The following is a 72,089-nucleotide window of genomic DNA, read 5'->3' as shown; positions in this document are numbered from 1 at the left end:
TATTCAGAAATCATCATATTTGACTTGGGTACCTGAATGGAGGCCTGAGTCTGGGTTACTTCAAGGGAACTGTGTTGTTTGTGACTAAACTAACTACTTTAACCTTCCATCTCTTCCTCCACTTGTATTCCACCCCAGTTCCTCAATCCTTTTCTGGCAGATCCCACTAGTGGCTGGCAAAGCTAGTTCCTCTTGTTGGCTTTAGTTTCTGACAACTAAAGGGGGAGGGGAAGGCTCCTTCTGAGGGGAAGGCGGGGAAGGCTTTAGTTTCTTGTGCCTTCCCCTCAGCTGTAGCAGTAGCCTGCAGAAGAACCTAGAAACTGTGGTGAACCAAGTACTACACATGGCCTACCAGTCTGAAAATCCGTTGCGTGCAGAATGGTTTTGAAAAGTTATTCAAATCCAAATGTATAAGTTGTCAGACTTCTACAGTTTGATAAAAAGCACTCTCCACTCATTTTAATTTTGTGTGTAATTCCATCAGACATCTGGTTTGGGTAACAGACAATTCCATAAATATGCTTATCATTGGAACAAATGGGAGGAACAGGCATATTTTAGAGCCAAGTTCTGTGGCTCTTATTTGTGCCTGCCAATGAAGGAATGAAAAGCCTCCATTGGTTAGTTAAGTACTAATTAGTCATGCTCATTAAATGCTTCACTTCTAAAAATAACATCAATCTTTACTTTTCTGTAGCTTCTCTCATTAACACCAATGAGCCTTCATCCATTTCCTGACTAAACAGAGGAAAAAGGTTGAGGGGAAAGCACTTTATGTTTCTTTTCCATTACCTTTGAATTACAGATGGAGTAATTTTAGACAATTTTAGACTCTCCAAAGATCAGCGATGTCCATTCAAGGCTGGTGTTTCATTTCTTCCAATATACTCGCAAGACTTCAAAGCAACCTTAAAAGTAGCATAATGCATTATGAACAGGGTGAGGAAGAAGGACGAGATAGGGGAGACCTTTGATAATCAGCTATTTTCATAGTATTGATAATGCTTCAAAGAGTCAACAGAAGCCTCAGAGCAAAACTCAACTCAGTAAGTCAATGCAGTTGCTTCAGCTGTAAATGAATTACTTTAAAGACATAAGAGTGAAATGCTTACACAAACTCTTAAGGCCTTTCAATTAGTCACAAGACTGATGACAAAACCATCTCTTAATAGGTTCAGTATGAGGTTAAAGTTCAGCAGCTATCCACATTTGGTGGCCCTGAGCAATCAAGTACATGCCTTCTCATCAACAGGCTCTGCAGTTATTTTAACACCATATGGCCAAATATTGAATAGGTTGCTGTAAAATGTCATTTTTTATGCTGTCCTCAAATTCCTTGACAAAGTTTTCCTCTGTCCTTAAAAATTGAAAGCTAAAATACAAAAGGCGCAAAGATAATGCTATCACACTGTTACAACAAACAGCAGTTGGTGCTGTTATCTATTGTGGTGGAAACAGGAACTTGTAATGTATCATGGATATCAAAATAGTGCTTAGTTTTGCCAAAAGGACTCAACTTTAAAAAAATGGTGTTTTCAAGGAACTGAAAGGGGAAGTTTTAAGAGAGAATTTCTACTGTACTTTCAAGGGTTTAAGAGTAGTCCAGGGAATATTGATAATGTCTATTTGAAAATAGCTATGAAGTCTTTTAACAGGTCTGAAAAAGTTTCACTGACCTTTTATTTACCCGTAGAAGGGGTTTCCTCTACAGGAACATGGCTTTTGATTTCCGTAAGGTAGGCCTTCTCCCTATTCTTAATTGATACTTATATATTTAGGAGTTAGAAAAGTAGTGTCAGACATCTATCCCCTATATGTATTTACACACCCTTCATAGCTATGTTTCATTAAAATACCAAATTTATAGCCCTTATGATTGCAAAGATAAATGTCTGAATATGAACCACTACAGTGGTCTTCACTGGCTCAGGCCTGGTATATGCTTAAAGTTTCAGTTAACATTGCTATGGTACTCAAAGGTGTGAAAAATCCTAAGCCCCTGTGTTAATACAGCTAAACTGACCTAACTACCGTTGCTCATGAAAAAATCCCTTCCATCACTGTAGGCTAAGTCTAAGCTACAGGGTTATGCCACCATAGCTCCGGCGCCGTAGTGTAGACATGGCCTCAGAGAAATGGCTGACTCTTAAGATTAGTGTTGACAGCATCAGGGAAACTGTGTACCCATATCAAGTACTTTCATATGCAAAAATACAGCAAAAAATGGCACAACAGCACTGGTCATAGAAGTGCAAACCCCGCTGAGTGATACTCAATGTAAGAATATCTTTCATAACCAGAAGTCTAGTTACTACATAAAGGATCAGTCTACAACCTCCTACTTTCATCCGTAGGATATCAATTACAGATTGTGGCTGGTATATGGAGTTTTGGCCTCTAAACTAATTACTTTAATTTGGCACTTTAGCACTCCACAGTTAGAGAAAGGCTTAATTTGCAGATTAAAACTTCACCCCTTTTAAAGATGAGCCAAAATAAAAAAAAAAAATCGAGAAGCATTAATAGATACAAGGAAGCAGAGGTCCTACAAATTAGCTTTCTCCTTGTGGGAGCCAAGAACTAGCCCCCGGAACATAAGCTATGTTTGTACAAAAGCTTGTAAATAACATCTACGTGTGCTCTTTAAACAGCTGTACATGTGGCTTTAACAGGCCAGTTTTCATCTAGAAGATGGAAGCTTCATCCCTTACTTTGCCTCCCCCTGCCCCTCTTATGCCCTCCAAAAAACCAAACGGGTTAGCAGTGGTGCTGCTCTGGTTATTTTACATGACTTTACCCCTACTCTGCTCCAAAGAGAATGCTATATTTTATAAGAATCCTGCTCTGAGGCATTCAACAAATAGACATTCCTGTATATTTCAAACTTCTACCAGTGACTAGGAACATAAGAGATAGGTGCAAGAGGGTACACACAGACACCAACGCAAAACGGCAGCTGGATCTACTACCATGACCACTTAATACCATGTTTATTTTTTACAAACAGCTGTCCAAAAGCATTTGTTTCCTTCATGTTTCATTAACTCCTCATGCATTCTAACTTGGCTTCCAACCATTAGTTGCAAATTTTCCCAGAAGAAAAAAAACAAAGAATCTATAATTAGCTGTTAGTAAAATTTGATCTTGAATTTTTTTTGTAATGTTTAATTACTTTTGTTTTAAAGTGTCTGCAAGATACGGACAAAATTTCCTATTTGAAAACTATCCAATCAGATCAATACTAACTTCTAATTCCTTAAAGCCATCCTACTGCAAAACTTATGTTTACTCCGATACACAGGAATAAGAAGTTTTAGTGGAATTTTGATAGTTTACGAATACAGGCAGAACCCTGGTAAACTGATGCAGTAACCTTTCTTCCCATGCTACATACACATAGGGGACGTAGAAAAAAAAGCGCTAGGTAGGTGGTTGACAAACTCATTTGCTGGATAATGCAGCTAAAGTGATCAGTGGTCAAATAGTTAATACTGACATTAAAGTTGCCATCATTAGACTTCAGGGTTATCAGAGTGAAATGAGGCAGAGTAAGCTGCCCAGAGTCATCATCTGAGATTGTTAGCACTCTCTTTCTGAATCTGCTATCAGTTTACATTAAAAAACTAGAGCATTGGTTTTAAATGAAAACTTAATATATTACAGCACAGGATTGTGGAATGCATTGGGCCATGCTCATGGTACTAAACAACCATATTTGAACTCTCTTCAAAAAACAAAAACAAACATGCACTACCATAAGCCATTTAAAGCGGGTAAGTGCAGAATTAATCTTAAAACAGCATCAGAGCTGCAATTACTGTTTCCAAATGTAAACAATGCCTTTCCATTACACAATTTATAACCAAAGCATCAGTTAATTTTTCCATTGTGTGTTTAATTATGCATTTTTGCATGATTGTTTATAGACTGCTGCTTTAATGCCTGTGTACTTAGGAGATCAGGACTAAGCATGTGCTTTTTAACTACGTTGTTTTCAATTGCCAAATACATAAAAATATGAGAAATTCAACTTACTCTTTAGACAAGCTGAATTCTATATTTATGTTTCAGCTGGATCTGATGGAAATTGTAGGCATCTCTTTACACAATTTGAGCTCAAACTGTGAGCAGCTACAGCAGAGATTTCCTGTAGTCACAAGGAATAGTACAAGAGCTGTACCTATGTTATTACAGGAAAAATGCTTAGTAATGACTGCAAGAGAAAGTTACTCAACTTGTGCAGTAACGATGGTTCTTCAAGATATCCCCCTATCGGTGCTCTGCTGTAGATGTGTCTGCGTCCCCGCGCCTTGATTGGAGATTTTACCTAGCGGTGTCAGTTCGGCCCACACATATGCTCTTCCTCCCTCATGCTCTGCCTTGAGGCTAACTAGTGCTGCATGGGCAAACCACCTTCAGTTCCTTCTCTACTGCAGAGCCCCTATTGAAAACTCTGAAGTAGAGGGGAGGAGGGTGGGTTGTGGAGCACCCATAGGGACACACATCTCAAAGAACCATGGTTACTGCATAAGGTGAGTAACTTCCTCTTCTTTGAGTAATGTCCCTACGGGTGCTCCACTGTAGGTGACTCCCGAGCAGTATCCCCAACGGAGGATTGGGACTTTGGAGTCAAGTCCGTTATTGATGATAATAAGCCAAAGATAGCACTAGAAGCTGAGTCCCTAGTAATCACATAGTATTCTGCGAAAGTATGCGCAGACACCCAAGTCGCTGTCATGCAGATTTCTACTATGGGAACATTTTAAAGGAAGGCAATGGAGGTGGAAACTAATCTCAGGGCATGTGCAGGTGAATCGCATCATATGCGCATTTAACTTACACGAATTCAACTATACACATTCGGCAAAAAAGAAAAACAACAAGATACTTGTAAATAGTGTGTGCGATTCCACCCACCATTCCACTCAATGAGCGTATGCCCTGGAGTGAGCATGAGATGGGAGACATGAATCTGCTGTTCCCTCAGTCAGTCTCAGTTCCCGCGTGCCTCTCATAGCGTGAGCATCTCACTGCGCTGAGTGTGATTCTAGTGTTTAAAGATACTGTACGTATTGTTCGTACAACATGGCCCCTAAATGCAAGCCAACTACTTCATCTGGTGCTCAACCGAAGAAACAGTGATCTGTCCCAACGCTGGAGGAAAAAATGGCTGTGTTGGACTTACTGAGAGATAGTATGTTGGTCTCCAACGTGGCGTGTAAATATAGCCACAACGAATCTAGCATCTGTGCCAACAAGATTCGAGAGAGAGAAATTCGTCAAGCCGTGGTATCAAGTGCTCCAATAACTACTAAGGTGACAAGCCAGGTGTGTGATAAGACTTCAGTGAAGACTGAGAAGGCATTAAACTTATGGCTGGAAGACATGAACCGTAAATGTGCCCCTATTGATGGCAACATGTTGTGAGAAAAGGCTCTTAGCCTCTATGCGCTGTTCAAACCTCCCACCAAAGAGGGACAGACTTCTGATGAGAAGGAATTGAAAGCCAGCCAAGGTTGGCTTAACAGTTTTAGGAACCACTTCAACCTCAAAAACATGCAGACTACTGGTGAAGCTGCATCTACCAATGAAGAGGCAGCAAAAGTCTACCCCGAACAATTAAAGAAAAATCATAGAAGAAAAGGGCTGTCTTCCGGAACAAGTTTTTAAATGCTGATGAGACTAGGCTCTTCTGGAAAAAAATGCCCAGTCTCATCAGCATTAAACGCACTTACACTTTGAAATCAGAAAGACAAGCACCTGGCTTCAAAGCAGCTAAAGACTGTGTGACTGTGTTGTTTTGTGGCAATGTGGCTGGGCATTTAATAAATCCAGGCTTGATCTACAGGGCTCCAAATCCCCGTGCCCTAAAAGGCAAGAACAAAAATCTCCTGCCTGTGTCCTGGCAATCAAATAAAAAGGCTTGGGTAACAGCAGTATTATTTCTGGATTGGTTCCATAAGCGTTTCATTCCGGAGGTCAAGCAGTACCTTGAAGAGAAAGGACTTAACTTTAAAGCCTTGCTGATGGTAGACAATGTTTCTGGCCACCCTGCGGCACTCCGGTTTGCACATAATGACGTTGAAGTAGTCTCTCTCCCCCCTAATACAACCTCCATCCTCTCAACCAAGGCGTGATTCGCTGTTTCAAGGCCACGTACACGAGGTTTACATTCTCACGGATACGTAGTGCTATGGATGCTGATCCCCAATCTTAATGTGATGGAGTGTTGGAAGTCCTTCAACATTGCCGATCGCATCACTTATATTAAACAAGCAATGGATGCAATCAAGCGTGAAACATGCAATGCATGTTGGCGAAACCTATGGAAAGAATGTGTGAATGATTTTAAGGGTTTCCCGACCATTGACAAAGAAGTGAAATGCATTGTTCAGGTGGCCAAGCAAGTGGGTGGTGATGGTGATCCTTAAGGAAGAAATTGAAGAATTGAGAGCAACAGAGAAACATTGACTAACGAAGAGTTAGAGGAACTGATAAAAGCATCTACAGAAGACTAAGGTGACAATGATGAACAGGAAGAGCCAGCAAGTTGGAATCTTCATCAATTTTCTGAAGTGTTCCAAGCAGCGGAACACTTGAATGATTTAATTTCTGAATATGATCCCTCTATGGAACAAAGCCTGAAAAATCACACGTAGCATTACGGACTATTTGAGACCCTATCAAGAAATGTTTGAGCAGCTCAAGAGAAAACAGCGACAGTTGCCGATCACCATGTTTTTCAAGGAAAAATAACCAGCAGCAGATGAGCCTACTAAATCAACTTCTCGAGCTGAACCAGAGCCAACCACTTCGTCTACGACTCACTCTCCATCACTCAAGCTCTCCATCACCTCCGTCTCCTGGATCAACATCAAGCCCTGATAACCCCCTGTCATTAAAAATACAGTACTGTAAAATTATATTTTGCATATGTACTCTATTATATACTGTACATTACTGTATACATTATACATATTACTGTACAGGGTTGTATACACAAAACCATGTACACTATACTGTACTTTATGAGCGATTTAAGGGATTTTCAAGGGTAATTTTGACCATACGCGATTTTTGCCTTATGCGTTGACTTTAGAATTTAACCCCCACGTAAGATGCAACTCCACTGTATATGGATTCTGAATGCAGGTAGCAAATTACAAGCATAACAGCAATAGTTAATACTATTGGAGACCCATTTGGAAAACCTCTCAATGGATATTGCTTTACCTTTTGACCTGTCCGCAACTCAGAGGAAGAACTTCGGAGATTTTCTAAAGAGCTTTGTCCTGTCCAAATAAAAGGCCAAGGCTCTCCTAACATCAAGTGTATGTAGTATATAGTCTCCCTGTTGCCACCATGAGACTTTAGGTGGGAAGGTGAATGAACTGGTTCATGTGAAAAGACAAGGTCACCTAGGGGATGAACTTCAGGTGCGGCCTCCGAGTGACTTTGTCTTTAAAGAAAATTGTAAAGGGGTGTGTGTGTGCCATTAATGCTGCTATTTCCTCTATTCTTCGTGCCAAGGTGATGGCTACTAGGAACATGGTCTTCATTGATAGATGCTAAGAGAACAAGTGGCAATAGGTTCTACTTAGGCTCTTTAGAACTAGATTTAAGTCCCATTTAGGTTGGAGCAGGGTGCCTGGTTTTCAGAAAGAGGTTTTCTACGCCCTTGAGGAATCTCTGTCATTGGATGGGTAAAAATAGAATATCCCTCTATCATTTGGCAGAAGGCTGTTATGGCCACAAGATGTACCTTGAGGGAGCTAAGAGATACCCGTCCTCTTCAGGTCTAGTATGTAGTCTAGCATGAAGGGGACGGAGGAAGACACCCGGGGAATTTGTTTGGAATTACAACAAACCTGGAATCTTTTCCATTTTTTCAGGAAAGTGCAGTGGGTAGCTGATTTTCTACTGGGTAATAATACTTCTGCTGCTCCGCGTAGGTGCAAGCTTTCTATGTTGGAACCATGAAGGAGCCAAGCCTTGAGCTGGAGGATCCGTAGGTTGGGATGGAGGGTTTGTCTGTCATTCTGGGAGAGAAGGTGAGGAGTGGGTTGAAGAGGTACTGGTGGACACATTGCTTGCTGTGACAGGTATGGGTGCCATAGTCTGTCTCAGCCAGGTGGGAGCAATCAGTATAACTTTTGCCTTTTCTTTCTTTATTTTTAATCAGAACCTTCAGCATCAGAGGGAACGGAGGAAAAGCATATAAAAGGCTTCTGTCCCATGGGAGGAGGAGAGCATCTCCTAATGAGTGTTTCCTGAGGCCAGCTCTGGAGCAATAGAGTGGGCGTTTCCTGTTCAGGTAAATGGCAAACAAATCTATTACTGGGGTTCCCCAGTGATCCAATATGCAGTGGTGCACTGCTGGGTTCATTTCCCATTCATGGTCATATGAGAACTTGCGGCTAAGACTGTCTGCTACTTATATTCTGTACTCCCGGCAAGTAAGTGGCTGATATGAGAACATTGTGGCAAATGCACCAATTCCATAACTTTAGTGGTTCCGTGCACAGGAAGGATGATCTGGCACCACCTTGTCAATTTACGTAAAACATGCACACTATCTTGTCTGTCATAATTTTCATATGAGTGTCCTTGATTAGTGGCAGAAAGTGTGCACAAGGATTTCTGACCGCTCTTAATTCTAAGAGGTTGATATGAAGAGTCGACTCTGTGGGGGGACCATTTGCCATGAACCTCTGGGGTTCCCCAGCATATTAGGGATGCATCCATTGTTAGAAGCAATATGGGGAGGATGGTGCTGCTTGAATGGGACCACGGCACAGATGTTCATAGGGTCTTTCCACCATTTCAGGGAGTGTTTGATCCTGGAGAGTATTGACAGAGGTTTGTCTAGTCTGTTTATCTGGAGTGTAGACCAACCTGATCCCGGCTTAGGCACCTCATATGTAGTCTGGTGTGCGATGACAAAAATATGCATGCCACCCTGTGCCTGAGAAGCTGGAGGCAATGTCTGGCTGGTGTTTGTGGATTGGCTTGAACCGTCTATGAGAGTGGTCAGGGTGTGAAATCTGTGTCAGCAGAGGAGTGCTCTAACTTGTACTGATTTGAAATTGGCCCCTATAAACTCCAAGAACTCTACTGGAATTAAGGTCGATTTTTAGGCATTGATTTGCAAAGCCAACTGTGAGAATAAATCCATAGTCCTTTGGGTGGTCCGTAGGACATCTTTGAAGGAGTGGGCTCTGGGGAGACAGTTGTCCAAGTAAGGGTAAATCACGATCCCTGATACACATAGATGAGCAACTTCTACAGAGGACCTTGGAGAATACTCTGGGTGAGGATGAGAGACTGAAGAGAAGTATTTTGTACTGGTAATGGTCCTGACCTAAGGCAAACCTGAGGAATTGTCTGTGGGATGGCTAGATTGATATATGGAAGTAGGCATCCTGGTGGTCCAGGGCTCAGAAACTGATCTCCCTGCTCAAGAGATGAAATAATCACTGCTAAAGTGATATTTTTGTGCCTTCATGTATTTGTTCAGTGCTCTTAGATCTAGTATGGGTCTCCAACCTCCCTTTTTCTTGGGAATTGGAAAATATTGAAAATAAAAACCTTTGCCTCTGAGATATACAGGAACGGGTTCTATGGTGCCTAGGCATAGAATGTGATCCATTTCTTGTCTTAAGTCTCTCATGAGAAAGGTCCCTGAAGAGGGATGGAGAGGAAGGGTGGTGAAGTAGATAGAGTACCCATCGGAAATGATCTCCAAGACCCATCTGTTGGAAGTTAGGTTTCCCCAATTTCAGAGGAAAAGAGTGAGGTGACATCCAAAAGGGATGTAGAAGACCTATAGGTTGCATTTGATGTTGTGGGGAGTGGCCTCTAGGGCCGCGACCAAGACATCAAATCTGGTATTTTGAGAACATGGGCTGAGATATTGAGAACTCAGGGTCTGATAATTTTCGCTTTTGAATCCTAGGCCTCTTTTGCTGTGGCACATAGCCCTGGTCTACACGAGGAGTTGAGGTCGAATTTAGCAGTGTTAAATTGATTTAACCCTGCACCCGTCCACACGATGAAGCCCTTTTTTTCGACTTAAAGGGCTCTTAAAATCTATTTCCTTACTCCACCCCCGACAGGGGATTAGCGCTGAAATCAACCTTGCTGGGTCAAATTTGGGGTACTGTGGACGCAATTAGACGGTACTGGCCTCCGGGAGCTATCCCACAGTGCTCCATTGTGACTGTTCTGGACAGGACTCTCAACTCAGATGCACTGGCCAGGTAGACAAGAAAAGGCTCGTGAACTTTTGAATTTCAATTCCCTGTTTAGCCAGCATGGCAAGCTGCAGGTGACCATGCAGCATCAGGTGACCATGCAGGTGGCCATCAGCAGAGGTGACCATGATGGAGTCCCAGAATCGCAAAAGAGCTCCAGCATGGACAGAACAGGAGGTACAGGATCTGATCGCTGTATGGGGAGAGGAATCCGTGCTATCAGAACTCCGTTCCAGTTTTTGAAATGCCAAAACATTTGTCAAAATCTCCCAGGGCATGAAGGACAGAGGCCATAACAGGGACCCGAAGCAGTGCCGCGTGAAACTTAAGGAGCTGAGGCAAGCCTACCAGAAAACCAGAGAGGCAAATGGCCGCTTCGGGTCAGAGCCCCAAACATGCCGCTTCTATGATGAGCTGCATGCCATTTTAGGGGGTTCAGCCACCACTACCCCAGCCGTGTTGTTTGACTCCTTCAATGGAGATGGAGGCAACACAGAAGCAGGTTTTGGGGACGAGGAAGATGATGATGAGGAGGAGGTTGTAGATAGCTCACAGCAAGCAAGCGGAGAAACCATTTTTCCCGACAGCCAGGAACTGTTTCTCACCCTGGACCTGGAGCCAGTACCCCCCGAACCCACCAAAGGCTGCCTCCCGGACTCGCCAGGCGGAGAAGGGACCTCTGGTGAGTATACCTTTTAAAATACTACACATGGTTTAAAAGCAAGCATGTTTAATGATTAATTTGCCCTGGCATTCGTGGCTCTCCTGGATATACTCCCAAAGCCTTTGCAAAAGGTTTCTGGGGAGGGCAGCCTTATTCCATCCACCATGGTAGGACACTTTACCACTCCAGGCCAGCAGCATGTACTCAGGAATCATTGTAGAGCAAAGCATTGCAGTCTATGTTTGCTGGCGTTCTAACAATATCCAATGTTTATCTCTCTGTTATCCTCAGGAGAGTGAGATATCATTCATGGTCACCTAGTTGAAATAGGGTGCTTTTCTTAAGGGGACACTCAGAGGTGTCCGTTCATGCTGGGCTGTTTGCCTGTGGCTGAACAGAAATGTTCCCCGCTGTTAGCCACGGGGAGGGGGGCAGGTGGAGGGGGTAGCCACACGCTGGGGGGAGGCAAAATGCGACCTTGTAATGAAAGCACATGTGCTATGTATGTAATGTTAACAGCAAGGTTTACCATGGAAGAGTGTACCCATTGTTCTAGAAAATGTGTCTTTTTAAATACCACTGTCCCTTTTTTTCTCTCTCCACCAGCTGCATGTGTTTCAAGGATCACAGGATCTTCTCCTTCCCAGAGGTTAGCGAAGATTAGAAGGCGAAAAAAACGCACTTGTGATTAAATGTTCTCTGAGCTCATGCTGTCCTCCCACACCGACAGAGCACAGACGAATGCATGGAGGCAGACAATGTCAGAGTGCAGGAAAGCACAAAATGACCGGGAGAAGAGGTGGCGGGCTGAAGAGAGGGCTGAAGCTGAAAGGTGGTGGCAGTGTGATGAGAGGAGGCAGGATTCAATGCTGAGGCTGCTGGAGGATCAAACCAATATGCTACCATGTATGGTTGAGCTGCAGGAAAGGCAGCAGGAGCACAGACCGCCGCTACAGCCCCTGTGTAACAAACCGCCCTCCTCCTCAAGTTCCATAGCCTCCACACCCAGACGCCCAAGAACGCGGTGGGGGGCCTCCGGCCACCCAGCCACTCCACCCCAGAGGATTGCCCAAGCAACAGAAGGCTGGCATTCAGTAAGTTTTAAAGTTGTAACCTTTTAAAGTGCTGTGTGGCCTTGTCCTTCCCTCCTCCACCACCCCTCCTGGGCTACCTTGGTAGTTATCCCCCTATTTGTGTGATGAATGAATAAAGAATGCATGAATGTGAAGCAACAATGAATTTATTGCCTCTGCAAGTGGTGATTGAAGGGAGGAGGGGAGGGTGGTTAGCTTACAGGGAAGTAGAGTGAACCAAGGAGCAGGGGGTTTCATCAAGGAGAAACAAACAGAACTTCCACACCGTAGCCTGGCCAGTCATGAAACTGGTTTTCAAAGCTTCTCTGATAAGCACCGCGCCCTCCTGGGCTCTTCTAACCGCCCTGATGTCTGGCTGTGCGTAACCAGCAGCCAGGCAATTTGCCTCAACCTCCTACCCCGCCATAAACATCTCCCCCTTACTCTCACAGATATTGTGGAGCACATAGCAAGCAGTAATAACAGTGGGAATATTGATTTCGCTCAGGTCTAACCAGCGCGCTTTTAAACATCCAAATGCACATTCTACCACCATTCTGCACTTGCTCAGCCTGTAGTTGAACAGCTCCTGACTACTGTCCAAGCTGCCTGTGTACGGCTTCATGAGCCATGGCATTAAGGGGTAGCTGGGTCCCCCAGGATACATATAGGCATTTCAACATCCAACCGTTATTTTCTGGTCTGGAAATAAAGTCCCTTCCTGCAGCTTTTAAAACAGACCCGAGTTCCTGAAGACGTGAGCGTCATGAACCTTTCTCGGCCATCCCACGTTGATGTTGGTGAAACATCCCTTGTGATCCACCAGTGCTTGCAGCACTATTGAAAAGTACCCCTTGTGGTTTATGTACTCGCCGGCTTGGTGCTCTGGTGCCAAGATAGGGATATGGGTTCCGTCTATGGCCCCACCACAGTTAGGGAATCCCATTGCAGCAAAGCCATCCACTATGACCTGCACATTTCCCAGGGTCACTACCCTTGGTATCAGCAGATCTTTGATTGCATTGGCTACTTGCATCACAGCAGCCCCCACAGTAGATTTGCCCACTCCAAATTGATTCCCGACTGACCGGTAGCTGCCTGGCATTGCAAGCTTCCACAGGGCTATTGCCACTTGCTTGTGCACTGTGCGGGCTGCTCTCATCTTGGTATTCTTGCGCCTCAGGGCAGGGGAAAGCAAGTCACAAAGTTCCATGAAAGTGCCCTTACGCATGAGAAAGTTTTGCAACCACTGGGAATCGTCCCAGACCTGCAATGCTATGCGGTCCCACCAGTCTGTCTTTGTTTCCCAAGCCCAGAATCGGCGTTCCACGGCATGAACCTGCCCCATTAGCACCACGATGCCCACATTGCCAGGGCCCGTGCTTTGAGAGAAGTCTGTGTCCATATCCTCATCACTCATGTCGCCGCGCTGACGTCGCCTACTCGCCCGGTATCGCTTTGTCAGGTTCTGGTGCTGCATATACTGTTGGATAATGCGTGTGGTGTTTAATGTGCTCCTAATTGCCAAAGTGATCTGAGCGGGCTCCATGCTTGCCGTGGTATGGCGTCTGCATAGAAAAAAGGCACGGAACGATTGTCTGCCGTTGCCCTGAGGGACAGAGGGGCGTCTGATGACATGGCTTACAGGGTTGGCTTACAGGGAATTAAAATCAACAAAGGGGGTGGCTTTGCGAGAAACTGAACGGCCCCCCTCAAGGATAGAACTCAAAACTGGGTTTAGCAAGCCGTTGATTTCACAGAGGAAGGGAGGGAGGGAGGAGAAAATGAATACAAAACAAATCTGGTCTATTTCTTGTTTTGAGCCACTTCATTTATCTTTATATATCTTGCTGGCAGCAGAGTGTGCAGTACGACCGCTAGCCAACGTCAACACCTGGGTGCTTGGCAGAAGACGGTACAGTATGACGACTAGCCATCACCTTCTGCTAGCTGCAGGTTAAAAGACAGTGCACTGCCAGTAGGACTCAATCGCCACGAGACGAAACAAGGGAAATGACCTGGCTGAGTCACTCCTATGTTTGCCCAGGCGCCCGGTTAAAAGAGCACCAGTCATACTGCACTGTCTGCTGCCAAAAGGCAATAAATTGCTGCTGTGTAGCAATGCAGTACCACGTCTGCCAGCACCCAGGAGACATACGGTGACGGTTAGCTGAGCGGGCTCCATGCTTGACGTGGCATGGTGTCTGCACAGGTAACTCAAGAAAAAAGGCGCAAAATGATTGGCTGCCCTTGCTTTCATGGAGGGAGGGAACGGGGGCCTGACGATATGTACCAAGAACCACCCGCGACAATGTTTTAGCCCCATCAGGCACTGGGATTTCTACCCAGAATTCAAATGGGAGGTGGAGACTTCGGGAACTGTGGGATAGCCATCCACAGTGCAACGTTCCAGAAAGTCGACGGTTGCCTCAGTACTATGGACACACTCCGCCGACTACATGAACTTAGAGCATTTGTGTGGGGACGCACACAATCAACTGTATTGTCAAAGTTTGACTCAGACTCACAATTTATCAGACCACTCTGTTTCATTAGCAAAGCTGCTTTGCTAATACATTTAGAAGTGAGCCCCCCGAGTGGGGCTTGCGTCTCTTAATTTATACAGTTTTTTGGAGAACAAGTTACAGAGAAGTTACAGACAAAAGAAGAAAAAGATTTTAGTCACCACCCTTCGAGATCCCTGAGACCAGTCACATATCTTCAATTACCTGCCACCCTTAACAATCTCCTTTAACAGCTTCCAGTTAACTTAACTAATTGCCCTTCACACCTTCCATTCTGATGCCTGCTTCTTAGACATGCTGGCTCTATCTTAATTGCTTCTCCATTCAAAAGCTAACTGTCCCTACGTGTGCTCCCTCAGATACTTTGTAACATGTTTTGGCATGCCCTCTCATATACAATGTATCCAGCATGTCCCCTTATACAACGTTATACTTATACAATGTTATACTTCCACATTACAAAAACGCTTTCTACAATTCAACCTAATTTCGTAGTGTAGACATACCCATAGTAACACTATGGTGGTGGGTACTGGGGTAGCCAGGATCTATGGGATGACTGGGGACTGAATTTCCTTTTCTGTCCTAGTGTGTAGATCCCTAGCAAGTGTAGTGCGGCTCTGAAGTCCTTGAGTATGGAGTGATGAGTTGGTCTTGTCTGCAAAAAGTTTGGAGCCCTCAAAAAGGAGGTCCTCAACAGTCATCGGCATCTTCTTCAGCAGTCCAAGACGTAACCTGTCACATCACTGTTGTAGATACTGAGTGGGCTGCTGTATCCACGACATCTAGTGCGGTCTGGAGTGCTGTACTCGATACTAACTGTCGCTCACGTATGATGGCTTGAAACTGTTCCCGTTGTGCTTCTGGCAGATCAATAAATGCATTACATTTAGGATAGTTCATATGGTCGTACTTCGCCATTAAGGCTTGGTAATTAGCAATCCTGAATTGGAAAGTCACCAAAGAGTATGCCTTCCTATCAAATAAATCATGTCTTTTCCAATTTCTGCCATAAGGGGTGGATTTAATATGATGCTGTTGGCCATAGGAATGCACAGCGTCCATAACAATGGAGTTAGGTGGAAGATGTGAAAAAATAATTTTGCATCCTTGGAGGGCACATAGTACTTTTTATCAACCCTTTTACATGTTGGAATGATAGAGGTTGGCGTTTGCTAAATGACCTTAGCAGGATCCAAAGTACCTTGTTGACAGGGAGAACAATTCTCGAGGAGGAAGAGGTGGTGTGCAATATATCTATCAACTTGTGGTGGGTTTCTTTCACCGCATCAAAAGGAATTTATACTCTGCCACCCTTTTTGTGAGATCCTGAAACAGTTTAAAATCATCCACCCTGGATGGCGGAGGGGGCATCACTGCCTCATCAGGGCAGGGGGGATATTTATTGGTGGCATAGCCTCCTCTTCTAGTCTGGCCCTACTGCTCCTCAAACGTTTCCTCTTGAGGCTGTGGGGCTCTAAATATAGAGGTTTAAGGAGACCATCTTATTGAGTCTCAGCAGGAGACACTAAATGCCCAAGAAGTATGGTGCCTGTGGGCTTCCCTCAGGTCCCAGTATGACCACTGCGGTGGGGGAAAGTGCATGGGTGGTGGTACCCACAGGTGGTCATACCAAGAGGGTTGAGGCTCAGACTGAGCATGCAACTGGGAGAGCCTTGGTTGATGTAGAGATGGACCATGGTGTGAGTATAGTGAGAAGATATCATCCTTGTCACTATTTGAGTCCTTGCTGGATAGTGGTGGAGCTGGCAAGGAGACTGGAGGCAAACACCATGGTACCTGTGGTGATTCCGGGGATCAAGATGTGCTGGTACCAAGCAGCAGGGACTTTGGAGTCTCATTCACCAGGAGATCTCAGGAAAAACAAAATTCCTGTGATACCATGCTGATAAGTACCATCAGGGCTTGTTGGTTCAAACTTGCCAGTACCAAGGAAATCAGTGGAGATCTTGTATGAGATGGTTGGTCCAACAAGGATTGTTTGGAAGTAGTTGGTACCAAAAGTTTCCCTGTCAGTACCACCTTTGCAGAGATAGTGTGGTCTTTGCTCTTGCCTTTGACAGCTGGTGCCGCCACCTCAAGAGCCTAAACTCTTCAGGTCTTTATGCTTACAGGCAGTATCTGCACTGGAGGAACCATACATCCTATGGGTACTATGTTTCGGAGTCATCAGTCCAGAGATGACAGATCACAATGGCAATCTCCTCCGGCCGGTCAGGGGTCAGTTTGCAAATTGCATGAAGCAGGGTTTTGAAAGAACCGTGTCTAATCTATTGTAAAATAAATTTCAGTGAACAGAGAGCTCTTACTTGCTTCATTGGAACAATATTGTGCAGGACAGAGCATTTCAATGCTATCCACAAAATAATTCTACATGATAAAAGAAATGTATCACTATTCACACATGAAGCACTCAAAGCTCAAAATGTCAGAAGGTAATGTTCCCCACTGAATCTTAACTCCGCCCCTTGTGTAGACACAGGATAGCCTTTAAGTAGTCAATCATACTACTTTTTATGCAGGACCCAGCCTCATTCACTGCAAAAGTTAGTTGATATATGAAATGAGTGAAGTAGTTTCAACACAATGATCTCATCAACCTTTCACAATGAACAAGGAATGGGACGGTCTTGCAGAAAAAGACAGTAACTGAAGACTATTGGAATTCATATGCTCAAGGAGGCAGGAGTTAGGTTTCATGTGCAACTTTAAACTTTGAGACATTAACGTATTTAACAGTGATCTGTATGAAATAAATATTTTAAAATTATATGTATATAAAATACCTTACACATAAATGTATGCACATAGTTTACACGGTCAGTCTTGTATTATTGCTAAGAATTTAAAGTAAGAGGTAGAGGCAGGACAACTTAAATGACAAAACAGGATAAACCATTTATAACTTTTTGCTTTTATTTAAATGTTTTCTGAAAACATTGATTACAGCCTTGCCTCAAGTTCACCCATCAACTTCAGCCACGAAAACTCAATGGTTGTTTGAAATCTGAAATCCTAGTGGCAAGGGGTAATGTAGTGGTTGACTTCGGCAACTGGAGAGCATGGTGGATCACAACATAGTCATTCATAAACACAAAATGGTGCAAGAGGCTCTTTGGTGCCAAAAAAAATGAAAGGTAACTGTCACTGGTGTATTTATGAACGTTATTGAGAAGAAAGCAATCAAAGTATAAACTCTTCCTCACAATACTATGGAATCATTAGTCTAAAGACACTGGAGACTCCTGTACCTTGAGTATTCTGCAAAGAAATATCAGTGTTAAAGAAAAGCTGTATAAAAAAGAAACCATTAGAAGAAATTAATTATCTGAGAGAGAAGAATACTGTGGCTCTCAGGATGAGGAGAAGAGACATCAGTTACAGCCCAGTCCTGCAGTGGCCATATCAGACTTCTAAGAAGATCTGTGTGCTGAGATCTTGCAGGATCAAGGCCTTAGTTTTCTTCCCAATTTCAGTTGGGTGTTTATGTGGTGATGTACCTGCAGCATCTAAATATTGAGTAAACTCATGAAAGAGCATACTGCTCAAGTCATAGTACAAACTCAAAAAACATCAACAATTTTACTGCTTTAGTTATATTCCAACACCTAGCCTTAAGGAGAAACCCCACTCGTCACATGGAAGCAAACAACAAACCTTAAAGTAACTTGCAAATTCAAATAACTCATGATTCATTAAATATTTTTAACCAGATAAGCATTATAAAAAGTCAGACTTATTTGTGAAATTTATAGACTACAATGTATTAGCCGATCTTCGCTTAAAGATATACATATTTACAAAATGTAGACAAATTTCTAGCTTGAGTAGAACAGCAGGTAAACAAGAAACAGAGAGATAAAGGGCCAACTTCTGCCATCACAAGCACTTGGGGTTCCACACTGACTCCAGACACGATTGCATGCATAAGGTGTGCATCAGAGTTGCATATATGTATCTGTAGGTATAATTTAGCTCACTATCTAGTTTCTGTTAGAACTCCTTCCTTTCACCTTGATCCAAGAGATAAGGGTTCTATAAGTGATTTGGCTGCAAAAGGAATGAATAAATCATTCGATTCTCTAAAACAGTAATATGTGCAGTCATTTTAACTACTTGGATAGATTTATAATATTAAAGCAATTTTCTATTTCAAAATCCTATTCTAACTTGAAACTAAAATAATATCTATGAAAGAAATAGAACAGACTAAAATATCAGGATTCTCAGACTTTCTTCTGGAATTATAAACCCTTTAAATGCAACAATCCATTTTTAATGCAAGTTTACTTCACTGGACTATCACAGCATGTCCTATTTGCTTTTTAAAACCAGTGCTTGTCTCAGTGTATTCAAATATACAACTGAAACATTTGCACCCCCTAGCTGTCACAGGTAAAACACAGTACTTATAGCTAACTTACATTCATTTTCAACTTCAAATTTATTGAGGCAGTTTATATCAATGTATCCATAAAATAATTCAGAAATAACCCAAGTATACCATTTAAACATCTTCATGATTTATCCATTTATACACTCAGTACACAAACAACCCAGCCTCTGTACAGGTTCATCACATGCAAACCACCCATAAAGACAAAAACTTTAGTTAAAAATAAGTCACAACTCAGTGTACTGTTTCAACTGCATCTCCATTTACCAAATGGCACATTGAATATTCTGTAAAATAAGATGTTTTTAACAATCTTGTTAAAAAATCCTTGGGCAAAATATTTCTAGACTTAAAAAACATCCCAAGATTTTTCAAAACACTCAAGATACTATACAACTTATAATAACCTTGAAATAGGCTTACAAGGTTGTTAACGAAGGTATTTACATACCCGATAATGTAAAGCAAAAATTCAGATTTCTAATAACAAAAAGGTGATGCATTAAAGATTTATGAAATTAAAATTAAGGCTCTTTGTATAGTAATTTATGTAACTTTACATAATAGCCAACTTTGGAAATGTCAGTCTTGCACATTCTTGTCAGTCTACTGCATTTAAAGCAGTAGAGTATATTAAGTATTACTTTGAATAATTACAAGCTACTTCTATGTTTGAGCATGCTTTTGAAACATTGTAGTTATTAAATATTTACAATGTGTAGCCTTCAAACTTTATGTAAAAAGCACAAGTATGACTGCCTGACTAATACAAACACCATACTTGCAAAAACATTTTGCGTCTCAAAATTAAATGCAATTACTAGAGTTTTAAAAAGCAAACCAGATTTGAAAAGTTTTAGTATGTGCCTGAATGTGGACAGCAAAATTTGCTCAAATAACTCAGACAGTAATGTTTTTCAGCTTAGATTGAAAGTTTATTTTGTATCAGACTTCAGTTTAAGCATATAGAAAAATTAAATATTTAAAAAAAATATTTCCAAGAGCATGTATGTTTTCTGAATGATGCCCTCACATTTGTTGAAAACCCACTACTGTCTTACAAGGTGTAATGACCGGTCCACAGTTAAATTTCAGGATTTGTGTTTAACTGAAAGCAGCTTACTGTATTTCAAATGTCATTTCTCTTAAAAAGCATAGGGATGTAAAACACTGAAGACAGAACAAAAAAAATGGAATGGTAATCTAAGGATCAAATTCATTAGCCATTTATCCTACTATATCAAAATTTGTAGTCAGAGTTGTCTTTATTGACTTTATTTTAGTTTTTGTACACAAAGAAAAACATGTTCATATCCATCATGAACAAAAACTTAAAAAGGCAGAACTAGAAGACGTGTGTTCTTCACCAAAGCAAAGCTGTGCTAAAGGTTCCAAACATTTCCATTTTTAAAATAAATATTTTCTTCTTCCGGTGTCTACATTCCAGTCTTCAGAGTATCACTGGAAACTGAAGCCTATCATGAAATACACACGTTTAAACAGAGTCCCAGCTCACTGTGTTTGGTAACTTGCCATACCATATCCAGCTTGGTTAGGTATTACAGGAGCACCTTGTCCCTGGGCAGGCTGAGCACCAAATCCACCCATCCAGGCAGCAGATGGAGATTGGCTTTAAAAACAAACAAAAAAGGCAAGCCAATCAAGTTATTTACAAAGAGACAATCTGATATCGCTTCTGTTACCTTCTATTCCTGCCAAGGTCAAAAGCTTCCCAACTTCTCACAAAAATAATGCACATACAGGAAGATTTTAAAACAGGTTCTCCTCCTAAAATGTGCCTGCTTCTTGGAAAAAGCCACAAGCCAAGAAACCTATATACTAGCTGCATGGGCTAGCAATCTCCAAAGCAGAAAGGTATTGTTCAAATACATAAAAGGGAATTATTAAATTAAATCAATTTTAAAATGCAGCCCCATTCAAGTTAAACAAAACAGACAATTTGGTTTGGCTCAGACGGAGAAGAAACATTCTATTATTTTCAAGAGCTCTCTGGACCCTATACAGTTTTCTTATCTACAGGAGATGATGACTTGGCAAATTGCCAGCATTTGGAGCAACTTAATTTTATAAACTCAATATGTATCACACCTTTTCCATTAATATTCAAATGCAAGGAAGATTTAAATATAGTATTTAGGGAATACGTTAATCAAATTAGACAGATTTTGTGTAGTACTTAAATATAAATTCTTCCTATAGCCACACTCAAGTTTCTTTGGCTTTATTTCAAATGCAACATGATCAGTCTGAAGCCACTTAATTGAAGAAACACACTTGGGTACAGAAACAATATGAACTTCTCCACTGATTTTACAGCAAGAGTTAACATTATTCCAAGAGCTGTGCAAACTTCTATCAACATCACTGATGCAGATGTATAAAAAAGGAAAACATAATGGAGACACATCTGGGTGGGAGAGGGGGAACGCGCTGATAAGTCAGCAGTGAAAAATATTACTGTGAAATCCTCAAGAGAATATTACAAAATTAAGATAATGTTTAAAAAACTGTTCTGGACATATATTTTAAATACTCTTAAGAGCAGATGAATGCTCAGTTATGCAGTCCATGCCCTTCAGAGTTAGTATGCCACTTAGGTAAATGCTTTTGGGTTACATGGCATTATGACTGCTCTCAGCTACAGGCTGTTGGTTTTTTTGTTTTTTAAAATAATTGCCACCCAAGAGCGTTGAAAATCATCTGCTAAGTTCTTTTAAATCAAGACTCAGAGTCCACCAAGGAAGCAAAATGTGTCTACCAGCCATCTTTTATCTCAGAACATCAATATACACAAAATGTTGAAACAAGTGCATATCATAATGCACTGAATAACTCCTCAGAGAGCATGAGATTCAACAGACTTAAGCTTCCTAGTGAAGAGGGTTTGGCCGGAAAGGCTTGAAGCAAGAGCATTCCTGATACCAAATTAATCTGAAGTGGGGATTACTGAAGAGTTTTAACATTTTTGGAGAACTGCAACACACCTTTTTTAAAATATCTGAAACAAGTATAATCACTTACTCTACTCCAAATCCTTGTTGATTCCATGCTTGACCATACATTCCATAAGATGGTACTTGCCATCCGTTGGCCATATATTGCCCGTACTGCTGTGGATTTCCATAGACTTGACTCCATTGCCCCCACTGACTGTAGTCAACCTAGGCAAAAAAAATAGTTCGTAGTACAACTCCTACAGACACATTAAATTTTATGATGGCTGGCAAGGGCAAAACCTTAATCTATGGCGTTATGATACCGCTGGAGTTACAATTCTTTGCTTTAATTACTGAAAAAAGAATTGCCTTTGCAATAAGAATAAGGTTTCAATAGCACCATAAAATATTTGACTGGGGATGGAGCTAGTCTTCAGTAGCTCAATTAGCTAGAATTCAGAGATTTCCCAAAGCTGCTTCCCATCTTGAATCATACAAGAAGTTATGTTCCTATAAAGTTGCAAGCCCAACCTTGTAGTGAACCGCAATGTGCGCTACCAAAAAGACCAGACCATGCAATTTCACTAACTGTATGTATTAATACTTTATTAATAATGTATCAATGGGGAGAGATAATGGACAAGAGATTACACTTAACACAGCTGGCTTATGCAAAAACACTCAAACTACTAAAAATAGATTTAAAATGTAATTACCTGTTGGAAGTTTTTAGTCATATCAGGGGATTCTTTACCCCAATAGCATTTAACAACATGTCCTTCAATTGTAGTTCCATTGACTGAAACAATAGCATGTGCTGCACTTTCATGGGTTGAAAACCTAGAGATAAGATAGAAATGAAATTAACACTATGTTTTACTATAATTGATAGTGCTATTACTTTAAAGAACTGTGACTACATGCATGCGTCACAAGTAGAGCTGGGTGAAAAATTGTTGGCTGAAACTCTCCTCCCCTCCTACTCCCCAAATACAGATTTGGGTCCACCGAAACATGTGAATGTGCGTTAATTCACCAAATTAGTTTTTAAAAGAAATCCAAAACTTTGTTTAGAAATTTACTTCAATTTCATTTTTATTAACTCAAAATCTAAACAAGTTTTGGGGTTTTATTTATTTTTTTCCACTTTTCAGTCTGCTGAAAGTTTAAAATGTTTTGTTTCGGGTTGACCCAACCTCACCCCCAATGACTAGCAAATCAATAACCAAAAAACAAAAAAATAAAATAAATCAGATATTCAGACAACTCTAATAATAAGAAATGCAAAAATCTTACACCAAATTGAGGCTGCCTTTGTAAGCCTTTATTTTCTGAGAAGCAAATGCCCATAACCTTTAAAGCTTCAATTTCTTCAATGTATACTGCAAGCGAGAGCTTTTAATTTAACAGCACTGCTAATTAAAGTACATGTTACATAACAATACATGAAATTCTAATATATTGAACAATCATAGATTTAGTTTAACAGCCTTACCTGACAAATGAGTAACCTTTTTCAGGAAAAACTCTTATTTCCATAATCTGTCCAAATGGTGAAAACGTCTGCCTCATAAGTTGATCTAAAACAGATGATATTTTCAACCAATTCATTAGCAACCTTGGGGCTGCAAACTCATTAGTTAACACGTCCCCCGTACCCTCAATAAAAGTGAATCATACCTGTTAGTCCAGAGGCAATTCCTCCACAGTAAACAGTACAATTTTTTGGACTTGACTGATTTACTACATCTTCAAATCTCAGCTGTTTCGTGCTATCTATACATAGAAAGGGTCATTTTCAAACATTAAAACAGTATCTGCATTCCAATAATTTTTATATAATTACAAAATTATACATTTGACAAATCTGCTCAATATTTTAAGACAAATCAACAGGAAAAATAAGAAAGATAATGATTTAATATACTAGGCCTTTTATTCCTGAATATCTGGGAGTCAAACACATACTAAATTACAAGTTAAGTGAATTTGGTGGCTTAAGCGTATTGCTAACTGTACATTGTAAAGTCCAGCATAACAGTACGTGTGCTGGAGAGCTAATAAAAGGTTAACACAAGCATCTTACTTTCTTGTGTACTTTTAGGAGCAGGTGGTTTTCGTGTTGCCCAGTTAGTTCTGATCTGACGGCCGCCCAACCACTGGCCTCCCATGTGCACAATTGCATTTTCTGCATCCTGAAGGACATCAGAATTAAGACTCATTCAACATGTATGGACAAGGAGAGAAGACAGGCAAGCCTACTACTTTTGAAAATGTACTCATCTGTCACTGGGATTAATTTATATATAACAGCAATACCAGTTACTAATAAAGTTACTGTAGTTTTCAAGATTTGGGGCATTTAATATATTAAAGCAGCGACATCATAAAATTCTGCAGTAACAACAAAATCCAGTAATGAAAAAATTACTTCACTAGTGAATTGCTATTTCCAATGCACAGAATACACAACAGAAGACAATGGAAGCCATGTATATAGCAAGGATACTATACCTAGACAAGCAAACAGAAACAAAGCCTATAATTGAATACCCAGTGATCTCCTGATCAATGTTCTATGATTACCAAAAGCAATCTTAAATAAATTAAACCAAAATATAAGAGTTTAGTTATACAAAGCTCAAATTATACTATAATTAGTCTTACCAATAACTATATGGGGAATGTAGTATGCAAAAAAGCATTAATAGAAACAGATGGAAAGTAACAAGAACCTATTATACTTGGATATAGAAAAATTCATAATTATGAATTTCCTTGATCTTACTGCTTTATCTACAATATTCATAATGAATACATTTCTGACCCACAGATTTCCAGTGTGACAAATTATGTATCAAGAAGGAATTGCTGCAAAAGGGTATTGCATCTTCATGTTCAAAACCATCATCAACTTGGTTGCATATTGGTTAAATTTTGGTAGTAAATGGTGATGTAAGAGGAAATACTATACTCTGAGAAGGCAGAACTGTAGGTAAGAGGAATTTGCAAAGCTGAGATCTACCCCACCTTCTCTACCACCCAACCTAACCACCTCCTATTACCCATTTTTCCTGCTACAGCCTCCCGTTTGCCCCTTCATGGTATTCAACTTATATCACCTCTGAATGCAGTCCAACATTTACAGAGCCATAAGAGCAATCATCATCATACAAACACGGAAAATAGACAGTCCATAGCCTGAACAGCTTAATTCAGACATAATTCACAAGTGCACCACTGAATGCAGATACTTTGAAGGAGGAGAGACAGGGTCACATGGCACACAGTTTGGAAGACTGTTTCAAAATCATGGGGGCTAGAACAGGTTCCATCTCCCTGAACTACAAGGTGCAAAGCTGAGAATATGTGGGGATGAATCAGAGAAAATTGGGAGGAACTTAAAAGACAAAAGCAGGAACAGTAGCAGATGAGAGAACAATCCTGGTCCTACAGTGTGCCGAGCACTTTCAAGAGAGAAAAGCACAAAGCACTCAGAACTTTGTAGGACTGCCTCCAAGTGTTTCATATTTTTGGAAGAAAATAAGACTTAAATGTGATAGAGAAAGGGAGGGATACCAGAGAAGAGTAGATGGGCACATGCAAGAAGTAATTTTAAAACACTTTTTTACACTTAAAATAAGCAGTGGCTGATCTACAGAGACTAGCACTCAAGAAAGTAACAAACCCAGCCTATCAGTTAAGAGTTTTATTGTTTTTTTAATTAAAATATCTGGTACAAAATTATGTGGTCCTATTTGACACTAAGAAAATACCAAGTTCCAAACTGAACTGTACTATTTACTGGTACACTCTTAAAAAGGAACAATCACGTAATTTAGGCTCTACATACATATAAACCATCTAAACATTTTTTCTGCAGGGCTGAAAACTGAAACAACCTTATGATAATGCATGAGAATCAGAAAATAAAAAAAAGACATATCTACTTTTGCTGTCTGTACTGAGGAATGCCAACTAGACAAAGCATAAGTGGTAAAATGTAAACTAGAGTTTCAGTGATTTCAATTTTAATAAACCAAGGTTTCTTAATATTATTTTCATCATGGAACGTCCTTTTAACTATGAAATCACTGAACTTCATTTCAACATTACAAAAATGACAAAAAACAATGTGAAATACTTCCAACAACAAAGCACTAGATATGTTTGTTATAATTCCGAGCCCCTGAAATATTTGTACATTTGTCTCTTTTTCAATACACAGAACGAGCTTAGAAGGCAATATGGAGGAGCTATGTAAACAATCCCTCAAGTACTTCTGTATAAAAATAGCTCTGTTTCTCATAGCTACCTTGTGTGGGCAATTCGTTTCACAATATGTTCTCAGATATTTTAGTTAACATATGGTATAACTTAAAATTACTCTTTATAAAAAGCACCTTGTTGCCATAAATAGTGAGGATGTATCATTAACTATGGACACTGTATTTATTTAATATAATTCTAAAAAATAAGTTTAGCAAGCCTATTAAAGGGCTAGTCAACGTAAGTCACTTCTGTCTGGAATATTTTTATCCATTACTACTATATTTAAGATTACAGGGGGAAAAAAAAATCTCTTCACTTTTACTGTATGTTTACCTTTTGTTTGACAGTACTTTGTTTATAGTCAATTTCAATATTTTCCCCTGAATAATCAATTCTTTTCCCTTAGGAAAGGGATCACAGCAAAGGAGGAGAGGAAAACCTTTTTTTAAAAAATGGAAAAAAAACCACTGGTAAAATTACAAAAATTGGCAGGATGACTCTGGCAGGATTAGTACCTGAAACTTTCAACTTTTTTTTTTTTTTTAAATACAGAGGACTGACTTCAAGACTCTTTAATAACTGCTCTGCATAAATACTGGTCTGTATAAAGATTATTCCTGCAGTGTGGTTACTCACCAGTTTATTATAAAATGATACAAAACCATAGCCTTTTGATTTTCCAGTTGCCATATCTTTAACTACCCGTGCATCCCTGTGAAAAGAAGCACAGCTATATGAGGGAATTATTAACAACCTTCAAAATAAAAACTAAAAGGAACCACACACACTGTATTGTGAGCATATTTGTTTTTCTTTTTATAAATTCAGTTAGCCCTAAAACTATAGCCATTCCTGAACTCTCCCTATTGCTTCTTTACCTGTTAGAAAAAAGCAGTAGGACAAAAAAATAACATGTAATAAACATGCAACCTATCCACATAACCTCTTCTGGCTAAAACTAAAATGTTCAAATTCGAAGTTTAAAAAGGAACAAAGTTTCCTTTTCTAATATTCTATTAACTAGGGTCCTCTAAGGTTTACTGTTCTATAAATTACTGTAACAGTTCTATCTACTTTACCATGCATTTTCTAAATAGTTAAATGTCTTCTGCCTAGTGATACAAAATATATGAAATATTAAAAAATTGAAAAAGAGGAAAAAAAATAGGAATTAAAAGGCATACATGGCCTGGTTAACAGATTTCTTTATTTTTCTTGGTCAATTCTCTACCATCATTTTGGAGTTTGGGCAGCTGTAAATTTTGAAAAATTGACATTTTCAGAAATTTAAGAAAGGATAATAAAACTAACAACAATGCTAAGCACACCAGTACGAAAACAACAAATTTACACAGAAATTTTTAGTGAGTAAGTTAAAATGATTGGAAATATAGAACTGCACTGAATATAGAATGTTAAAATGTAAATACTAAAATATGTATATATAAATAATGTATAATAAGAATAAATAGAAATGAGAAAAAATCTACAACTGAGTTCCAGTGTGCACAGTTCCTTGCAGTTAGCCTTCAAGATCCTGTCCATTCTTATGAGCAATTCTGCAAAATAACCAGAATGCTATTACTTTTAATTGTGACTTGGACTTTAGAAAAACTGCAGGTCTCAGGTATAAATATAGACTGAGAAATAGAAACCTGTATTCTTTTTATATTGATTTTTAAACAGTATTACTTACCACATTTAGAGATAAAAAGCAAAGTAAACAACAAAATAGCAGAAGGTAAGAAATAAGGTTTATGGTTCATTTAAAAGTGTACAGAGCAAGAAAAATGAGAATTTTTGTTCTTAGCAGAAATATAGTCCTGTAAAGTAGCACAAAAAGTTCATGTGTAATTTTTTTTAAAAGGATTTTAAAAAGAAAGTGATATGAGATCAATGTACTTTTTGAAGCCACTACCTTATTCAAAAGAGACATACATGCTTTAGCACTTCAAGAATTCTTGTAATATTTAACATGTTCAATTAAAACACAATAGATGTTTTGAAATCTAATCTCAAATATGTAATATAGATAGGTATTTATCCCTTAACTGACAGAAGTGTGCACAAATATAAACAGCATTTTTTCATTGAAATACAGCACTTTTAACTTCACCCCCCTTCGATTAACTGAAAAGTTATTTCATACTTTAGGGGAAAAAAAAAAACTTACATTTATACAAGACACATTCATAACTTAGCTAAGTTTTACAACTAGCTACACTTACTGCATCTCAAAATAATACCTTGATATTTACCTGCTTTCCTATACTGCCTATAGGCAAGTCTGATGGAATACACACCACTTGTAATTTTTGAAATCACTATTCTGCACACAAACACTAAGCAAAAAAATTAGTTACACTAACAAAAGCTGTTGATTTGTTATTTTTCTGGTTATTCAATTAAAAACTGTAATGACCTTTATATGTAAATTAGGTTAAAAGCGTACTGCTTTCAACTGGATTGGAGAACAGAATTCATTAATTGTATTTACAAACATGTGATGCACAACCTGAAATGAAGACATCTCACCACCCACCCTAACATAATGAAAACCTTATCGCACAATCTGCAAAAAGATGAAGAAATACTATTTCAGACAAAAAACAAATTTATGCTAGTTTTCCCTGAAATGATGTTTGCAGTATTGATTATGATACTTACGATATTTTACCAAAAGGAGCAAATGCTGACTTGATGTCTTCTGTTGTTATTTCTGGACTTAGATCCCCAACAAATACATGGAAGTGATCTGCAAATAAAGCATTATATAATCAAATATTTAACTGCTATCTAGTAATTTAACTCCTTGCATACTTCTGAGAAAGTGAGTCTTAACAAAGAACTGGGATCCAGGAACTCCAAGGAAATTTAATTCAAGGATTCCATCAGACATTCAACAGTAATTTAACTTCTCCACCTCAGATTTTTAAAAAGGCTCCAGAGGTAATCCTGGCAATTACTGGCCAGTAAATTTAACTTCAGTACCAGGCAAACTGGTAGAAACTATAGTAAAGAACAGAATTATGAGAGCCACAGATGAACATGATATGTTGGGAAAACGTCAACATGCCTTTTGTAAAGAGCAATCATGCCTCACCAATCTATTAGAATTCTTTGAGGGTGTCAAACAAACATGTGGACAAGGGGAATCCAGTGCATATAGTGTACTTGGACTTTCATAGAGTCTTTGACAAATTCCCTCAACAAAGGCTCTTAAGCGAAGTAAGGAGTCACAGGATAAGAGAAAGGTCCTCGCTTGGATCAGCAATTGGTTGAAAGACAAGAACGAAGGATAAGTATACATGTTCAGTTTTCACAGTGAAGAGATGTAAATAGCAGGGTCTGCCAAGAATTTGTACTGGGATTAGTGCGGTTTTCAACATATTCATAAATGGTCTGGAAAAAGGTGCAAACAGTGAGGTGGCAAAGTTTGCAGATGATACAAAATTACTCACGATAATTAAGCCAAAAGCTGACTGTGAAGAGCTACAAAGGGATCTCACAAAACTGGGTGACTGGGCAACAAAATGGCAGATGAAACTCAGCGTTGATAAACGCAAAGTTATGCACACTGGAACACATAATCCCAAACAAATACAAAATAGCGACTAAATTAGCTGTTACGACTCCAGAAAGAGATCTTGGAGTAATTGTAGTTCTCTGAAAACATGTGCTCAATATGCAGCGGCAATCAAAAACTATCAGGATGTTAAGCACTATTAGGAACGGGACAGATAATGACAGAAAATATCCTAATGACACTATATAAATCCATGGTACACCCACACCTTGAATATTGCATGCAGTTCTGGTTGCAACATCTCAAAAAAGATACATTAGAATTGGAAAAGGAGAGAAGGGAAACCAAAATAGCTTCCATATGAGGAGAGGTTAAAAAGACTCGGACTGGTCAATTTGGCAGAGACAACTAAGGGGGAATATGATAGGGGTCTATAAAATCATGAATGGTGTGGAGAAAGTGAAATAAGGAAGTGTTATTTACCCCTTCACATAACACAAGAAATTGGGGTCACCCGATGAAATTAATAGACAGCAGGTTTAAAACAAATAGAAGAAAGCACTTTTTCAAACAATGCATCATCAGCCCGTGGGAACTCATTGCTGGGGATGTTGTGAAGGCCAAAAATATAACTGGATTCAAAAAAGATTTAGGTAAGTTCATGGAGGGTAAGTCCATTAATGGCTAATAGCCAAGATGGTCAGGGATTCAATCCTATGCTCTGGCTGCCCCTAAGCCTCTGACTGCCAGATGCTGGGTCTGGACAAGACAGGATGGATCACTCAATAATTGATCAGTTTTGTTCATTCGCTCTGAAGCATCTGGGATTGGCCATTGTCAAAAGACAGGATACTGGGCCACATGGACCATTGATCTGACCCAGGATGGTCATTCTTATGTTTAGTTTCCACCATTTGTAAAATAGAGTAAAATACAGGGAATGTTTTAAGACTTCAATTGTAAAATATGAATGTGGGTATTTCTTCTATTAAAACTCAGCATGAGAGGTAAAATACAATGATATTTAGACGTGTCACTGCAACCTATTCTTACACTAATCGCTATACAAATATTTCACAATGTAATACTGCGGTATTACTTACTGGATGTATCTTTTTTCTGGCTACTCGGTGTTGTTGCCCAGTTTACTTTGACCTCCTGAAAATAAATGTAAGATTTAGCATAAATGCATAAAACTAGAAATTAATGTACACTCAAAGGCCACTTACAAATATTAACCTACACAAATTCTTTCTTTTAGAGGAGAACAAGAGTTTTTTTAAGGCATCAGAGGATGTATTGATCATTTTCAGTGAAATTCTTCACATCATAATTTAAATATTTTACATAAGTCTAATTTCTTAAACCTTAGCATTTTTATACACAACTTACCTTTCCCAAAATTTTTCTCCCATTCATAGCAGCTAATGCAGCAGCTGCATCTCTGTGTTCATAAAATTCCACAAAGCAATAAGGGTCATTGCTTGTATGCTGCAAAACAGAAAATCCAACAGAAGAGTTGACCCTTCTGCTATCGGGTTGCTGAGAAAAAAATCCAGGAAAAAATATTACTTATAGCTAGAAACTTTAACAATGTTATTTCATTAGTATAAGATAACCTTTAAAATAACATTAAGAATGTAATACATTGAACTCTAATTTTTAAAATTCAACTCTTTTTGAAGATACTTCAATTATACTGAAAAATGTGGACATTTCTTATCAAGGTTAAATCCATTTTTTAAGTCTTCATTTAGCATTAGTCTACTAAGCTTAACACATACCAGGTTACCTGCAGAGGGGAACAATGGGTTTGGGAAATTCTGCATCTTTAACACATACAAAGAAAGCCTGAAAGGTTTTATCATTTCCCTCCTATCCCCTTCAAGTTTTTCTTCTTCCTCCTCCTGATTGACAAAAATCTTTCCTTTATTTGCCAAAGGACTCCTTGGTAGACCAGAAACCTGGAGTGGGAGCTCTCTTAGCTCCAACAAGTGAAAATATTAAATCTTGTCAATAGTTGGATGCAAATATCTTTTAAAGGAGTCAGTGAGTTAATAGTAAAGTGTAAAAGTGACTAAATATCCTCTCTTCACAAGTGGTCAAGTTTTAGTCTCGATGCTTGTGATATCATAATGCTACATGGTCTCCAATCATCCATACTGTATGCTAGGAACTGCTGGGGTTGGAAAGACCTGAATTTCTAATGTAAAACCAAGCAGACAAACCTGTCAGACTTTCTTTAGACATTTTGAAGCAGGGAAAAGGAAGGGTACAAACAGCCCCATCTGCCCTTCAGGTCACTTTTAAATAATACTAATTGCTAAAAAGTTTTATTAAATACAACAGAGATATTAAATGTAAAGACAGTCAACGACTTCTGAGAAGCCAATCAAATCGCAATCATTACAGTATGAAATTCAAAAACTAGATTTTAAGCTTTGTGAAAAATGTTTGCAGCGTGCACTAAGCTGGGGAGTTTTACATTGGGATATCTGCATTACTGATATTGTATGTACAATCCCAGGACCAAAGAGCTCATAAAGCAAGTTCTGAAAAATAGCTAATTTAAAACAAAATTAAGTTCACTTTAAGAACCCCATTTTCCCTTCTTTCTTCTTTCACATGTATAGGAAAATTTCTGTTGTAAATTAATTGCTAACCCACCGTGCTCTTGCACAGCAGCACTTTCTCCAGTAGTGCCAGCAAAAATGTGGAGATTGGGTCTTTATTTCACACCGCTTTAACCGTTATTAGCCAATATGTTGGTTCATATACGAAGTATAAGATACAAAGAAATGCCTATTTAAGGGACATGTGCTCAAATATAGTTTCCAGAGGGATATAAAGGAATGCAGTCATTCACTCACATCTCTGATATTGACAAAAGAGAACTGGATAGTAGGGCCCTAAAGTGGCACTAAGGGACAATAAAGAGGGCAGAAATAGCTCTCCGAAACACCCTCAATACAGGGCATCTGCCAACTGGTGCAGAGCCAACACATGGGCTCTACGCTGGCCCTCCTCTCAGCCCTTATGATAGGGACATGTCAGGAGGAGGACAGGATGTGGCTGGGGGCCCTGGGAAGCATATTTTAAGAGTTAGAGAAGTCATGAGACTGCACTAACCACAGGACTGGGGTAGGTCCCCAGGTGCCCCAGAACACCAGATACAAGTAAGGCTTAAAGCCCCTTTTCTCTCTCTCCCCCCATCACATTCCTGCTGCAGGAAGAGGAAGAATGGAGGAAACTCAGGATACACAGTGCATGTATTAGAGTTTATTCTTCCATTAGAAAATGCCCCATTTTCACCCTCGTTTCAAAGAAAGGGCCTTTTAAGGAGTGATTCTGGGTACCTCTGTTTTTGGGTGTCCAATTCAAGATTCCTTTAAAGGTCCCAATTTGCAAAAGTTACTGAGCAGCCACGCTCTGAAAAAAATCAAACCCATTCAGGGCATCTCAAGAAGGGCACCCAAAATCTGTAGTTATTTTTGACTATTTGGTCCATGTCTTCTACAAGCGGGATAACAAAAATGGAAACACAGAACTGAGAGCAAAGTAAAGTAGCATGCTAATTAGTCCTGGGGAAGAAACTATGCACCATCACAGATGGACTCATTCAATACTATCTCCACTTGGGGGAGATGAGAGAGAAGTTGGTGACTAGGTCTTGAGCAAGAGGCTCTTAAATAGGAGAGCTAGTTTAATGCCCATGAAAAGATGAAAAGTGCTCTGATTTTAGAGAGAAGGACAGGATAGGCAGGTGCAGCTCAGCCTGTATCCATAAGTATAGTTTTGCCATGTCTTCCCCTGCAATACACCCACTATTCTAGTTCTGGAAAAGAGTCTGCAAGTTGAATGTGAATTATGTACTCATTTTCAAGTTGTATAAATGGGAATAAGGAGTAAAAGGGTTTTAAGGCACCTATTACCCAAACTAGGTTTGGGATGCATTTCCACAAATTAAAGGCTGTTGTACTGACCTACTGTACCACCAGCATAATATTTCCATCTAAATCTGAAAGGAAATGCAAATACCACAGACATTCAGACCTTTGCAGTCTATTAAATACAATATAAAATACAAGTGTTAGCATGCTGTTTGTAGTGAACCACCCTAACAGAAACATCATACATTCCATTTTCTGTTTTCTCTCAATCTGCATTCCTGAAACTCAGACAAGACAAAGATGCCAGTTAATAATTTCTAAAAGCAAGCATTTAAATTTGGTACTACTACAGGCCACCAAATTCAGGGTGAACTTTGAACGCGCACACACACTTTAAAGGCCATAAATGGACACTGCACATTTGGATACTTTATTACAGATGAAACCTGTAATTTGACTAAGAAAATGGCACTGATTCTACTCTTATTGATCTATCTTCTTTCAGATTAGATAGATGTCAGATTACTAGTCTGTCCTTGAGTTGACTGGCTGAAGAGTCCTGGGTCAGTGAAAGATGTTGGAATATCTCAACCCTTCATCCATTCTAGACTATTTATTGACAGCTACTGAAGTCACTGGGTAAGGAAATGAACATGTGTGACTGAGAATTTACCTACAGCAGATTACTAGAACTCCATTTAACCATCTATGGTTATTAAAAATGTAGAACTATAAAGACTGGGTTAAAATGTCTGCAGTGCTAGAAATTCCCATCAAGTGTCACGAAACCAAAGGATGCCAATACTCAATTATACAAGCTGAAGACTGTCTTGGAAGGAACTTATTCCTAAAGAGTAAATGGCAACAAGAATTCTGTTGCATCAGATGACAGCCTTTGAGCACAAGCTGACAACTGCTTAGTCATGCATAGCGTTGAGTCCAAATATATAGAGCCCTGTGCAGATACAAAATTATATTCGCGGATGCGGATATCCGCAGATATAAATCAGTATCTTCAGAACTGCAGAGCTCTCACAGGAACCGCAGCAGCGAAAGGAGCAGAATGTGGGGCTGCCGCTCCCAGGAGCCAGTGCCCCGCGCCAGCGGCTCCTCCGGTGCGGCTATAGTGTCTCCATCCCTGCTTACTGGGGAGGGTATCAGGCTCACTGGCAGCTGTTCCTGATCGTGCTCATGTGTTCAAGTGGCACGCATGCCCACAGACAGGAGACGCAGATAGCTGCGTGGAAGGGCCAGAGGCAGGACTGGGGACGGTACAGAGGAGGAGGAGGAGGAGAGGAGCTGCCTGCATGGGGTCCTGGGAGCGGCGGCCCCACGTTCTGCTCCTTTTGCCACTGCGGTTCCCAGGAGAGCCTTGCGGGTCTGCAGGTATAAATTTGTATCTGTGCAAGGATCTACAAATACAGTTTGCCTAGGAAGCTATATTCCACCATACACCAGTGTTGCAGAGATATGCTGCCAATCTGATTTTCTGCATTTTAATGCAAACCCAGTATGCTATATTTGATACCATTTGAAAATGGAAGGCCTTACCTCTGTTATCATTTTACAGCTTTTGCATGGTCCAATCTGGCTGAATAACTGAAGTATAAGTACTTCAGTCACATCTCTGGAGAGGTTTCCTACATAGCTACACAAGGAAATAAACAGTATTTTAAGTCCAGCAACTTTATCTCCAAGTTTATAATAGATTTTAACATATTATACGATTTCTATGTAAAACCTCCTTTTAAATATCCCACACTGAACAAAATACTTTACATTTGCATATGAACTTATTCACAGTTACTAAATTAACAAGTTTCCTAAATTATAAGACTGGCAGTGCAACTGAGATCATGAAACTAGAAATAATCATGTAATAGTAGATAGCAATAATGCTGCTGTCAGCAGCAACAAAAAGGGAGAACAGGCAATCAAGTTGGGAATGATGTTTAAAATCCAGTTTTGCTACCCACTGACTAGAGAAAATTATTCTTTTATATAACCAACATAATATTTCTTAATATTTTATTGATATATAACGCAGCCAAATGTGATGACAACAAATGATCTCATAGTCAGAGAGCTCAATTCTTTGGTTCTATTGCATCTAGTCATTTGGGGGAAAACAACAAACCCACAAACAAGAATGTAACTTAGAGGGTAGTACAGAGAAGGAGTATTCCATTAGGCATCTGTTGTGGTAACTGAGAATTCCAGAGGAAGGGTAAGTGTGTTAAAAAACAGTATACATGCAACAAAACTCTTGCAAGTTTTGACCAAAAGTCATTCTGATACTAACTACTACACTGCCTTTTTCACACCCCCCCCCTTTTTTTTTTTTTTTTTTTTTTTAAACTTAAGAACTTTTTAGTACTTACTCAACCTTCGGGACAATTCCAAATTTAAAAGTGTATGAGTTGGTCAATTTCAGGTGAAAAAAAGTTTCCTACTCAAACTCCAACAGGAAAGTTCATCTACTTTCTTCAATACTGAAAGCTAGTAGAGAATCTAGAATGCACCTCCACAAAAGGTAAAGCCATATCATGAAAACCTGCTGAAAATCCACATTTTCTAATTTGAATTATCAAATTTCAGTAATGAAATGTAAAGCTTTGGAACTGAATTTATATGTAAAAATTGTACAATGATATTCAGTACATTTGTCAATAAAGTCTCAAATCTGGAGCACAGGAACGTTCACATCATGTAGGTATATTTACAACTTAAGAAAAGGAGTACTTGTGGCACCTTAGAGACTAACAAATTTATTTGAGCATAAGCTTTTGTGAGCTACAGCTCACTTCATCGGATGCATTCAGTGGAAAATACAGTGGGGAGATTTATATACACAGTGATATACCGATGATATAGTGATAATCAAGGTGGGCCATTTCCAGCAGTTGACAAGAACGTCTGAGGAACAGTGGGGGGTAGGGGGGATAAACATGGGGAAATAGTTTTACTTTGTGTAATGACACATCCACTCCCAGTCTCTATTCAAGCCTAAGTTAATTGTATCCAGTTGGCAAATTAATTCCAGTTCAGCAGTCTCTCGGAGTCTGTTTTTGAAGTTTTTTTGTTGAAGTATTGCCACTTTTAGGTCTGTAATTGAGTGACCAGAGAGACTGAAGTGTTCTCCAACTGGTTTTTGAATGTTATAATTCTTGACGTCTGACTTGTGTCCATTTATTCTTTTACGTAGAGACTGTCCAGTTTGACCAATGTACATGGCAGAGGGGCATTGCTGGCACATGATGGCATATATCACATTGGTAGATGTGCAGGTGAACGAGCCTCTGATGGTGTGGCTGATGTGATTAGGCCCTATGATGGTGTCCCCTGAATAGATATGCGGACACAGTTGGCAACAGGCTTTGTTGCAATGATAGGTTCCTGGGTTAGTGGTTCTGTTGTGTGGTGAGTATTTGCTTGAGGTTGGGGGGCTGTCTGTAAGCAAGGACTGGCCTGTCTCCCAAGATCTGTGAGAGTGATGGGAGACAGGCCAGTCCTTGCTTACAGACAGCCCCCCAACCTCAAGCAAATAAAACTATTTCCCCATGTTTATCCCCGCCCCCACCCCACTCGCCACTGTTCCTCAGACGTTCTTGTCAACTGCTGGAAATGGCCCACCTTGATTATCACTACAAAAGGTCTCCCCCACCCCTGCTCTCCTGTTGCTAATAGCTCACCTTAAGTGATCACTCTGGTTACAGTGTGTATGGTAACACCCATTGTTTCATGTTCTCTGTGTATATAAATCTCCCCACTGTATTTTCCACTGAATGCATCTGATGAAGTGAGCTGTAGCTCATGAAAGCTTATGCTCAAATAAATTTGTTAGTCTTGAAGGTGCCACAAGTACTCCTTTTCTTTTTGCGAATACAGACTAACACGGCTGCTACTCTGAAACCTGTCATTACAACTTAAGAGTATCACAATGCCACCCAACTTTAAGTATTCAAGTGTGCCTGTTAAACCACAGACACTTCGCTTTAGTGTATCACTTTCAAACAACTTCACAATGAAGTTTAATACATATGGGTAAAAATGGAGGCAGGAATACCACTATATACTAAGCGAAAGCTATTTAAAGTCTGTTTGAAAAGTTGCTTCCTTCAACTAACAAATGAGAAACACCAAATATCTTTAAAATCACTTTTTAAACACTTACAGTTACTCCCTTTTATCTGTTTATTACCTTTGAAAAGCCTGAAATAAACTCTCTGCCAATGTTATAGTTCCCTATGGTCAGTCTTCTACTCGAATGGTGATGAAATCAACACTACATACTTGATTGGTTTTGCACCAGTACCACACAAATCTAAATCAAGAGAAAACCTTTTAGGTTTAAAAACAGTATTTGTTAACTATTGTTTCAGTGAATGTAAAATATTTGTTTCTCTAATCTCTCAACCAGGTCTTAAATTTTAATCGGGGTCCAGAAAAACTTTTTTAGATATCAGCTGGATATAAACTTTCCCATTTAGAATATGCATGCATATTTACAAAGTCAATTCTATATATAGTAGGGAAAACTCACTATCAGAAACTAATGGTTCACAACATTTTAGAATAAATTTCACTGAACAACTTTTTCAAAAAAGCTATCCAGACAAACCAGCTATTTGGCTTTTATTTATATACATTACACACACACACACAAAATATACAGCAGCCAGCTACACTAACACTGAGAACTACACTTCTGTCACTACTTGTAACACGGCTGTCAATACATATCACATCTTTCACTGAATTGCAACATAAGATTTAGAACTTTCTTCTAGGTTACCTAGCCACAACAACATGAATTGTCTTTTCAAACTACATAAATATATGCCATACTAAAATTAGTTTAAATTTTAAAACAGACTAAACGATACTTAATGTTTAAAAAATGTGTAGACTATTCATAGTCTGAACCCAAAATTTAACCTTTGAGGATGTTACTAGAATCAGACAAAAAAATAACTGAGATTATAAATAAAACAATCCTTGTGAAGAAATAACCATTAATTTTGTAGGACCTACATAATGAGCACTTGTGTTTCCTCTGCTATCACTGCAGCAGTATAAGCTAACACATTCCCAAATGGTGTACATAGTCCACACTCATCAATTGCGCTGCACAAACATGAATGTAAACAGAGTGAAGTCAGGGTGGCTTCATCTCCATTGACTCAAAGAAATGAGGGAAGATTATGTTTGCAATATAGTAAAATATCAGAAAGAGCATCATTCCAAGGTGTATATTAATACTGTGCAAAAACTATACAAAACAGAACTTCTTTCATGCTGGCAGGAAACTAGAAAAATCATTCTTCAGGAATTAGCATAAGCTTTACTCCACACTAATTTAATAAATTTCCAAAAAGGACAATAGGCAGGTTTATATAACTACTAAAAAATCATTATGAAAAAGGTTAAGAACTTACTATAAAATTCATGTTTCAGCCATTTTGTAGGCTGCTTCCTTATGGAAAAAAGCAATACTACTCTGGGTCAGTTAGCTCCTATATTTGAAGGAAGTATAATGCTTTATTGGCTTAAGAACAAGTTTTTAAAAATTCCCTGAATGAATTTCAGATAATTGCATCATTCTATATTGTAGTATGTTTTCCTTCAGCTTTCAGTGTTATAAAAAATATACAAAAGCAGTTAACACTATTCTCAAATTGCTACTACCATTCTGAAACTGCAGTACTGTAGACTCAAGTACACCTATACTACACACACACACAAAAACTGCAGCAGCAAGTCTCAGAGCTAAATTCAACTGACTTAGGCTCAGGCTATGCGGCTAAAAATAGCAGTGTAGATGTTCCCTTTCGGGTTGGAGCTGGGTTTTGGAGCCTGGGCTCCATCCCAAACAGGAATGTCTACAATGCTATTTTAAGCCCTTTAGCACAAGCCCCATTACCTCAAGTCAGCTGACCCATACTCTGAGACTGGATGTCCTGGGTTTGTTTGTTTGTTTTTAGTGTAGATGTACCCTCAGACCAATCTGTAATATAATGTTAAACAACATAAGCATAGCAATATCTGCAGAGTCCAGATTTTTAGAACCATTTGGCCATGCAAACTTATAGAAGTTCGGGCCAGTGGGAGTTAAAGATGAAGATTTAGCTTCAATATTTCATGTAGTCTTTGTACTTAATATTAGCACTACTCCCAATATATTCAAAGAGGACTTAAAACAAAATACAAATATCAAACAACTTTGGTGTAAAGTACTTGAATATCCCAAATAGCCAGGGTACGGAAGACATTCAACCCCTTTGGAACTGAAGTCTTATGTTACCAAAATCCACTCCCCATGAAGCCACAAAACACCAGCTTGGCTTGAGTGGCAAGACAATATACTCATGACTTCACAACAGCCAGGGAAACAGCCACTTGTAACATGCAGCCAGCTTAGAAAGTTTTTTTAATATAAATTATGCATAGTTTAAAAGTTGTACTATCTATTTAGACTATAAAATACTAAGTTCGCAGAACTATGCAATATGACGTTTGGAGTAAAGCAAGTGCTTTTAAAAATACTACTTCTATGGTCTTCCAAGCTTTTTATATTATTATAACCCACAGGATAATAGTTTCAATTTTGCAAAACCATACATTATACAGTAAAAAAATGTACTTACTATACCTCTCTAGGCTGTCTCCTTAATTCATGGGATATCAATATGCTGTGGCTTCATGCATATTGACATATTTGTACAGTGTGTTCACTTCTGTAAAATTGTGGCATTTACATACTACACTGATAGGCATAGTTTAAAAACCTAGACCAGATACCAGAAGTCCAAGATATTATACTACTGAATGATTTTGACAATGTCTATAGACCAAGGACTTGTCTTCACTACTGAGGTGAGTCGACCTAAGTTACGCTACTCCAGCTATGTGAATAGCTGTGAATATCTGGAGTTGACATAGCTTAGATCGATTTACCCCGGTGTCTTCACTGAACTGCATCGATGGGAGACGCTCTCCCGTCGACTTACTCCAGCTCCCCAAGAAAATTAAGGTAACAGGGTCGACTGGAGAGCACTCTGTGGTTGATTTAGTGGGTCTTCACTGGACCCACTAAATCTATCCCTGCTGTATCGATTGCAGCAGTGTGGATCTCCCCGTAGTGAAAACCAGCCCCAAGAAACAATATTTGAGGTTCACAGATCCTGTTAAGCTAGTAGAAGAAAAATTCTAACAGCAGAGCACATCAACCATCAACTAGGCTGAGGATCAAAAGAGCTCTATGAGGGCAACACTTTTTTATCGCTGTACAGTAGGCAAGTGAGGACAGCTATGTTCATAGCTACTTCTTTTTGGCCCATCAAAGTTCTTCCAGGTTCTACCTTAAAGAAGGTTATTGAATGTTTGCGGGGAAGGGTAAGAAAAGGGGAAAGTTATATGGTGAAAATTTCACATGAATTCCAACTCTCTGAATTGGTCAGATGGCATTGTCTCACAGATACTACTAGTGAGCTACAGGAAAGAGGAAATGCTTTGGAAATTCCATATTGTAGCTTCCAGAAATGGAAGCTATTACCTTTATCTATGAGACTTGGCTTTAAGTGAAGTTTGAGATTCAAAGTTTTAGTCTTAGCTCAGTGCCCCATGGATCAGATCCACATTCCAAAATACATAATTTGGCATAGTGGGTGATATAATACCTTTGTGTACAGTGGTGACTATGCGATGACTGCTAATATGGAGAACAAACAACTTTAGCGTGCTAAAAGGACAGTCCCAAGTCAGAGTACAGATCATTGGCAGGACTCACGTTCTAGCTTCCCAGGGAATCAAAGTAATAAGACTTCAATGTCTACTGTTTGTGAAGGATCCGACAGAATTTACAAGAGTAAGTTTGATTCCAACTGAAACTTTCATCTCAACAAGATGTGTTATTAGTAAGTTCTAAAGTACTCTTATCAAAAGAGTTTTTGAGGCCTCAAAAATTTAATACAATTTGTTAGTCTAATATATTTTATTACTGATTTCAGTCTCAACTAGCATGGCATTGAGAATCAATTCAAAAGTACTTTTTTGCTGTTACTTTCTATATAATGTTAATAAGGAGAGGCTTTGATCAGAATCCAGACACAGAATCCAGACATATGAGGCACTGTAGAGGTAAACATAGTTCTCTCTTCCTTACCATACTGCCATGTTATGCTGATGAAGTGAGCTGTAGCTCACAAAAGCTTATGCTCAAATAAATTGGTTAGTCTCTAAGGTGCCACAAGTACTCCTTTTCTTTTTGAAAAATAAGCTGATAAATTATCGAAATACTACCATTTCCTTGGACAAGTGAGCCAACTATAATTTTTTTCAGATTTATATAAAAGCCTGCTAGCTGAGAGAGGTTAAATGGTCTTTGTTTTCTAGTATTTCAGATACTTTGAACCATTAAGAAAGTCATTAAACACCAGAAAGCAATATAATACCACTTAAAATACTGCAAAATAAGTTAATACTGTAGGCAATTAACATTTAAAACAATTACTTAGGACCTAAGGCCTTTGGGGTTTTTTTTGCCAATTAAAACATTTGATCCCTAGCTGTGCTGTCTATAGGAGAAAAAACAGTAACATACAGTATTTTCCAGTGTGGCAATAGAAGAGAACTCCTGAGATATATTTTCTCTAATAAGTGAAATACCGCATGGGCACAAAACCATGACACTTATTTTATTGACCACGTGATTATACAATTGGTCAACTGGGTTTAAAGATAAAATACCTACTACTTACTTTATAGAAAATTACTTAAGAGTTCAATGTGCAATATTACTATTTGGTACTAGATGTCAGTGAGCATCTTATTCAAATGAAAAGGCATGAATGCTATACATGAATGGCTTAACGTAGGCCAGTAATCTTAAAAAAAAACCCACAAGATGAGGATTTGAGAGAGAATCCTAAATTTAAAAACATTATTGGTATTTCAGATAAAGCTAGAGGTGAGTGGAATGTCTAAGCAATTCTACAGCAGGATTTTTTATATTATTATGCAAGAGAAAATTATTTGTATTTTAAGAAAAGCACTTACTGTATATTAACTTGACAAATTAAGCAGAGATATAATCATATGTGATTATTCAATCTTCTTCTGCAGCTCTTCTGAGGTGTTATTTCAGACATCTTAGCACAAATGTAATCTTGTCATTAAATGGCTAAGGGTTAAACTACTTCACTTCCAGATGCCTCAGTCAAAAGTATAAACTACTAACACCACCAGAACTTGACAGCATCAGTCAAAGCATATTTAAAACTTAGCCTAGTTCCAACTTTCCCAGAAGTGTTTTTGTTTTTAGAGGGGAAGTCAGGAGTATCTTTCATTCATTAAAAATAAATGAAATTAAACCTCACTGTGCATCTTACTCTTTCTCCTTCCCCCACTTAAAAAAAAATCCTAAGATTATTCCCCATTGTTATAAGTGAATTCCAAGTCCTTTTAGGCAGTCAATATCCATTTCTAAAAGTTATTTGGGGTAGAAGGACTCAAAATATGTACCTCAAAGAGCAAAGGCAGGCCTGGTAACTGTTGTTATACTAAATCAGGAATAATCGAATCCAACTTTTGTGGATTGGGGAAGAGGAGGGTAAGAGACAGACAATATCACCTACAAAAATAAAATTGGTTAGAGACCAATTTTATTCCCAACACAGTCTGCATTTTTAAGTGTCTTAACAACCCAAATTAGGCCCCAAAGGCCATTTCAAAGCTATTTTCCCAAGGTAGGCAAAAGGGCAACATCTTTCTTACCCACATGCACAGTCTGAGTTTTTTGTATTTCATTTAGTATATATACTGTTCTTCACAAAACTGGCAGAGGGAGCTGAGATTATAAACTAGTTGAAAATAGTCTGAACAAAACTTATTTTATTTAGACTTTTAAAAATGCATATAAAGTGCCAATTTATACTTTCCAGGTACCTCCCATATAACTTAAAAATACAACAAAATATTCCAACATAACGAAAGCACAGCAGATTTCAGTAAGACTATCAGCAAACTAAGCAATTCAAAACCTCCCATTTTTTAAAGATTAAGCTCACTTGCTTAGAAGGAAACCTTCAAGCTGTTAGTAAGTCACCCCATACTGACACACTCAAGATGATGTGAATTCTCATGACAGTGTCTAGCAAAAAACATACTAAGTAAGTACTGGAGAAAAAAATAAATGACTTTTCTAAACATCCAGTTTTAGGGAAAGAATCCTCTTTCACAATGGTCTTCACCTCACCCCAGGAAAGAAAATGAAACAATGAACATCTGTTTGATGACACCACAAACTAGAACCATGAGAAATCCATTTACCTTGGAGTAGCTGTGAGCATTCTTCTGCCACATATACAATTCAGATGGGTGAAGGGAGGGTTTAGTCGCAACAACAAAGCAGGCCGACATATATGCCTACCCTACTACTCTTCCCTTAGCCTCAAGAGTACAATAAGGAGCATGCCTTCCTCAAAATTGTCAGTCATTGATTATGCACCCCATTCACAATTCTGGATCTCTCCCGTGCCTCCCTCTACACTCACACGTCTTCTGGCTCTCCACTTCCCCTCCCAAAGTCAGAATCATCCAACCTAGTTTCCTCCTCCTACCTCACTTCAGTTTTTGCACTTTGCCTTTCAGTTACTGGATCTTCCCCTCCTCCCAGTCAATATACTCATCCTCCCCCCCGTCGGTATTCTACTCCTCCGCCTTCCCACACTTCCAATTTCTGGACCATCTCCTCAGTATCACCCGTTGCCCTCCCCCGTCAATATCCTCTGCCTTCCTCCATTCCTCCAGGTTATGTGTTCTCTCCCCCCAAAATTCTCCTCCCCCTTTCCCTGTTTCTGTAGCTTCCTCTTCCCTCCCTCTTGCAATTTCGGTCCCACCCCAACTCCCGTCAGTATCTTCCACGTTCTCCTTCCTCTCTCCGGTTTCTGTGGTCTCTCCTCGCGCCCCCTCCCCCGCGTCAATATCCGCCTCCCCCCGGCCAGGCCCCTCATGCTATGGCAGCACGTCCCGCGCCACGCTCTGAATCCCCCCGGCCCGCCCGCCCCGTCAATATCCTCCCTCTAGCTCCCGACGCCCCCCAAGCCCCTCTCCACCCGGGGGCTGCTCCCGGCCAGTCCCCACGGGCCCCCATTCCCCGCCCGGCTCCCGCTTCTCTTCACTCACAGGGTCCTGGGCTGCCCGTCGTCTTCCATCACGGCGCGTGAGGGCCGTTCGTAGCTGTCTCCGGGGGGCGCGCTGGGGGGGGGGCTCCGCCGCGCACTGAGAAGGGAAGGGAAGGTGAGGGCCCCAGCTCCCCTCGCTCAGTCTCGCCCCCGCGCCAGGTCCCGACACCGCAGTCCGAGCAAGAGAGGGAGGCAGCACTACAAAATGGCCGCCGCCGCCAGCCACTCAGGAAGCCGCGAACTGCGCAGCCGCAGCCCGCTCCCTCTCCGGCCGGATTCTCTTTCCCATTCCCCGCCACCGCGCTGCGGTGCCGTCTGGGGGTCGTAGTCACAGAGGATAAGACTTGGGTAGGTGGATGGGGTCGCCCCACGGCCTTCTGGGAATTGTAGTTTTAGGAGGCGGGACTATCTCAATACTCCCAGAAAACTGGAAGGGATGGGAGAGCAAAAGACTATAACTCCCAGCATGGCCAGCGGCGGAGAGACCAGGCATTTTAGGGAGAACATGGGGCATCCCCTGACCCTCCTCTGAAATGCCTGGTGCCACAGTTCGTTCCCGTTGAGCGGGGCGATAATTGGCAGTAGCTGATTCGCCCCAGATCACCTGGGTGGGTTTAGTTGGGGCCTTTTAAACCTTGAGTAAATCGGCCTGTTTGGACTGAATAAACATAGACAGTGTTAAGTTTCAGATTGTTCCTTGCCGGAGTGAAAGGCCAAGTGTATGGTGAAAGCCCAGATCCGCAGGCAGCGCTGGGCTTACGCCACCACTTCTTCTCCCCCCCTCCCGCCGGTTGCTAAGTCTGGCCGCAGCTACCAGGAACGGGAGGGCGGGGGCGATGGTGACCTCACTCGCTCCCGGTGTCAGCCTTTGCCGGGCGGCGGGGGGGCCGCTGGGCCAGGAACATGAGTAGGAAGCCGGGCGCCCTTCTCTGTGACCTCGGGGGGGGGGGGGGGGGGTTAGGTAGCGTTAGGACTCAGGCTCCCCACCCCAGCCACGGGGCAGGAAAGGCAGGCGCCCACCCCAGCCCCCCCCGAAAGTGTTAGTAGCGCGGGGCAGAACGTATCCGAAACTCAGGGACCGACATTTTGTAAAGCATTTGGGGTTCCAGCTTTTTACGCGATAAAGGGCCCTGCTTCTGAACACCCGCCCTCTGAAAGCAAGGTCTCGTGTTAGGCACCCGTCCCAAAATCACCAGTTGCTTTTGAAAACATAGGCAAAGACGCCTTCTGCTCTGCCTGCATGGACGTTGGAGTGAGCTAGGCAAAATTAGCATGTACATGTTCCCACCCAACCAATAACCCGCTTGTTCTTTTACTTTCATGTCCCAAAGTACGGAGTAGGTGTAGGTTGATTAAAATCCATGAAATTTTGTAATGCTGTGTTTAAGACCTCAGCCCACTTTCTGTAAAAAAGGGTATTTGCTCTGATGCTGCTATCTTTCCCCAGTGTATCAGTTGTTCCTCCGCAGAGATGGTTGCATTTCATAGATTCCAAAGACAGAAGATACCTGTGATAATCTAATCTGACCTCCTGTATAACAGGCCATCGAATTTACCCCCAAATAATTCCTTTTGAACTACAGCATATCTTTAAAAAAATCTATTTCAATGCTGTTACGTGTATCAGCACAATTAGAACCATTAAAAAGTGTTGCCATTTGCTAGGCTGCAGTGTGTGTGATGTTCCTTATTCTTAGAATGTAAGCAATGGAGGAAAATTTTACTACCACACCTGGGTTTGTTGGGTTTTTTTTAAGAAAAACACCCACTGTGCAGTAGATAGGGCTTGATCCTCTAGAGACATATAAGTAACTTTACTCAGATGAGAGAGACCATTGAGGTTTACACATGTAACTTTACATGTCTATAAAAAATTGCTCTGGGCTTCTTTGAGATGCTTGATAAATGTAAAATATTATTACTGTTTGTTGTTTTAGCAACCTAAAATTAGGCAGACCTGGGTTTTTGGGTGAAGAAGACTGCAATAAGGTGTCTTTTTAAGATTATTTTTATAAATTTATTGATAACCATTATGCTTGGCTCCATACAAAACACACTGTAAATTCCTTCGTCTTACACTTTAACTTGGACAGACAATAGTTCGAATGAAAACAGTTCAGAAGAATATTCTGCTGAATGGTCAAAGACTAGAAGGTCTAATTAAAGATGAAGAACATGTTCAATTTTGTAGATGGATTATTGTTGAAACTAAGACTTCCTAGAAGTGCTTGAAGCCGTGAAGCATTTCACTGCTAAAACAAATGCCTCTAGCAGGGCCAGTTTGTATGTATGAATACTTAACAATACAAAATGATGCATGCAAATTGAGGACCTGATCGTCTCAACACTTATTGTACTACCAAGTATTGTGCTTTCTACAACCTAGCTGAAGTCACAGTTGAAAGTCTCATTGGTACTGTGGCAGGATCAGGTTCTTATTTTGAATAGCATATTTCTACAAACCATATGCCCTCAAAGTGCTATACATTATTAAATTCTACAGTTACAAAGATAAGTGACAGCAGAAGGATGAATACATTAAGAGGTAAAAAGGGAGAAAAAAAGGAGGTTGAAGTTGAGATCTGAACAATATTTTAATTCCATTTTTGCTAGCACTTTTTACTTAGTGCATTGCCTTATTATTTAAATGTCAACAATGGAAAATTAGCTACTGCTACATACATTGTGGTACTGTCAAGTTTAATGACATTTTAAAAGCCTGGTAGAGGTGACAGAACCCAGTGTGAATCTCTTTTTCTGCCTTCTCAAAATTTCAGACATTACATATCTTCCTCCTAATATTGAACAAACTGTCAACATGCTGAATTGATGGTAGTAATCCCAAATCCCATTTGATATGGGTAAGCAGGGGAAAAGGAAGATATAAATGACAGCTATGACAGGCAATAGTATACATAAATGACATACTATTACGGTATACAATATCATAGGAATCACAAATACATTCAGCAAAATATCCTGGCTTTTAATCTTACATGTCAAGAAAGTGAGACCATCCATTTAATTAAAATCCTGTTTTATTAATAAGCTGATAATTAACTCACTAGTTTCACTAAATTCTATGTACCGTTCAGCTATGTTGAGTCTTGGCATTTTTATAGTACCTAACAACTAGTGTGTCAAAATGGTCTTAGAATTACTGAGCCATATCCTACTGTTGTTTAGGTGTTCCCACACAAGAGCTAGAACAGAGGTGGGCAAACTGCAGCCCGCGGGCCACATACGGCCTGGAGGACCGTCCTGCCCAGCCCTTGAGCTCCCATCCGGGGAGGATAGCCCCCGGCCCCTCCCCTGCTGTCCCCCTCCCCCGCAGCCTCAGCGCGCCGTGCCGCCAGCGCTCTGGGCGGCAGGGCTGCGAGCTTCTGCTGGGCAGTGCGGCTCTAGCCTGTGCGGCCGCATGGCTGGCTCTGGCCAGTCGGTGCGGTTGCCAGTCCTGGTGGTCTGAGCGGCATGATAAGGGGGCAGGGAGCAGGGAGGTCCTGGGGGGCAGTCAGGGGACAGGGAGAAGGGGGCGGTTGGATAGGTGTGGGAGTCCCAGGAGGCCTGTCAGGGGGCGGGGGTGTGGATAGGGGGCGGGGCAGTCAGGGGACAGGGAGCAGGGGGGGTTGGATAGGGGGTGGGGTCCTGGGGGGGCAGTTAGGAGCGGTGGGGTCCCAGGAGGAGGCGTTCAGGGGACAGGGAGCAGGGGGGGTTGGATGGGGCGGAGGTTCTGGGTGGGGCGGTCAGGGGACGGGGAGGTGTGGGGGGGTGGATAGGGGGTGGGGTTCCAGGGGAGCGGTTAGGGTCGGGGGTTCTTGGGAGGGGGCGGTCAGGGGGCAAGGAGCGGGGGGGTTTGGATGGGTCGAGGGTTCTGAGGGGGGCAGTCAGGGGGAGGGGGCGGATAGGGCACGGGGGCCAGGCTGTTTGGGGAGGCACAGCCTTCCCTACCCGGCTCTCCATACAGTTTTGGAACCCCAATGTGGCCCTCAGGCCAAAAAGTTTGCCCACCCCTGAGCTAGAACACTGTGCAAGGATCTTCTTACAAAGTTTCTCCTGAATAGTTCCATTTGAGAGGGCACTGGAACTAGGAAGGGGATTGACCCACTGTCAAGGCTGATTCCTCACTCTGGCACTTCGAGTGCAGAAGGTGGGTGCCCGCAAGGATTCTAAAAATTAATACTGACCACTCTAGGCTTGTATTAAACTCTTAAGGTTATAGCTTCTCTTTGACCTTGGATGGGTAGATGCTGCCACCACTCAAGTGCAACCTCCCCCGCTTTTTTGGAACCCAGGAAGGCGCACTTGGGAATTCCTTCCTGTGGGGTACCCTCAAGCCCTTTCACACACACCCCTCCCGGGGAAGAGCTGAGAAAGAAAGCAAAGGAAATCAGCTGTTGCCACCAGCTAATGAAACAACATATGCACAAACCTCTTAGGACACAAAAACCCAATCCTGTTCTTAAAAAAGGTAAATTTTATTAAAAACAAAAAGAAAATACATTTGGAACTTAAGCTACTGCTAGATTTAAAAAGAGCAAATATAATAATTAAGCATCAAGAATGGCTTTCTGGAGGTCCAGCTTAAAGGTTACAAGTGAAATAAAAGCACTTGGGTTAGCACAGAGAGAAGTCCACAAGCCATAAAGAAATAAACCTAATCGTGTCTTCCTAGACATTTCCTGATCTACTTACATATCTGGGGTTTTTAAAGGAGTAGTTTCTAGGTATGAGCTGATTGTTTTTCATACCTGGCTTAATGTTTTTTACAGCATAGTTCCAGCCCCATCCCTGCTCTGTCCCCTCTCTCCGGAGAACAACAACAGACAGACAAAAGGGGAGTCTTGTTTCAATTTTAAAAAGTTCTAGCCCTCCCATTGGCTCTTTTGCCAGGTGCTCACTCACTTCCTTTTTCCTATGCATTCAGTCAGACTTTTTAACCCTTTACAGGTAAAGCAAGTAGAGAACAGCTACCAACAGGGATTTTATAGCTAACTGTCTGGCTGGGTGTCCATAAAAGGGAACTACCCCTCCCCCCCACCCCCCCCCCCACACTTCATTTATCACACCCACAAAACCCATAGATGCTCCAAGATTCACACAGATTTTGGGACATTTCCAAAGACCCAGAGCATACATGCAGCAGCCCAAGGCCTGTATCCTGCTCTTTAACCTCTCCCATTGCAGCACATACTGATATACAACCCCTAACTTGAGGCTTCACAGAAATCTACACTGGAGCAATGGGTTTGTGTTTTAATATAGGGGGATTTACTTTTATCTAGCAGTAGCTGCTACATGAATTGATGCTTGGAAATCCATCAGGATTTGAGAGAAGCATGCCACAGAATGCAGCTATTCCTCAACTAAGTATACAGGATGGAAAATGCAGCAGAATCACTGCTCACACGCACTCCCACTGAAGATTTGAGGGATTTTCTCGCACATTGTTTTTAGCTTCCCAGCAGAGGGTAGTATGTACCCCAAAGTTTTGATTTTATACTACTTACTTGCAACACACCTAAAATCTGGAATCTCTAATGCTCTCAGTCTTTCTTCCAGAGGGGTAGCTTCAAGAACATCAGAAATTCAGGATCTGAAATTTGATGCTACAATATTTCAGCCATTTTTTTCATAGCGCTGACAATTTTTTCTGTATAAATTACATGACTTGTGGGATAGCCTGGGATATACTGGGATGTTTCTTATCTAAGTCTTGCTAAATTTTAGATGGTGATTCTTTAAATATAGATTCCAGGTTGTATTCATATTATTACCATAAGGATTCCATACAACTGATTAACCCTAAACACTGAAACATATTAGGTATCAGAAAATTGATGCAGTACTTCCGAAAGAATTGGTGCTTTGTATCTTATCACTGTTTAATATTAACATTGGTTTCAAAAGCTTTTATTTCAATCCAAACTCGATCCTCTTCAAAAGGCCTCAAAAATTAAAGAACCATGCTGACTGAAATTGAGGTGTTTGGAAGCAAAAATGGGAAGTATTGTACCAAAACTACTGGCCCTTTTTATACTGTCATTTTAAAACTGAGTAAATAAATATAAAAAACTACATTCAAATTCGGACTTGAATCAGCAAACTGGTTTTTACCTTACTCCCTTACATCTAAGGATTCAAACTCAGTGCAGGGAAGTTACATGCTCATCATAGTCATAAGAGTGTTTCAGTGCAGTTTCTAAGAATGAGGTGTCTGCATCACAACTGTCATCTTTATTGGCAATTTCAGCAGAGAGGGCAAGCAATAAATGAACATGGAAATGGAATTATCCTCTCTCAACTAGAAGTGCTGTCTAAGTCAAGTTTCAGGAGCGTCATATGGAAAAAAATGCATACTTCAGCCTGTGCTGAAGACAAATAGAGGACTTTGGTTTTCAGGGCTGACCCTCCGTTACCTTTCAGAAGCACTTATTTCACAACAATGTTAAAAATATACTGGACAAAATATAGTGCTCTGTGAATGATTTTCTTAAAAGGTGTTGAGTTTCTGTACGTATAAACACAATCTCTGTTAAGGTAAAAATGAAAAACATAATAAGAGTTCGCAAACTATTGCTACTTATATATTTTGTAATATTATAGTCACTTTTCAAGGTGTTCTGTCCTGCTTTTCCCATACGCTCTCTAAAAAGGCAGTTTTTAGGGAAACTACATTTTTGACCAGACTAAGATTCCTATACCTAACACATAAACTACTACTGGCATGATTAAAATGTTCTCATTATGAAGATTCTGAATAAAGGCTCCATATAAAAACTAGCATAGGAACATCTTTATTTTTCTTTACTTAATGATGTCTATTTAGGGCTTTTCTACACAGGGAAATGGATCGGACTAGCTTCTTGTATGGATGCTTGTGTCCCAGAATAAGAGTGCTTTTTCTGATTTAAATTAATCCACTTTGGAAGTGGATTAAGCTAAAGTGTAAAAAGGCACTCTTATTCCAGAATAAGAGTGTCCACATGGGAGTTATTCTGGACTAGCTATAGCACTTCAGATTCACATCCTACCTTCTTCTGGAATAACTTCCCTGTGTAGGCAAGTCCTTTAATACTTTCTCCCATCCCTTCAAATCGTGACATAATAAAGAAAACAATCTGTAAAGAGGTTTGTCAGGACATTTACAAGTCATGCTGTTTATGCACTGATGTTTTCACATCATTATTTCAAACTGTCATAAATATAAAGGGAAGGGTAACAACCTTTATGTATGCAGTAATATAAAATCCCTCTTGGCCAGAGGTACAGAATCCCTTTATCTGTTAGGGGTTAATCAGTTCAATTAACCTCGTTGGCACCTGACCAGAAGGACCAATGGAGAAAGAAGATACTTTCAAATCTGGGGGGGAGAGAAGGCTTTGTTTTTATGCTCTGTGTGTGTTCTCTCCGAGACAAAGAGAGAGACCAAGCAAGTAATCCAGCTCCTACTGAATGATACATCTAAATTACAGGAATAGTAAGTAAGAGCAAGGAAATGTGTTAGAGTATCTTTTGTTTTAGCTTGTGAATTTTCCCTATGGGTAGAGGGAGGTTTATCCCTGTTTTTTTGTAACTTTAAAGTTTTGCCGAGAGGGGAATCATCTATGTTTTGAATCTGATTACCCTGTAAAATTACCTTCCATCCTGATTTTACAGAGGTGCTTCTTTTACCTTTTTTTTATAATAAAGTTCTGTTTTTTTTAAGAATCTGATTGGGTTTAGTGTCCTAAAAGCCCAAGGATTTGGTCTGTGCTCACCTGTACCAATTGGTGAGGATATTATTCTCAAGCCTCCCCAGGAAAGGGGGTGAAGGGGCTTGGGGGGGAATATTTTGGGGAACAGGAACTCCGAGTGGTTCTTTTCTTTGAACCTTTGTCTAACTCACTTGGTGGTGGCAGCGAATACCATCCAAGGACAAGAAGGGATTTGTGCCTTGGGGAAGTTTTAACCTAAGCTGGTAGAAATAAGATTAGGGGGTCTTTCATGTGGATCCCCACATCTGTACCCCAGAGTACCCCTGACACAAACATACATTACAATTGCTGGATTTTGAATCCACATTTTTGGAAGAAGACATTCCGGCTGGAGGCAGTATGGGTTTTGAAAATGTGAAGTGGATAGGTGTTTTTTTTGAAAAGTGTTAAAAAATGCAAGAGGGATGAAGATGCGAGGAATTTTTGGCATGGTGTGATCAGCTATATCAACAATGATGGGTCTTGATTTGTCAGAGATCAGATGAGATTTTCCACATTTCTTTTGTCTGAGAAAAATTGCTCTCTGATGAGGAAGATCTGTGCAACTCAAGGTTGCCTGGTATGGGAGATTTTAGGTAAAATGTTTACATGGGGGGGATGTGCACTACGTTGTGTGGTCCATGTAAGATGGGCAACTGGATCTGTGCTTCTGCAGATCCAGTAGCCTGGAATCCTGCAGAGCTGATACAGACATGTAGTGGCTGCTTCTGAAGCCAGAGTCTAGAAACAGCAACTGCAGAGGAGCTACCCATATGTGAAAATGACTCAATTTCATCTATGTCTTTGAGTAGAGATGATTAATTTGCAGCAGCACTTTTAAAATACCCATACCCATTCTTCACAGAGTCAAGTAGCTCTGTAGTAAAAATGATGTAACCAGGATATTTGACATGTCCATGTCCTAGTACAGGATGACCAGCTATAAGCAAGGAACAATGTAGCCAAGATATTTTAACAAATCATAGAAGCAATTGTTATGTGACTCTTATTCTCCTTAGATGACATGGCATAGGGGTTTCAAATATGTTTCACACACACATATTCCTTGTTTAATGATATTTTAAACCCGTTTTTCCTGAATGCAGAAATTAGTGTAATCTGCAAGAGAAGCTCTCAGAAGAAAATTACTTCATCGGATTATTGTTCCTTCAGGGGATCACAGAATCATAGAATATCAGGGTTGGAAGGGACCTCAGGAGGTCATCTAGTCCAACCCCCTGCTCAAAGCAGGATCAATCCCCAACTAAATCATCCCAGCCAGGGTTTTGTCAAGCCTGACCTTAAAAACTTCTAAGGAAGGAGATTCCACCACCTCCCGAGGTAACGCATTCCAGTGTTTCACCACCCTCCTTGTGAAAAAGTTTTTCCTAATATCCGACCTAAACCTCCCCCTCTGCAACTTGAGACCATAACTCCTCGTTCTGTCATCTGGTACCACTGAGAACAGTCTAGATCCATCCTCTTTGGAACCCCCTTTCAGGTAGTTGAAAGCAGCTATCAAATCCCCCCTCATTATTTTCTTCCGCAGACTAAATAATCCCAGTTCCCTCAGCCTCTCCTCATAAGTCATAAATCATGTGTACTTCTCCATCTATTCTGAGGAGAACCCTTGCTTCCATTCACTTAGGGCAGGTCTTAGTTTTTCTAGAGGTGTACAAGAGATAATTAAAATAGTTTGTGGAACCTGAACTCAGACAAATAGGATGGTGCATCTGTACACCCTTGGAGCTTGCAAACTAACTCTACTGGACGTTTGAGAGAAGTTATGAACTCTACTAAGAGCTCAGGTAATTTGTATTATCCAAAATTAACCATCTCGAAAAAACTTCCAGTACATTCTGCACCACATCATGCCTCCTATATTCACACATTGATGAGACCATACATACCCAGATCTCTTTTCTTACGAGCACAAATTCCCTTACACCATGGCAGGGTCTTGCAGAGAGACTTCTCTGCACAATCTGAAGTCTGGGCCTGAGAAGGGGGTGGAGACTTTTAGTTGAAAGGCACTCTGCCAGAAAATGCAACATAAGAACCAAAAGTTTGCCACCTTGTTTAACACCATTTGTACAGCCACTAAAAATGGCTTCAGTTTTAGAGATTTTAAAACACACTGCAAATTGCAGGCCAAAAATGGTTTTAATCCTGCATAAAACTATATTGATACCCAGGGAGTAAAATACTTTATAAAAGCAATTGCAAAGTCTCTTAGCCCTGGTCTACACTAGGACTTTAGGTCGAATTTAGCAGCGTTAAATCGATGTAAACCTGCACCCGTCCACACAATGAAGCCCTTTATTTCGACTTAAAGGGCTCTTAAAATCGATTTCCTTACTCCACCCCTGACAAGTGGATTAGTGCTTAAATCGACGTTGCCGGCTCGAATTTGGGGTACTGTGGACACAATTCGATGGTATTGGCCTCCGGGAGCTATCCCAGAGTGCTCCATTATGACCGCTCTGGACAGCACTCTCAACTCAGATGCACTGGCCAGGTAGACAGGAAAAGAACCGCGAACTTTTGAATCTCATTTCCTGTTCGGCCAGCGTGGCAAGCTGCAGGTGACCATGCAGAGCTCATCAGCACAGGTGACCATGATGGAGTCCCAGAATCGCAAAAGAGCTCCAGCATCGACCGAACGGGAGGTACGGGATCTGATCGCTGTTTGGGGAGAGGAATCCGTGCTATCAGAACTCCGTTCCAGTTTTCGAAATGCCAAAACCTTTGTCAAAATCTCCCAGGGCATGAAGGACAGAGGCCATAACAGGGACCCGAAGCAGTGCCGCGTGAAACTGAAGGAGCTGAGGCAAGCCTACCAGAAAACCAGAGAAGCGAACAGCCGCTCTGGGTCAGAGCCCCAAACATGCCGCTTCTATGATGAGCTGCATGCCATTTTAGGGGGTTCAGCCACCACTACCCCAGCCGTGTTGTTTGACTCCTTCAATGGAGATGGAGGCAATACGGAAGCAGGTTTTGGGGACGAAGAAGATGATGATGAGGAGGAGGTTGTAGATAGCTCACAGCAAGCAAGCGGAGAAACCGGTTTTCCCGACAGCCAGGAACTGTTTCTCACCCTAGACCTGGAGCCAGTACCCCCCGAACCCACCCAAGGCTGCCTCCTGGACCCAGCAGGCGGAGAAGGGACCTCTGGTGAGTGTACCTTTTAAAATACTATACATGGTTTAAAAGCAAGCATGTGAAAGGATTACTTTGCCCTGGCATTTGCGGTTCTCCTAGATGTAGTCCTAAAGCCTTTGCAAAAGGTTTCTGGGGAGGGCAGCCTTATTGAGTCCTTCATGGTAGGACACTTTACCACTCCAGGCCAGTAACACGTACTCGGGAATCATTGTAGAACAAAGCATTGCAGTGTATGTTTGCTGGCATTCAAACAACATCCGTTCTTTATCTCTCTGTGTTATCCTCAGGAGAGTGAGATATAATTCATGGTCACCTGGTTGAAATAGAGTGCTTTTCTTCAGGGGACACTCAGAGGAGCCCATTCCTGCTGGGCTGTTTGCCTGTGGCTAAACAGAAATGTTCCCCGCTGTTAGCCACAGGGAGGGGAGAAGGTTGAGGGGGTAGTCACGCGGTGGGAGGAGGCAAAATGCGACCTTGTAACGAAAGCACATGTGCTATGTATATAATGTTAACAGCAAGGTTTACCCTGAAAGAGTGTAGCCACTGTTTTATAAAATGTGTCTTTTTAAATACCGCTGTCCCTTTTTTTTTCTCCACCAGCTGAATGTGTTTCAATGATCACAGGATCTTCTCCTTCCCAGAGGCTAGTGAAGCTTAGAAAGAAAAAAAAACGCACTTGCGATGAAATGTTCTCCGAGCTCATGCTGTCCTCCCACACTGACAGAGCACAGACGAATGCATGGAGGCAAATAATGTCAGAGTGCAGGAAAGCACAAAATGACCGGGAGGAGAGGTGGCGGGCTGAAGAGAGTAAGTGGCGGGCTGAAGAGAGTAAGTGGCAGGCTGAAGACAGGGCTGAAGCTCAAATGTGGCGGCAGCGTGATGAGAGGAGGCAGGATTCAATGCTGAGGCTGTTGCAGGACCAAACCAGTATGCTCCACTGTATGGTTGAGCTGCAGCAAAGGCAGCTGGAGCACAGACTGCCACTGCTGCCCCTCTGTAACCAACCGCCCTCCTCCCCAAGTTCCATAGCCTCCACACCCAGATGCCCAAGAACGCGGTGGGGGGGCCTCCGGCCAACCAGCCACTCCACCACAGAGGATTGCCCAAAAAAAAGAAGGCTGTCATTCAATAAATTTTAAAGTTGTAAACTTTTAAAGTGCTGTGCGGCATTTTCCTTCCCTCCTCCACCACCCATCCTGGGCTACCTTGGTAGTCATCCCCCTATTTGTGTGATGAATGAATAAAGAATGCATGAATGTGAAGCAACAATGACTTTATTGCCTCTGCAAGCGGTGATTGAAGGGAGGAGGGGCGGGTGGTTAGCTTACAGGGAAGTAGAGTGAACCCAGGGGCGGGGGGTTTCATCAAGGAGAAACAAACAGAACTTTCACACCGTAGCCTGGCCAGTCATGAAACTGGTTTTCAAAGCTTCTCTGATGCGTACCGCGCCCTCCTGTGCTTTTCTAACCGCCCTGGTGTCTGGCTGCGCGTAACCAGCAGCCAGGCGATTTGCCTCAACCTCCCACCCCGCCATAAACGTCTCCCCCTTACTCTCACAGATATTGTGGAGCACACAGCAAGCAGTAATAACAGTGGGAATATTGGTTTCGCTGAGGTCTAAGTGAGTCAGTAAACTGCGCCAGCGCGCCTTTAAACGTCCAAATGCACATTCTACCACCATTCTGCACTTGCTCAGCCTGTAGTTGAACAGCTCCTGACTACTGTCCAGGCTGCCTGTGTACGGCTTCATGAGCCATGGCATTAAGGGGTAGGCTGGGTCCCCAAGGATACATATAGGCATTTCAACATCCCCAACAGTTATTTTCTGGTCTGGGAATAAAGTCCCTTCCTGCAGCTTTTGAAACAGACCAGAGTTCCTGAAGATGCGAGCATCATGCACCTTTCCCGGCCATCCCACGTTGATGTTGGTGAAACGTCCCTTGTGATCCACCAGAGCTTGCAGCACTATCGAAAAGTACCCCTTGCGGTTTATGTACTCGGCGGCTTGGTGCTCCGGTGCCAAGATAGGGATATGGGTTCCGTCTATAGCCCCACCACAGTTAGGGAATCCCATTGCAGCAAAGCCATCCACTATGACCTGCACATTTCCCAGGGTCACTACCCTTGATATCAGCAGATCTTTGATTGCGTGGGCTACTTGCATCACAGCAGCCCCCACAGTAGATTTGCCCACTCCAAATTGATTCCCAACTGACCGGTAGCTGTCTGGCGTTGCAAGCTTCCACAGGGCTATCGCCACTCGCTTCTCAACTGTGCGGGCTGCTCTCATCTTGGTATTCATGCGCCTCAGGGCAGGGGAAAGCAAGTCACAAAGTTCCATGAAAGTGCCCTTACGCATGCGAAAGTTTCGCAGCCACTGGGAATCGTCCCAGACCTGCAACACTATGCGGTCCCACCAGTCTGTGCTTGTTTCCCGAGCCCAGAATTGGCGTTCCACAGCATGAACCTGCCCCATTAGCACCATGATGCATGCATTGGCAGGGCCCATGCTTTCAGAGAAATCTGTGTCCATGTCCTGATCACTCACGTGACTGTGCTGACGTCGCCTCCTCGCCCGGTATCGCTTTGCCAGGTTCTGGTGCTGCATATACTGCTGGATAATGCGTGTGGTGTTTAATGTGCTCCTAATTGCCAAAGTGAGCTGAGCGGCCTCCATGCTTGCCTTGGTATGGCGTCCGCACAGAAAAAAGGCGCGGAACGATTGTCTGCCGTTGCTCTGACGGAGGGAGGGGCGACTGACGACACGGCTTACAGGGTTGGCTTCAGGGAGCTAAAATCAACAAAGGGGGTGTCTTTACATCAAGGAGTATTTCAGGCAGGACTTTACGGAGGGTTCCAATAAGAAATGGTGCACCTAAGTTATCGTTCTTATTGGAACAAGGAGGTTAGCCTGGCCTCTGATTGATACATGGCTAGATTTACCTCGCTGCACCTTCTCTGTGAGTGACTGCAGTGTGACCTAGAGGAATGAGTCCCCTAGACAGGGGAGGAGGCAAATGAGTACAAAACAAATCTGGTCTATTTCTTGTTTTGACCCACTCCATCTATCTTTTACATCTTTGGCTGGCAGCAGACGGTGCAGAAGGACTGCATGCCATCCACATCTCATGGCTGCTCGGCAGAAGATGGTACAGTACGACTGCTAGCCATCCTCATCTCTTGCCTGCCTGGCAGAAGATGGTACAATACGACTACTAGCAATCCTCATCTCTTGCCTGCCTGGCAGAAGATGGTACAGTACGACTGCTAGCAGTCCGTATCGCCGGCCCGCTCACCATAAGACGGTTCAATAGGACTGACTGCAGGACTAAAGAGAATGACCTGGTCAAGTCACTCCAAATTTAGTCCCTGCGCCCATGTCTGCCCAGGCGCTCCCAGCCGACGTGGCCAGGAGTACCTCGGACACGATGAGGATGACTACCAATCGTATTGCACCGTCTGCTGCCAGAAGGCAATGGGTTGCTGCTACTGTGCAGCAAAGCCGTACCGCGTCTGCCAGCACCCAGGAGACATAGGGTGACGGTTACCTGAGCGGGCTCCATGCTTGCCGTGGTATGACGTCTGCACAGGTAACTCAGGAAAAAAGGCGCGAAATGATTGTCTACCCTTGCTTTCACAGAGGGAGGGAGGGAACGGGGGCCTGACGATACGTACCCAGAACCACCCGCGACAATGTTTTAGCCCCATCAGAGTGCTCCATTGTGACTGCTCTGGACAGCACTCTCAGATGCCCGATTGTTTGCCGTTGCTCTGACGCCGGGAGGGGCGACTGAGGACACGGCTTACAGGGTTGGCTTCAGGGAGCTAAAATCAACAAAGGGGGTGGCTTTACATCTAGGAGTATTTCAGGCAGGACTTCACGGAGGGTTCCAATAAGAAATGGTGCACCTAAGTTATCGTTCTTATTGGAACAAGAAGGTTAGCCTGGCCTCTGATTGATACATGGCTAGATTTACCTCGCTGCACCTTCTCTGTGAGTGACTGCAGTGTGACCTAGAAGAATGAGTCCCCTAGACAGGGGATGGGGGGAAGCAAATGAGTACAAAACAAATCTGGTCTATTTCTTGTTTTGATCCACTCCATCTATCTTTTAAATCTTTGGCTGGCAGCAGACGGTGCAGAAGGACTGCATGCCACCCACATCTCATGGCTGCTCGGCAGAAGATGGTACAGTACGACTGCTAGCAGTCCGTATCGCCTGCCCGCTCACCATAAGACGGTTCAATAGGACTGACTGCAGGACTAAAGAGAATGACCTGGTCAAGTCACTCCAAATTTAGTCCCTGCGCCCATGTCTGCCCAGGCGCTCCCAGCCGACGTGGCCAGGAGCACCTCGGACATGACGATGACGGCTACCAGTCGTACTGTACCGTCTGCTGCCACAAGGCAAGGGGTTGCTGCTACTGTGTAGCAATGCCGTACCGTGTCTGCCAGCACCCAGGAGACATAGGGTGACGGTTACCTGAGCGGGCTCCATGCTTGCCGTGGTATGGCGTCTGCACAGGTAACTCAGGAAAAAAGGCGCGAAATGATTGTCTGCCCTTGCTTTCACGGAGGGAGGGAGGGAACGGGGGGCCTGACGATATGTACCCAGAACCACCCGCGACAATGTTTTAGCCCCATCAGGCATTGGGATCTCAACCCAGAATTCCAATGGGCAGTGGAGACTGCAGGAACTGTGGGATAGCTACCCACGGTGCAACGCTCCGGAAGTCGACTCTAGCCTCGGTACTGTGGAAGCACTCCGCCGAGTTAATGCACTTAATGCACTTAGAGCATTTTCTGTGGGGACACACACACTCGAATATATAAAACCGATTTCTAAAAAACGACTTCTATAAATTCAACCTTATTCCGTAGTGTAGACATACCCTTAGGCTTTGTCTACACCAGCACTTTTGTCAGTAACACTTTTGTCGGTCAGGGGTGTGAAAAAACACACCCTTAACATAGGCACTGACTCCGTGGGTGCTCTGGGGCTGGAGCATTCCTGAGGAAACAATGGTGGGTGCTGAGCACCCACTGACAGCCCTCCTATCAGAACCTTCCCCTCCCCATAGCACCTCCTGCCTGCTGGCAGGTCAGGTGGATCAGCACCTCCCCCCTCCCTCCCCGTGCCTCCCACCTGCTGTGATCAGCTGTTTTGCAGCATGCAGGAGGCTGGGAGGGAGGGGGAAGGAGCGAGGACATAGCATGCTCGGGGGAGGGGGTGTGAAGAGGTGGGGAGGGGCGGGGGTGGGACCTTGGGGGAGGGTATGGAGTGGGGTGGGGCCTTGGGCAGAGCTGGGGATCAAGCACCCCCCAGCACATTGGAAAGTCAGTGCTTGTGCCCCTAATCAACGAAAGTTTCACCAACAAAAGCACAGTGTGGAAATGTTATACCAATAAAAACAAAAACCAGCAGGATCTTATTAAAGGGAAAAAGGCAAAATACCACATTTATTGTGAATACAGAAAGAATCATAGTAAGCAGTTAGTTATAGCTATAACATTCCATTCAATCTCATATTTATTCACACATTCATTCATATATACACACACACACACACAGGTTCTGCAAGGTTGTTATCATAGTAAGCAGTTAGTTTTTAGCTATAACATTCCATTCAATCTCATATTTATTCACACAAAGAAAATGAGTACTTGTGGCACCTTAGAGACTAACCAATTTATTTGAGCATAAGCTTGCATCCGATGAAGTGAGCTGTAGCTCACGAAAGCTTATGCTCAAATAAATTGGTTAGTCTCTAAGGTGCCACAAGTACTCCTTTTCTTTTTGTGAATACAGACTAACACGGCTGTTACTCTGAAATCTGTCTTTATTCACACATTCATTCATACACACACACACACAGACACACATACAGAGGTTTTGCAAGGTTGTTATCATAGTTACCAGCCTTAGAGTTGCTCATGCCAAGCCACTGGCCAGGTGGCCTGGACATGAGGAGGGAGCAGGGCCTTGTCAGATGTTTATCTGATGCTCCTGGAAGTTGGTTTGCAGAATCAGACCCCAAAGTTCTCACTTTCTAGAGTCCATTTTTATAGGAATTTCTTCCTATGCCAGTCTATGGGAATTGCTTCATCATGCTGTTGCTGAATCAATCAGCAGATAGCACATTCCTGATGGCTCCATGCTGCTAGATGTTATCTTGTTCTTTGATTCTCCCATCCTTGAGGCTGTTGGGTGGATTCCAGTCTGCCCTCCGGGGGTCCTCCGGTTATTTCCACTTGACGCCTTCTTCAGCCAATGGACACTGGATTCTTAGGCTGGCACCTCCCTGATCATTCAGATATTATCCACACCAAGCATCCATCCACATACATCCTCTATCTCTATTTTAATCACAATTGTTAACAAAGCAAGATGAACACAACAAAAGGGCGGGGAGTCTCTGGGTGCTGTTTCTGTTGTTACAGAGTATTGTTTTGAGTCTCTCTCTGTGTGAGTAGTTGTTATTACAAAGAATTGCTTTGAGAACAGACTCTGTCTTAGAATGTACTAACGCAATTAGCAGTTTGCAAGTTTAACACATAGAGGGAGAGAAACAGTACCAAAAACCAAGAGACCTCTTAATTAGTAATACCCTGGAATTTAAACTATGGGGAATCAAACTTATTTGTGATTTTAATACAGAACTTCTTTAATATGATCCAACAGACAGTGCTATGCCACTCATTGAGTTGGTTTTATAATGTCGATTGGAGAGCTCTCTCCCGTCGGCATAATGTGGCTACATGAGCGCTTTTACAGTGGCAGAGCTGTATCAATACAGCCGTGCTGCTGTAAGCTTGTAAGTGTAGACATGAACTGGGAAAACTTCTGTTATCTTCACTGAAACAGTAGACTTGGGATCTGACACAGATGATGGTATCAAATAAGAATAACAACAGCTTTAGGGGTTGTGAGGATCAGGAGAGAAGAACTCCAATCAATATTGGTTGGCCTGAATTTAGATGGTACAGCAGTGAATATGGCTATTCAAAGGGTGCGCAGGCCACGTTTAGGCAAGATACAGTATAGCAAGCTCAAGTGTATCTCAAAAACTTGACATCTATCTTAGAAAGTTATAATGGATTAATTTTTAACACTGAAAAGTGATAAGAAGTTATAATTCAGCTGTTGCCCATTTGATCATAACACAGAAACTCAGTCAGGGCTGTCGTAGTCCAACTTAGGGGCATTCTATTCAGGCAAGACAGGGAAATTTGTGGGGAAACTGTATTTCATTGTGACTGAAGCCTCTTTTATTTTTCAAGGAGACGATCTCTTGTGTGTGCAGATTCATGATTTTGGCACTCACAACAAGGAAAGGCATCTTGGCCCCTCTGTCTGCAAACTTATTCTTATAGAGGGTAAATCTGAAGAGATAAACCTTTCTGGGCCTTTAGAGTAGGTCTATGCTGCAATAAAAGACCTGCAGCAGTGAGTCTCAGAGCCCAGGTCAACTGACTTGGGCTGGCAAGGCTTGGGCTGCAGGTCTAAAAATAATACTGCACGGAGGGGAGGGAGGTCTTTTGGACATAAGACTTCAGGGGGAAAAAAATCAGAAGCTGACTTTGAACATGGGTGTCAGACCCACCAGGATCTAGTAACCACGATCGATCTGATTTCTTTGCGCTGCTGGAGCAGTGCAGACTGGACAGACAAGGGACCAGGAAATGCCTTGAGGTGGACACCTTCAGCACTGAGCATTTTCACAGCGGCATGTAGCCATTTAAATTCATTGCATAACACTCAGCATTTTACAGCTTCAAAACACTGTTCACTTATTAATTAATCCAACAAGACTCCTTCCAACTAGGTAAATAAGTATAATTAACTCTGTTTTACAGATAGGGAAACACACAAAAGGCTTAAGTGAAATACCTGACCTCACGCAGCAAATCAGAGCCAGAGATGAGACTAGAATACAGAATGTATTCAGCTGTTCTATTTAAATGATTATCAGTTTGTATGGTGTGGTTTCTCTCTCTATTCCCCCCATTTAGCGGAACAAAGCGACTGAAAATCAGACACACAGAATCTTCTGTGTGATTGAGATCCTTACTCAGAAATATCTCTAATCTCCTAATTAAATGGTGAAATCTGTGAGAAAGACTTCTTCCATGGTGGATGTATCATCAATGTATCATACTGAACCTTTGACAGCAGAAGGCAAACAGAGTCTCTTAGATGCTCAGTTGGTGGTCAGCAGACCCATGCTTCAACCAATCAGCTACTCTGACTAATCCATGCCAGTTAGTTTTGTTTCCGGGACTAAATAAGTAGTTAACATAGTCCTGGAAATGTGTCAGTCATCCAGTCCTTCACGCATTGGGCCACACTGTAATATCAGTTGTTCAGCACCATTCCACACTGATTCCAATGGAAAGCTGATAGTTAGAGCTCTGCAAATCTGCAGATATCCATGTGTGCAGATGTGGTTGTATTGTTTACCATCTTTGAGGATCGGATGCAGATCCAAATTTTTCTATCTGTGCAGGGCTCTAACGGTGATATAGAAAGGGCGCTGAAGCAGATACATATAAAAGGTGGAGTGCAGATCGCGGATCGGATAGAAGTTAATTATTGTTGATGTGGATCCAAATTATTGTATCCATGCAGAGCTCTACGGATAGCACAATAAGGCCCACTTGGGGGTACTGCACTGGCTATAGACTCTACTGGGGGAATTTTATGAAGTACCTTCTTGATTTCTCTCTTTGTATGTGCAGTTTATATTATAAAACTTGTTTGGCTTCTACACCATCATTTTTAATTATATCCTTACCCATGACAGTCCTGGAAGCTACATTGCAATTGTGAAACTTTGGGATGAGATGATATCTCAGCTCTGATATCTTCTTAGTTTTCACCTCATCTCTAAAAGTGAAATGTTTGTTGATGAAACAGACACATTTCTGGTTTATGGAGCAAACTGACCTACTGTGAGGAGTTAATGTCTTGATTAAGACCTCGGGCCAGAGGCTGCCCCCCTGACACTGTCCAATTTGCACTGATCTGCTGAGTCAAGGGGGACAGAGGGATGCCCCGAGAGAGAAACCTGGAATTCCCTTGATGTCAGGGGAATCCTCAAGTGGCACAAAGCCAGCATAGCTTCTACACTATCTGCTTCCCCTCAGGAATATTGAGCAAGCTGCAGGTAGGACGGGGTGGAATCAGAGTGTAGTGCACTCTTGTGATCCCCAGCCAGGTGAGTGGTCTGTAAGGGACCACTCTAGCAGGCATAGTAGCAGGGCTACTCTATGACAAACTGGGGACTAATTCAACACCAGGTTAATCCAAGAATCATCTTTCCTTCCACCCCAACCTAAATCCTGTACCAAGTGCAACTAGGCTGGACCTGGGGATCTGGCCCCTTTTCTTACTTTTGTAGATATTCCCTTCCCAACTGAACAATCCTCTCAACAGACACCATGTGCAATGAGATATAACAAAGCTCTTCTAGTCTGTGAGATCTCACAGGAATAATAATAATTTTAAAAAAAGCTAGCACCAAATCCTGAAGTCCTTACATTGGTTTTACTTAGTCTTTATTCACACAAACTTCTATGGAAGCTAATGGAGTTTACCAGAATAACTATGGAGTAACAACAGAAAGGAACTTGGACTTGACCCCTATTTAGGAAATTAAACTCTGTACACATGTTCTCCTCCTCCTCTACTGCATAGAAAACAATCTCTTTTTCTTGATCACACTCTAAGAAATCAGAATGCTTGATTTAAATAAAATATTTTCTGAGATCAAATTTATGCTATATCTCATTCCAGTTAAAGGCTGACATTTCTCTAAAGAGCGGGGGCTGGTAGCCTGTGATATTTCACCTTTGCAGTATATGCACAGATACACAAACCTCTTATGAACTAATTGTTTTCCTAAATGCAGGTATGTAAGAAGTCACAGCTGGGTCAGAACATGGAACTGAATATTCTGAGCTGATAAGCATTAGTGCACAAGAGAGGGGAAAATTAAATTGCAACTGTTTGAAGATTAAAATATTTAAAAACACAAGAAGGGCTCAAATCTGCTGCTTGAAGGCACTGTTTGCCTTTTGACACCAATTACCTTTTGCTTTGAGGAAGAAACTTGTCTATAAAGCAAGGCCAAAACAAGAAGAATCATAACTCTTCTAAGTCATCTGCCCATGATGACAGATAGCAATGAAAGACGCAACTTGGACAAAGAAAATTACCTTTGGATCTTATGGTTTAGATTTGCATCTTATGGTTATCCTCCAGACATCCCAAAATACATAACAGGAGTCTGTAAGAAGACACAGGATCTTTGTCTCCTGGTTATATCTTACGTCTTGATTTTAGTAAAGCTTTTGACATAGTCCCACATGACATTCTTATAATTAAACGAGGGGGAATGTGGTCTAGATGAAATTACTCTAAAGCGTGTGCAAAACTGGTTGAAAGACTATAATCAAAGAGTAGTTATCAATGGTTCTCTCTCTATGTCCTGAGTCTGGTACTATTCAATATTTTCATTAATGATTTGGATAAAATGGAGTGGAGTATATACTTATAAAATCTGTGGATTGCACCAAGGTGGGATGTGTGCTAGCACTCTTTGAGGACAGGATTAGAATCCAAAACAATTGTGATAAATTGGAAAACTGGCCTGGAATGAACAAAATGCAATTCAATAAAAATAAATGCAAAGTACTACACTTAGGAAAGAAAAAATAAAATGCACAACTACAATCGGGGAATAACTGGCTAGGTAGTTCTAAAAGGATCTGGAGGTTCTAGTGGATTACAAATTGACTATTAGTCAACAATGCAATGCAGTTGCAAAAAAGGCTAATATTGTTCAAGGGTGTATTAATACAAGTGTTGTATATAAGACATGGGTGGAATTGTCCCGATCTACTTGGCACTGGTGAAGTTTCAGCTGGAGTACTGTGTCCAGTTCTGATTGCCACGCTTTAGGAAAGATGTGGACAAACCTGGGGAGAGTGTCTCAACCTCAGGGGTTCCCCTGGGAAGGCAGATCAGCACTGTATATGGCTAACGCTGTTTCAAGCATCGCAAAGCATTTTGGGGAAGGGTCAAGGGTGTGTGAGTGGGGAGTGGAAGTTTCCTTTGCAGATCACGAGAAGCTGGGGGGGGGAGAGGAAAAAGAGTGCAGAGAACGGGTTAACTCAACACTTCAGCTAGCTCCACGTGAAGATAAGATGCTGGCCCCAGCCCAAGATCAGGGGCTCAATGAGAAATCAGCAGCTGCCCAACCATGAGAAGAGGAGAACTAAGTTGAGCAGAGCTGCAGAGATAGCAGCGAGAACAGTGAGAGCAAATGAGATGGCGACAGCAAAGGTCAATAGAAGGGAAAACAAAGTCTCCAGAGCCAGGATGTTTGGGAAACCAAGGAGGCCAGAGCAAGCCAGTTTGGACTGGCACAAAGAGCACCAAAAGCGGAGGTCCCTGAGTGGAATACCTCCCCAAGGAGCCCAGGACTTAAAACCCCCCTGAGAGCTGGAGCAACTGAAGTTCAACAGTGGATCCTTGGATGATCTGGGCCTAGGACACCACTCCCGACCACCCTTCCCCCACTCTTCTTCTGACATTACACCTAGGCCTGGCCAGTCTTGGGTAGTGCATGTGTGAGTATGAAAGTGAGTTACAGCTTGGGGCACTAATGCTTTCTTTCTTCCCCTGAGTGACATGGGAGCGTTCCCAGCACTCTCTGCTGTTATTTTATTATTTTATCAATAAAGCTTTTAAATTTAGACACTTGGTGCATTCCGGTACCTCCTCCCAAAACGATCTTGCAGCATCAGCCTGATCAACTGATGCCCCAGGCAGATTGGTAATGAAAATCTGTCACAAGAGTCCAGAAGACAGCAACATGAAAATGATAAAAGGCTTAGAAAACCTGACCTATGAGGAAAGGTTAAAAAACTGGGCATGTTTGGTCTTGAGAAAAGAAGACTGAGGAGGGACCTGATGATAATCTCCAAATATGTTAAGGGCTGTTATAAAAAGATGGTGATCAATTATTCTCCGTATCTAGAAGTTAGGGCCTGACATCATTGGCTTAAACACAGCAATGGATGTTTAGATTAGATATTAGGGGGGGAAAATTCTAATTATAAGGATAGTTAAGCTCTGGAATAGGCTTCCAAGGGAGGTTGTAGAATCCCTGTCACTGGGAGTTTTTTAAGAACAAGAGAGACACCCTCAGGGATGGTCTAGATTTACTTGGTCCTGCCTCAGTATAGGGCACTGGACTAGATGACCTCTTGAGGTCCCTTTCAGCCCTCCATTTCTATAATTCCATGACTGTTTCCAATACCAATTTCCTCATCACTGAAAGTCTTATTCAACAGGAAGTATAATTTAATCAAGGAACATCTTCTAGAGCCTTTATGCCTCTATAGGCCACGCCACCAAAAATAAACATCATGATTTCGACAGTGTAAATGAAAGTTGAGTTTAAATGAATTTGTCTGTGCTTTGGTATCTATTGCTTCCAATAACAAAACTCCCCTCCCCAAGACCCAGACCCCACAAATTACACAATAACTTTTGGGATGCAATGTTATCCCCATTTGATCACAGTCTACAATTTGGAAAAAAAAATAACTTGGATGCAGTCCCACAGAGTTAACAGGACCAAAATGTGATCTGCCAAAATCAGTGAGATAAGTATATTAATAGACTGGTGCACTTTTGCTTTCCTGAACATAACAAAAAAAATTGCAGGACCACATAATGAGTTTCTGCCTTAACAGAGTTCAGGCTCCTTTTGCAGCATTAGCCTAGTCTCAAATATTAGAAGGCTCGCAGTTCTTTAATTTATTGTTTTCTCAAACCCAACTAAAACAGTCTCACAGCACATGATCCCCTGAAAATCTTCCAAGCAGACACCTGCTTGGTTCTCAGTAGCACGCCTGCAGAAATATTACTACAGATCTATTTCCAACTAATGGAATATGCACCAGATCCAGAATAAAATCTCTTATTGCAGTGTACAGCTACTAAAATCCTAATGGAATGGGCCAATTCTAGTATGCTCAGAGCTTAGATGTAGACCTCATGTAACCTGTAACCTCATGTTCTTGACTCTAGTTCCAAGTAATCCTTGCCAAATGTGCCAACATCTGGCATATTATTTCTCCAAGTCTGATCATAAAATGTACATCTTATATAACCCCAATCCCTTTGAAAATCTCCTGACACTTGGTCTGGATATTGATCTTCTCAGCCCTTCTCTTCAATATTTCCCCATATCTTTGGATTGATTGTTCCATTGATTTTTAAGAACTCTCCATTGAAGTCAATAGTATGATATGGCATTGTAATCAGATATTCTCTTATTTGATTTTATTACACTGTTCAGGACCATTCCCCAAACTCCCAGGTTTACACCAAGATAAGTTTAAAAAGAGACGTGTATAATACGTAATACTTATCAAATGGATTTGTTTCTATCATGTGTGTTTCATATTTGTTCTTGCCATTTTTGTTAATTGTGAAAAATGTTTGTAGCATCCAATGTGCTGTACTCAGTTCAAATGACTTAGTTATACTCCTTCCTGATTATTCCTGCAGTTAAAAAGTAATGGGTGATCCTGTTATTCCCACAACGGCAGGTACTGTAATATTATAAATGCAGCATATTGGGCCAGATCCTCAGCTGGCATAAATCAGACATGATTCCCAAAAATCATGCTGAGGAACTGGCCTTGTGATCTCAGTGCTGGATCAGGCAGAAGGAAAAGCCGGGCTGTGAGGAAAAAGGCTTTAAAATGTACATAACACAATGGCTTACAAAATAGAAATGACAGGTTTCAGAGTAGAAGCCGTGTTAGTCTGTATTCGCAAAAAGAAAAGGAGTACTTGTGGCACCTTAGAGACTAACAAATTTATTTGAGCATAAGCTTTCGTGAGCTACAGCTCACTTCAATGGGAGCTCAAAACATTTCTGGCATTGTTCTGTGTATGCTATAAAAGCAGCTTATGTTAAGAAAGCATGAAGGTTTCATAGCACTTGAAAGTCAAGGAAAGCCACAACTTTTAGTTATCCATGTGTCGCATTTTTACTGCTCCCTGAAGAGGCACACGGGTAAAGTTACATGGAACAGCTATAGGATTGGGGCCTCAAAGGCTTGATCCTGTTCCCATTGAAGTCAATGGCAAAACTCTCATGGATTCAAAGGCAAAATCGGGGCTTTAATGCGTAGTTTTCAATAGTGGAAGCTAATATTTCAGTCAGTGCACCCCTTAGGAAATGCACAGTTATAGAGTCTGCCTTCTGTGAATAATTGTGTGCGTGCAGCTAAATTAGCCAACACGTGCACACACAGCACCCTTTCCTTCCTAGTGCTCACCATTACAAATATCACTGTCATAAAAAATGACGGGGCATGCAATTTTCAAAGGCTTATAATTCAGTTGTATTACAGCCCACGTCTGCGTCACACTGGGTTATTTCTCTGCCAAACTTAATTTTCTTCCCAGCCATTTTGGTGCAAGAGCTTTTTTTTTTAAAAAAAAATCACCATTTTTATTTATTTATAACAAGGAAGATTATTTTGTAACTTCTTACACAAAAAACAGCTGAATCTTTTTGGATCCAACTTTAAATACAAAAATTCACCTTCAGGCAGGGATAAAATTTGGTAAATTTCAATCTGCTGGTCAGAAGTTTTGGGAAATTATGAATGACTGAAAAGATACAATGGATATATTTTGCAGCTTTAACTATTGATGTTACTAGGGCTACAACTATAACAAATATTCTCTTATTTTTCCTCTTAAACTTGCCCTTTTGTGGAAGTTCCTCTTAAATATATTTTGGGTTCCTTCCCTTATCATTGACTAAGGCCATGTCTACACTGAAGGGAAAAGTCGATCTAAGCTATGCAATTTGAGTTACGTGAATAGTTTAACTCAAATCAACGTAGCTTAGATCTACTTACCACAGGGTCCACACTATGCGACGTCGACTGGAGACACTCTCCCATTGACTCCCCTTACTTTTCTCGATCAGGTGGTGTACAAGAGTCGATGGGAGAGCAATTGGCAGTCGATTTATCAGGTCTCCCGCTAAATCGACCACCGATGCATTGATCGCCGCAGTGTCGATCCTCTGGTAAGTGTAGACAAGCCCTAAGAAACTGAAACTGGTGGGACAAGCAATGTTGAATATATTCTAGGGCAGATCCTCACCTGGCGGGAAATCAGTGTGCTGCCATTTTGTTCAATACAACAAAGTTGATTTACCCCAACTCTATGAGGATTGGGTTCTATGTGAGTGAGCTGTGCACTGCTGTACAGAGTTTTTAAACATATTTTCTGAGAAAGGGGCAATTCAAGAGGAGGATAAAGCAGTGAAAAAAATTAATGAATGTTTGCATTAGTCAAAATGATCTTGACAAACTGAAGACATCGCCTGAAATAAATAGGATGAAATTCAATACAGACAGATGAAAAGTACTACACTTAGGAAGGAATAATCAATTGTAAAAATACAAAATGGGAAATGACTGCCTAGAAAACAGTATTGCAGAAAAGGATCTGGGGCTTATACTGGATTACAAACTAAATATGAATCAACAATGTAATACTGTTGCAAAAAAAAGTGAACATCATTCTCTGGGATGTATTAGCATGAGTTTTGTAAGCAAGACACAAGAGGTAATTCTTCCACTCTCCTCAGCACTGATAAGTCCTCAACTGGAGCATTGTGTCCGGTTCTGGAAACCCCACTTTGGGAAAGATGTGGAGAAATGGGAGAAAGTCCAGAAGAGAGCAGCACAAATGATTAAAGGTCTAGAAAACATGACCTACAAGGAAAGACTGAAAAAATTGGGTTGGTTTAGTCTGAAGAAGAGAAGACTGAGGGGGAACATGATAACAGTCTTCAAGTATGGAAAAGGTTGTTATGAAGAGGGTGATTTTTTTTTTCCTAACCACTGAGGGCAGGACAAGAAGTAATTGGCTCAAACTGCAGCAAGGGAGTGTGATACCATATAAAAAGGAAGTTGACCATTTACACTAGTATTGTTACCACTATTACACAATTGCATTAAATCTTGTACTAAATATGCCATATAAGATATCACTGGAAAAGTTGTGATCTGCTGAACAGTGATATCTTGTTGAAATGGGTATATCATCACTGGGTATGAAGTGATCAAATTTTACTGTATGCTTGTTACCAAACATGTTGTATTCGTGGGTATCCCCACAAGACAGATTTACATCAAGACTAGCCAGCCATGTGTTGATGGGCCATTCAGGAGAATCAACTCTTCCAGTGGGCCCCTCCCAAAGACACCTCAGGCCACCTCTATACACACAGCGCTGCTGCAGGGCAGCTGTACCAGTACAGCTGGACCATGTGTGGTGAAGACGCTCTATGCCGACAGGAGAGAGCTCTCCTGTCAGCATAA

At 41.4% G+C, this 72,089-nt stretch overlaps 2 protein-coding genes across 4 annotated transcripts; one reads left to right on the top strand and one right to left on the bottom strand.

The window, feature by feature from the left end:
- Positions 1 to 17,434: 17,434 nt before the first annotated feature.
- TIAL1 (TIA1 cytotoxic granule associated RNA binding protein like 1) lies at positions 17,435 to 45,006 on the bottom strand. 3 transcript variants are annotated; one of them, XM_073354218.1, is made up of 13 exons: positions 44,762 to 45,005; positions 37,779 to 37,901; positions 35,129 to 35,225; positions 31,080 to 31,229; positions 30,791 to 30,845; positions 28,829 to 28,916; positions 26,798 to 26,873; positions 23,976 to 24,084; positions 23,570 to 23,665; positions 23,385 to 23,469; positions 22,606 to 22,729; positions 21,975 to 22,114; positions 17,435 to 20,562 (listed from the first exon to the last, which is right to left on the bottom strand). In XM_073354218.1, exons 3-13 carry the CDS (start codon positions 35,138 to 35,140, stop codon positions 20,445 to 20,447), a joined length of 1,053 nt encoding a protein of 350 aa, XP_073210319.1. In that variant the 5' UTR covers positions 35,141 to 35,225; positions 37,779 to 37,901; positions 44,762 to 45,005; the 3' UTR covers positions 17,435 to 20,444. The 3 variants fall into 3 exon arrangements, with proteins under 3 accessions (XP_073210319.1, XP_073210318.1, XP_073210320.1); XM_073354217.1 differs by lacking the exon at positions 37,779 to 37,901 and having other exon boundaries at positions 44,762 to 45,006; XM_073354219.1 differs by lacking the exons at positions 28,829 to 28,916; positions 30,791 to 30,845; positions 31,080 to 31,229; ... (1 more) ...; positions 37,779 to 37,901; positions 44,762 to 45,005 and adding an exon at positions 27,346 to 27,420.
- A 10,078-nt stretch (positions 45,007 to 55,084) lies between these two features.
- On the top strand, positions 55,085 to 63,076 carry LOC140915212 (uncharacterized). The gene is made up of 3 exons (XM_073354785.1): positions 55,085 to 55,667; positions 56,256 to 56,585; positions 62,940 to 63,076. The coding sequence occupies exons 1-3, from the start codon at positions 55,085 to 55,087 to the stop codon at positions 63,074 to 63,076; spliced, it is 1,050 nt and encodes a 349-aa protein (XP_073210886.1).
- The last annotated feature ends 9,013 nt before the right edge of the window (positions 63,077 to 72,089 follow it).

The sequence above is a fragment of the Lepidochelys kempii genome, chromosome 7 (genome assembly GCF_965140265.1).
Source record: "Lepidochelys kempii isolate rLepKem1 chromosome 7, rLepKem1.hap2, whole genome shotgun sequence".
Lineage (NCBI taxonomy): Eukaryota > Metazoa > Chordata > Testudines > Cheloniidae > Lepidochelys > Lepidochelys kempii.
This window is presented reverse-complemented; position numbering and strand designations above follow the sequence as displayed.

Bases quoted from the DNA above. Each gene is read 5' to 3' on its own strand.
- TIAL1 (XM_073354217.1), bottom strand. From the start codon at position 44,790: ATGGAAGACGACGGGCAGCCCAGGACCCT. The intron at 35,226-44,761 runs GTGAGTGAAGAG...TTCCTTGTGTAG, and splicing joins GACGGGCAGCCCAGGACCCT to CTATGTAGGAAACCTCTCCA. The intron at 22,115-22,605 runs GTAATTACATTT...TTTTTTGCCTAG, and splicing joins TGACTAAAAACTTCCAACAG to GTTGACTACAGTCAGTGGGG.
- LOC140915212 (XM_073354785.1), top strand. From the start codon at position 55,085: ATGCAGAGCTCATCAGCACAGGTGACCATGATGGAGTCCCAGAATCGC. The intron at 55,668-56,255 runs GTGAGTGTACCT...TTTCTCCACCAG, and splicing joins AGGCGGAGAAGGGACCTCTG to CTGAATGTGTTTCAATGATC. The intron at 56,586-62,939 runs GTATGCTCCACT...TTATTTTTCAAG, and splicing joins GCTGTTGCAGGACCAAACCA to GAGACGATCTCTTGTGTGTG.